The sequence below is a fragment of the Lipophrys pholis genome (assembly GCF_963383615.2).
Source record: "Lipophrys pholis genome assembly, chromosome: 5".
NCBI classification, from domain to species: domain Eukaryota; kingdom Metazoa; phylum Chordata; class Actinopteri; order Blenniiformes; family Blenniidae; genus Lipophrys; species Lipophrys pholis.
Genome location: NC_137628.1, coordinates 30,249,882 through 30,321,198, shown reverse-complemented (window position 1 = coordinate 30,321,198; position 71,317 = coordinate 30,249,882). Strand labels below are relative to the sequence as shown.

General features: G+C 42.3%; 5 protein-coding genes across 5 annotated transcripts; 1 reads left to right on the top strand and 4 right to left on the bottom strand.

Moving 5' to 3' along the window:
* Positions 1-4,250: 4,250 nt before the first annotated feature.
* adra2a (adrenoceptor alpha 2A) lies at positions 4,251-6,670 on the bottom strand. The gene is made up of 2 exons (XM_080463041.1): positions 6,401-6,670; positions 4,251-6,200 (listed from the first exon to the last, which is right to left on the bottom strand). The coding sequence occupies exon 2, from the start codon at positions 5,994-5,996 to the stop codon at positions 4,752-4,754; it is 1,245 nt and encodes a 414-aa protein (XP_080319167.1). The 5' UTR covers positions 5,997-6,200; positions 6,401-6,670; the 3' UTR covers positions 4,251-4,751.
* A 10,237-nt stretch (positions 6,671-16,907) lies between these two features.
* On the bottom strand, positions 16,908-33,438 carry shoc2 (SHOC2 leucine rich repeat scaffold protein). Its single transcript, XM_080463544.1, has 9 exons — positions 33,343-33,438; positions 24,844-25,921; positions 23,699-23,836; positions 23,430-23,560; positions 22,844-23,032; positions 21,733-21,855; positions 21,422-21,559; positions 20,585-20,702; positions 16,908-18,898 (listed from the first exon to the last, which is right to left on the bottom strand). Exons 2-9 carry the CDS (start codon positions 25,544-25,546, stop codon positions 18,690-18,692), a joined length of 1,749 nt encoding a protein of 582 aa, XP_080319670.1. The 5' UTR covers positions 25,547-25,921; positions 33,343-33,438; the 3' UTR covers positions 16,908-18,689.
* Positions 33,439-37,095: 3,657 nt separating this feature from the next.
* bbip1 (BBSome interacting protein 1) lies at positions 37,096-38,834 on the top strand. Its single transcript, XM_080463550.1, has 3 exons — positions 37,096-37,171; positions 37,469-37,536; positions 38,364-38,834. The coding sequence occupies exons 2-3, from the start codon at positions 37,491-37,493 to the stop codon at positions 38,519-38,521; spliced, it is 204 nt and encodes a 67-aa protein (XP_080319676.1). The 5' UTR covers positions 37,096-37,171; positions 37,469-37,490; the 3' UTR covers positions 38,522-38,834.
* An 83-nt stretch (positions 38,835-38,917) lies between these two features.
* On the bottom strand, positions 38,918-48,299 carry pdcd4b (programmed cell death 4b). Its single transcript, XM_080464205.1, has 12 exons — positions 48,213-48,299; positions 47,669-47,780; positions 46,236-46,553; positions 43,997-44,091; positions 43,718-43,831; positions 43,389-43,610; positions 41,898-41,995; positions 40,677-40,791; positions 40,196-40,303; positions 39,746-39,856; positions 39,510-39,649; positions 38,918-39,431 (listed from the first exon to the last, which is right to left on the bottom strand). Exons 2-12 carry the CDS (start codon positions 47,709-47,711, stop codon positions 39,371-39,373), a joined length of 1,425 nt encoding a protein of 474 aa, XP_080320331.1. The 5' UTR covers positions 47,712-47,780; positions 48,213-48,299; the 3' UTR covers positions 38,918-39,370.
* Positions 48,300-51,417: 3,118 nt separating this feature from the next.
* rbm20 (RNA binding motif protein 20) lies at positions 51,418-69,679 on the bottom strand (the record flags this gene model as incomplete). The annotated part of the gene is made up of 15 exons (XM_080464574.1): positions 68,885-69,679; positions 67,568-67,632; positions 66,993-67,105; positions 65,702-65,802; positions 58,905-59,051; positions 58,082-58,213; positions 57,915-57,994; positions 57,542-57,770; positions 56,987-57,481; positions 56,831-56,917; positions 56,143-56,689; positions 55,940-55,981; positions 55,331-55,396; positions 53,825-53,946; positions 51,418-51,489 (listed from the first exon to the last, which is right to left on the bottom strand). The coding sequence occupies exons 1-15, from the start codon at positions 69,662-69,664 to the stop codon at positions 51,418-51,420; spliced, it is 3,078 nt and encodes a 1,025-aa protein (XP_080320700.1). The 5' UTR covers positions 69,665-69,679.
* Positions 69,680-71,317: the final 1,638 nt, after the last annotated feature.

The following is a 71,317-nucleotide window of genomic DNA, read 5'->3' as shown; positions in this document are numbered from 1 at the left end:
TTGTTTTGTTGTTTACCAACCATTTCATTTTAAAGCTGTACTTTATTTCCATTTGAAAAGTTGAGTATTTGCCTTAATTTGTGCTTGTTGGTATTTTGTCAACATTAAAATAAATAATATTAAAGTTGTTTTGGTTGTTATATTTCTAAGTACCCTAATAGTAATTATTGAATCAAAACCAAATTCTGGACTTTAGCAGGAAATTAACTTGACTGCTTGCTGGTTCCCCTCGGCTGCGTCAGCTGGTGGAGCAGGAGACTCTCCGTCTCAAGGTGGAGGGTTCGTGTCCCACGCCGGGCGCCACCTTCCTGTGGGCTCTCCACCTGCAGGAAGGTTCTTAATGGGTCAATGTGATCTGGGTGACGGTGCTCAGACTGACACCCCCACCACCCGGGAACGGATAAGATGGAGAAGATGGATGGATGGATGCTTGTCGGTTCTTCCTCCGTCAGTCTCTGCTCTTATTTTGAGTCGTCCACAAAGTTTTGTCAAAAGTCACACGGTGGCCACAGCAGAGGAAACTACCTGGACACACAGCTGCAGTACTTTACTATGAAGTACTACATAGTTTGAGTAGCTGCGTCCAGAGGAGGAGGCGAGTGAGGGAGTGTCGGGGCCTGACGGAGGCCTTGTGGCTGCTTCTGTCTGACGGGTCAGTATTTGGTTGGTTTCTGAGGCTGCAGCGTCTCTCCCTCCTCAACCTGCTTCCAGATGCAGTTGGACATTTACAGGTGAGTTTTGCAGGAAGAACTGGACGAATGAGGTCTTTTTTTTATGGATATTGTCCAACTACAGTTCATTGTTGCAAACCTGTTGTCCAGACGAGTGTTGAGTAGAGTCTTATTATTAAAGAGCAGTGTCAGCGGCAGCATTCTGGATCCACAATCCCATTTACAAACTGGACCTTTTTTAATTCAGTCACGTTAAAAAGATGAATTCGGTTGCAGAGGCAGACTTCACTTTTTTTTTTTTTTAAGAACCTTTGGCTTTCCCTTCAACTTGGCACCGTCCCGTGTTCCTCCACTGAAACGTTCTGGATCTGCTGATGATCAGAAACTGGGTGTGTTTAGTAGTTTTACTTCGAACTAGAAACACATTTCACTGATTCCAACCCTCCATTTCTTCTACTGAAGAGGTCAAATCCTGTGACAAACCACTGACCTGCAACATGTTACTGCTGCATAATGAGCCTAATCTGCAACTTAACTAGTGACGAGGTTTGGAAAGAGTTCAGCTTCTTAGTTATGTTGGCTATGTGGCTGAAGTCCAGCTGGTCATTCGTTTCGACGTTGAGCATGAAGGCATGAACACGTCGAGGTTCGTGATGAAGACTAAGTGTGAACAGTTTGCATCAAAAGTCGTTATTGTGAAGAAAATATCTGCAGAAAATTATTAGAATTTATAAGTTACAACATGTGAACTTCATGTGAAAATCATCGTTTTTAATTTGCTTGATTAAATCCCTGAAGTTTGCTCAATGGTTCTTTTCTCTGTATGATTTAACAGCTGATCCTTTTATTAACCTTTCCTATACAGAAACACGTGCAGCTTCTCCTGAATCAACAAGGGATGCTGGGAGTACGTCCGGGGCTCTGGGGTCCCAGGGGTAAGATCATTTGAATTTATCTTCAAATGAAGGATCTGTGTGATAAAATCCCTCACATATATTCCAGCTGACGTTTCTCTTTAGAGCGACGGATCCTCGCTGTGGGAAACAAACACAAGTTGAATTCCTGTTTTGCATTTTTAATCTCAGCCTGTCACCTCTGTGCCTCTTATTTCTACAATAATTGAACAAACAAGATTTTCTTTTTCTTTTACAAGCAAATGGAAAACTTCCCCCGGTTCTTACTGGACTGTATAATTTGTCTCCTCTGGGGACGCAAACCTTTTCACTTGTAAATCAGCCATTTTAACCCTTTCCCCCACATTTCTGTCACTTTAACAAGGAAAAGAAAAAACTAATAATAATAATCAGAAAATACAGCAGTTTGGCTTTACATGAAACTAGATGACAAATATTAGATTTCTGTTATTTGTGTAAAGATGAATATGAATGTTGTGATTAATGGGTTTCACCGAAAGCCTTTATTCAGTACGTTTCGTGGAAATAATACTGATCATGAATTGTAAAACGGGAAACTTAATCCCAATTACAGAAATAAGTTTTAATATATGGTTTTAATGATATTTCAAGGTTTAGGTTGTGTGTGTGTGTGTGTGTGTGTGTGTGTGTGTGTGTGTGTGTGTGTGTGTGTGTGTGTGTGTGTGTGTGTGTGTGTGTGTGTGTGTGTGTGTGTGTGTGTGTGTGTGTGTGTGTGTGTGTGTGTGTGTGATTGTCTTTCGTTTTACTTTCCCAGGCAGATTTATTTACAAAATAAAAAGGATCTTAATATGACATGTTTATGATTTTATGTTTAACAGGTTTCAAAAGTTAAAGTTTAGAGGTAAAAACACTTTAGAGTTGATTTTTATTTTCTTTTTTGTTGCCATTTCTGATTTATTGGTTGAGGTGACGCAGGCGGCGATCCGATGAGGCCTGAGGGGTCAAACTGTGATCAATACGAAGTCGCTGCTATTCCTAATTTGTTCACTGGGGACAGGGTCGTAGCGAAAACGCGAAAGCGACAAATGTACAGCACATAATACTGCAACAATCAAAGCTAGCAGACTTATTGTTAGTGAAATAGAACGATTTTCAAACTGTCATTATTTATAGGGTTTTTATTCTTTCTCTTTACCCCTCCTGCCCCACTGAGATCACTGTGGCCCTTAAACTAAAACAAGCTTGACACCCCTGGTCGAGGTCCTGGGAACTTCCAGGGTTCTCAACACTCTCTCTCACACACACACACACACACACACACACACACACACACACACACACACACACACACACACACACACACACACACACACACACACACACACACACACACACACACACACACACGTTGAATTACATGTATTTTCCTCAGCATGTCTTGTAAAAGAAAAGAAAAAGTAGTTTTGTTTGTAATTTGTGGTCACAAACAGTCTGGATGCAGCTCAGCGGAGTCAGAACAGATGGGCCGACAATGAAGGTCGGGCTTTGTCTCCGATTTTTGTGCAGAGGCCCACAGAATTTGAGGATTCATGCTTCTGATTCATCGCTGCGCTGATCGTCCCATTACTCCGGTGCTGTGGTGGAAATACAAATGGCAACGTGCTGGAGGGGAGTCTTTATAGGATGCTCGTCTTCCTTCATATAATCCTTTGCATCTCTTATATAAGCTGCAATTAAAACGAGCGTGGAGAACCGGCACCGCGCCCCCCCCCACGAGTTTATACCTGCTGATGGACATGAACATTGTCACACACGTGTACAGCTGCTGTTCTCTGCTCTCACACATTTAGAAAGCACACAGAGCAGCAGTCCAGCAGCTCGCCGAGCTGAATGAGAGACTGGATCCGCTGTCGAGAAGAAAAAAAAGCTCCCTGAAGGATCGTTTAGCTTTCTACGGTTTGCACTGCTCAGCCGCTTTCCTGACTGTCAAAAGAAATCCTGTTCACTCGCTCCCCCTCCGCAGGGAAAGGCTCCATTCCCCGAGTTCAATCACAGATGATAGTCGCTCTTTTGTTTTATTCACTCGTTCTTCCTGGCTTGATCAGGGGAGCAGAGTGACGCTGAGCAGGAGAGCGAGGCAGACCAGTCAATCAGGTTCTGGTCTGACAGGCTCCGTGTCTTCACTTAATGATGCATACGGCGGTAACACAAGACGCCAAACGCCGTGGCCCCGCCGTGCCGCGCATTAGAACCGTATTCATCACCCAGACATACCCGGTCATAACTGACTCTGAAATACAAAGCCTCAGCAAATGCACACTTTGGAAAAGATTAGGAAATGTCTTTTGGATTTATCAGGTTTGACTGAGGAGACGAATTTGATCACAACATGAATAATCCGGGGAGCAGAAGAACATTTGTGCTCGTTCTGTTCAGGCTCATTAAGAGTTAAACTCTTTGTTAATCTCCTGTAAAGGTCAGATTCAACAGACCAGTGGATTTGCTGCTTCTTCAGGTTTTTTTTCTAATTTCCAGTTCCCTGTATGGCATTTTCCTGGGTGGTCTCTGAAGCAGCGTTTCACTTTGGGAACCCGATGATTCTCCAGTTTCTCCTTCCTCCCCTGTTCTCCTCCTACCAGCATGTCAATGTGCTCAAACAGTGGATTGTAAATAATAACATGATCTTACCAATCCTTTTAGTTTTAAATGGATCCTTGTTGAAACCATTTCATGAAATTGGTTTTATTTATTCTTTTATGACTCTGCATTTTTTCCCACATGTACTCATAACCATCATTGTCATCGGCCTGACCACCATCATAATAATCATAAGTAGTATTATCATACAAAAAGAAATGGCACAATACTGTATCCATAACAATAAAAGACGAGACAGATATTCAGAGAGGACATTTTGTACAATATACTGTTGTAAAATACAATACATGTCAAGGACTACACTATGTGTTTCTTTTATAAAAAATAAAATAAAATAAGAACAGCAGGTACAATAAAAACTTGTGGCTGCCTCCCACTGCTGATGTTGAAGCCTACGGCTCTTGGATGTGTTGAGAAGAAGATGCAGCAAAGAAAAGCCCTTGGAAGCAGTTCCACACCAGTGATCCATGCACGAGGCTCCAGTCTGGTACCGTTCTATGTACAGAACAATTTAGAAAAAGATGCACACGGCAGGAAGGGAGTCCCGTCATACGTATCTCCTGGTGTCTCTCCTGCACAGGATCTTTTTGAAAGACCTCCTGAAGTCGTTATTGAAGATGGTGTAGATGATGGGGTTCAGGGCGCTGTTGCAGTAGCCGAACCAGAAGAAGAACTTGAAGAGTGTTTCGGGGACATAGAAGGACTCGCACAGCGTCTTCAGCATGTACGTGAAGAAAAAGGGGAACCAGCAGACGACGAACACTCCGATGACCACGGCCAGGACGAAGGTGAAGCGCTTCTCGCGGTTCTGCCGGCCCTTCCAGCGGCTGCCCTTCGTGCTCGGCACGTCGCTGTCCCCCGGTTTGATTTGGCTCAGTTTGGTCTTCCTCTTGCTTGATTTCTTTTTAATGGAGCAGGGGTTGTTCACCTTGTGGTCAGAGGAGGACGACTCCTCCATGTCCACCCCGTTGACCTCCCCCTTGTCCTCGTGCTCGTCGCCGCCCACCCCCTCCCTCAGCTCCACGTCTCGCTCCCCGTTCTGCTTCTCGTGACACAGGCGGTCCTCGCCGTCGCCCAGGCCGTTCTCCTTCTGATTGGCGGCGGCCACCGCGGCCTTCTTCGGCCGCTCCCTCTGTTTCCGGTCCCCAGGTGGCGCTCGCGTCCTCTTTTTAGCAATCTGGTAGATCCGTACGTAGACCAGCACCATGATGACGCAGGGCAGGAAGAAGGAGCCGATGCAGGAGGAGATGACGTACCACTTATCGTCGTTGATCTTACACACCGGGTCCTCCTCGTTGTTTTCCTTCTCCATGGTGATGAGAGGAGGGAAGGAGATCACGGCAGCGATGACCCACACGATGAAGATGATGCATTTGATGCGGCGCGGCGTCCTCTTCAGGTTGTACTCGATGGCCTGTGTGATGGACCAGTAGCGATCTAAGCTGATGGCACAAAGGTGGGCGATGGAGGCGGTGCAGAAGAAAACGTCGAGCGCCAGATAGATCTGACACCACACCTCGCCGAAGTACCAGTATCCCATCAGCTCATTGGCCAAGGAGAAAGGCATCACCAGAGTGGCCACCAAGATGTCCGCCGACGCCAGGGACACCAGGAATAAGTTCTGCGGAGCCCTCAGGGCCCGGCTTGTAAACACGGCGATGACCACCAGCACATTACCAAACACGATGAGCAGGATCATCATCCCCACCAGCACGGTGAGCGGCAGGGACATCTGGAGGCTGTAAGCCGCCACATGTGGATGAGTCTGGTTTGTCTTGTTGTCAAACTCCATTGAAGCAGATTGGCCCACTTTTCAGTCGAGTTCACCCGAGGTTAAGAAATATCATCCAGCAGGAAGACGAGCTAGTGCCTGACCGCTGGGCTGGGAGAGGAACCACATGAATCACTCCTTCGAGGCTCTACTGGATTTTTCTCTTTCATTGTGCGCCGCCTCCTCAAGGATAAGCTATTATTATTTATAAAGCTGCCAGTTCATCTGAAAATATGAGACAGCAAGAAAGAAAGAAAAACACATCCTTCAGAGGAATAGTACTCTCAGTTCATTAAGGCACAGCTTTTACATTGTCACTCACAAAATTAACTCGGAAATTAAATCAACTCTTGAGCCCGGTTGAGACCGAGAGGAGTGTTAAAAAAATAATAATAATAATAAAAACACAAAGAGGTTAATCTTACCTGGGAGAAGCATCGAGCTGTGACACTGCCTCCAGCACCAAAGACGCACCAAAGACGGACGGTTAGTGCGTAACTTCTCCAGGCGGATCAAAAAGGCGCAAAGAGGATCCATGAGGCGGACGGAGCGTTCGGTCCGTGTCCCCTCTCCCCGGCCGCTCGAGGATCTCTGCGCTGCATCTAGCGGCGGACCTAATGGAGCGCTAATCACGTTATCCTGGGCGCTGCCGTGCCGCTCGCTGCGCGCGCGTGGAGTTTCTCTCCTCACTCAGTGCGCACCAGCGCGCCACTCCCTCCCTTTATAGCCCGCACGCTGCAAAAAGTGTCCCGCTCCTCTCGCGCGCTCTCTCGGGTCACCGTGGCGTCAACACTGGCCGCGTGCCACGCCGTGTTTGTCTGGCAACATGTGACTGTGCAGACCAGCGGCATCAACCTCCAGGAAACACACTGGAGAGAAAATGAGGTGGAACCGGACACCGGGGGTGTCACACCGTTTTTATAAAGCCGCTCTGATCCCAGGTAATTACACCGTTGAATTATAGCACATAACCATTCTGAATAATTCTGCTAATAATGACTGATGTGCCATATTCATTACCAATAACAAATGGCATAACCTTATGTAATAACAAAAAAAAAGAGTTAAAGTTGTTTGCTTTCACATCTCAGTTATTTAAAAAGACATAAAGAGTTATTTCTTCTTCTTCTTCAATCCAAACATTAATTGTTCTGCTCATCAAGTCTTATTACAATCACTAATCACACAAACCCCAGGAAACAGGATTGTATTAAAATTGTATTATAAAAATTGTATAATAACTTTAAACTTTGATGATAAGGGAAAACTAATCTGAGTAAAAGAAGCAGCTACTGGACATATTGATTACTTCACATCTGAATGATCCAAAAGCAGACATGATATCTGAAGTATTAATATGTGAGTTTGAATTGTAATGTAACTCACAAGTATAATAGTAAAATGTTTACATTTAATGGACCTTTTTTTAATAAAGCATATCATGAACTACTTGCCACAAGGTTGTGGGTTAGAATCCCCAGACTGTCTGTGTGGAGTTTGCATGTTCTCCCATTTCTCCCGTTTCCTTCCAGAGTCTAAAAACATGCGTGCGATGTTACCAGGCGATGGACTCGTGACCTTTTGACCTTTTCTTCACCCCTGAGATCCAGAAGCCCACAACCCTGAGCAGGAGAACCACGATGCTTCGTATTCTACCAACCTGCATGAAAAGGGCTTTGATAAACAATAAATAGAGTTTAACTGAGTGATTCAACTTTAAATCCACTGTGACAAACCAAAACAGCTGAATAGATCCTGTGGACTAAAGTTCACAGTGATTTTCACAGTTTGTAAGTTTACTGTACCGGCTGGTCAAATGTCTGCCCCCCCCCCCCCCCCCCCCGTTAGCACCAAATATGAAATATACAACAATAAGAAAAAGTAACGTGTATTTAGGAAGCTATCTATAACAAAGCTGTGACTCTGTTGACAAATGTTAGGAGATACTCAACACAATATAATCTCATCCAGTTAATATCTGAATGAAATTCATGGCGAATCTAAATAATTTCCTTTGAATTGTGAAATTTCCATATAGCCCATTTTATATTTATTACAGATAAACTGTAGAAGTATTCTCAGAATCTTTTTGTATATATATATATATCAAACACATCAGACATTTTACTTGTTTATTTACCTGTATGTGATAATTATAATAATTAAAATTATAAAACAGGTTGAAACTTTCTAGGATTTATCTGTTACGGTTAATAACTGACAAAACAATAAACTTGTCAATGATGTTTTAGATTCTCTCCTAAATAATAATAATAATAATAATAATAATAATAATAATAAAACATGTTATTTGTCAGCAGCTTTACAGGGTCACTGTACACAATTAACATATTTTAAAAGAAAATGTAAAAAAGCTTTAAGAATAAGAAAAGCATTGAGTGCTTTGCAGTAGACCAACATTATTTTTATTTATGAATGTGCTTAATCCAACATGAGCCTCTAGCGTCCATGTGACTGTTGACAGGGACAATAAACAAGAAATGAGTGAACACAGCAGTCTGGGTGTTAACCGGGTTTCTCTGCCTCCAGCTGGAATCACGTCCATCCAGTGTTTCAGACGACGGATGGATAGACGCACCCATTTGAGTAGATGTATGTATATCTTTATAATGTACTACACAGCCTTTGGGTTCCATCCAGAATCTGCAGCTTGTGTTTGCTGGTTTCCAGAGTTGCTGGTTGTCGTTGCAGTTTGACTGCTGGGAGATTTTCTGTCCCCGAAACTGCAACAGACTGATTAGTACAGTTTGCTCATTCCGCTCTGATCCCACAGTGTCGTGAACAAAGGTTCTCGCTTGGTGTCCCGAGATGTTTCAGAGGAAAGACACTGAGACAGGACAGTCTATATATTCATATATTGTACACTTGTAAAGAGTTAAGTTTAATATTCCTCCGAGGTTTCAGATGGTTTTCTCACTGAACTGCAGGACCTGAAGTGACGGACATTTTTTGCAGTGCAGCAGCTCCACTGTTGCCAGGCTGCAGAACTCAGTGGATCCCAGCAAAGCTTTTCCCTTTCTGATCCAAACTTCATTTCTTCTGCCAGCTTTTATTTATTTATTTTTACACTTCAGGTCAAACAGGAGGGGGTCCCCGAACTTCATCGAGGGCCGACCTCTGACTGATTGACCGGCCACACACACACACACACACACACACACACACACACACACACACACACACACACACACACACACACACACACACACACACACACACACACACACACACACACACACACACACACCTGACAAAGTGTTTGTACATATGACTTGTGTGCAGGGATACAGGCAGGTACAGGATGTTATTCACTGCAGTTTCATGATTTAACCTTTTGTTTGCCGACGTTCTCTCTGAGTAAAACTACTGAACACAAAGCTCCTCTGTACAACAACACAAGTACAATATTCACTTCAGTTTACATGTAGAAAATATTTATTTATTTTTCAAATGTAGGTATGATGAAGGAATTTCATCCCCAAGTTTTTGGGTTCGACAAGCTGAGGGCTATGTTTTAAAAAAAGTATGTAAAAAGTACTTCAGTGTGAGTGAAATAATAACCTACTTCAAAATGAAAAGTAGCCACAATCACATGTTATTTAATTTCAGTAACTTTTGCTTCACTGGAGGTAAAACTGGTCAAATCTTGACCTCCAGTTTGTCGAACTCCAGTTTGAATCCCAACAACCAGAGGCTGCAACCAGCACTACGAACACTACTCTGCTGCACCTCTGTGCTGAACCTGCTCACCAATCACCATCATTTTAGAATAGGTGGGTCATTTTCCAAGAGATCTGATTGGTCAGGAGGCGGAGCTCTGACCTCTTATCCAGAACATAACCTGCTGGTGCAGGTTAGACTTTCAGCGTCAGTTACCATGGTGATTTATCCTGGTGAGAAGTGAGCGAGAGTCGTAGTACAGAAAACCAGAGTTAATCCTGAAGTTATCTGGATAAGAGAAAACCAGAGTTAATCCTGAAGTTACCTGGATAAGAGAAAACCAGAGTTAATCCTGAAGTTACCTGGATAAGAGAAAACCAGAGTTAATCCTGAAGTTACCTGGATAAGAGAAAACCAGAGTTAATCCTGAAGTTATCTGGATAAGAGAAACTCCAGCTTCGTAGTACAGGCCTCTGGTGTAGAATCCAGTCAAGACTGCAGAGTGAGTAGCAGCACAGGCTCCAATCTATGGTGGCCCAGGAGGGCCAACTGCACAACACAACAACAAAAAACCACAAAACAAAAACAAAAAGCCACAACACAACACTCTTCCCTTGGGGATTTTAGTTGTTGTGGTGCTGTTGGCCCTTCTAAGCCACCGTACTGAAGCGGCCCACCAAACAAATTGTAAACACTTCAGAGAAAACATAGATTAAAAAAATAAAAGTACAAACTAATTTTGAAAGAGGATACAACCCAACACCGAGACTCAACGCCATGCGGTCAGGGTGAGTTTGTACAAACATGCATAATGCAACAGCTAAAAAATAAAGGAATTCCACTGTATTTTTCACAATAAAGTGTCATTAAAATGGCTTTATGTTCAGGTTGTAGTCATTTTCTGCAGTTATTGTGAAAATACAGACATTTTCATCACGGACACTTTGCAGCACAACAAGGGAAAAAGTTAAAGTTTCTATTTAAAGGTTATTATGCCGGTAATTCATCAGTCCAGCCCACTCAATTTGAAATTGTTTTGTACGTGGCCCCTGAACTAAAATGAGTAAGACTCTGTTGGGTTTGCGTTCTGTTCCTTAGGTAAAGTTTATTTTGTGATTCCATATATTCTAATATAACTTCTTCCTCTGTGATGATTTATAACCCGTCCAGGTTGAATCCTTCCATCAGGCTTCAGTTATAATGAAGATGAATGGATGGAAAAGTGAATCAATGTTGTTTTGGCAAACTGATTTTTACAGTAAAACAGTCAATCGTGCACATTATAAACCACTGCTGAGGTGCTTAAATGAAGAGTAATGCTTCTAATAGTAGCTGATGATGAGTAAATGATGTTAAACCAGCATCAATTCAAAGACTCGGCCTCTTTCTTTACTTCCTGGTTGATTCACATTAAAATGTCTCCATGTCAATCAGAAATCACATTTATAGAAGTAATTTCCGTGTTTGTCAGGTTGACTCTCAGTTTAAAGTGCGATCGAGATGAGAGCCTGTTTTGTTTGACCAGCACCATTAATACATCTACTAATAGTATTTTAGAACAGAGATCATTAATTATCATTCATTTTAGTGTACAAGTTGTATTATTCCAAGAAAATGAAGTCAGCAACAGCATTGGGAAACATGTTGAACCTTCACAGGTCAGTTTGAACTCAAACCTCGTAATTATTTAACAGTAACAGCAATTCATATAAGGACACAACAAAATCACATTTAAGCAAATAGTTTCTCTTATAAAATATTTATATCTAAATGATGTTTTGGTTGAAATCTTTTCCATCATTTTGTCCTGACGTGGGGGGTCCGGGGATAAAAAAGAAAACAAGTGTATATTTTCTTTGTTTCAATGAGAGCTTAACACTTTTTTTTTTTTAAATAAAAGTTTACTAAAATAGTAGAAGAAACAGGTCAGGCAATCGTCATCTTCTTTTATAGTCGGATTACCTAAAGACTCTGTCTCCATTAATCCTTTAAACCTGATCGATCAGCTGTTGTTCCAGGGGAGAGTGGAGGAGTGCGAAGCCCCCGGTGACCTCGGACACGTCGTCAACTAACCACTAATCTTTTTTTTAAAAATACCACAGAAAAGCAACTGGTTATCAAAATATCCCAATATGACTCATTGCTTGGCTCTCCACAGTCAACCGTCGAACGGCCGCAAGTCTCACAAACAAAAGTTTGATGTTAAACATAACAAACCAAGTACTTTTTTTTTTTATCACTACTGTTACAAAAAGAAAGTACATGAGTTCTCCCTGTACAGAATGTGCAGATGATGTGAGAATTAAACTTGAGTGGAGAAGCTGAGTTTCATCAGCACTTCTTACATTATACATCTTGTTATTATGGCAAATTGCCATGTTCATAAATGGTAAAAAAAAAAAAAAAAAACTTTCTTAATTGTTTTTGCAGGGAAGTGAAAGAATACATTCAATCAATTCAGTCTGAAAAAACAAACGCATTTAAAATAAAACTTAACAGCTTGTACACAATTGATCTGTTCTTTTTTGTTTGACTCTACTTTATTTACATATGAAAGTATAATGTTGATTTATAATTTCCCAATACAAAAAAAAAAAACAGAAAGAAAAGAGGATTTTACATTTTACCTGTGCGTGGCAGGGCGGGGGTGTGACGTCACGCACGCTTGTTTCCAGGGAAACGGAAGTGTGTGAACGATCCCCGGTCTCGCGACCAAGCAAGCGCGCGCGCACGCACGCACACACGCACACACACACACACACACACACACACACACACACACACAGCCTGATCACCCTGTCTGTCCGGGCTCCTGGATGTTTTGCAGTAAACAGATGCGTCGCGGCGCAGGTTGATGGATGAGGGCGCGCGCGGCGCGGAGCGCATGGATACAGTGACACCTGTCGTCTCCTGCAGCCTCCCGGACGAGCCGCTGCAGCACGAGCCCGCCCGGGAGGGACATTTATAGAGGGATGACAGAAACTATAAGTATGAGAAAGTGGAGGTCATCTTGAGCGCTCAGGTTGTTAATTTTTTCTTCTTCTTTTCTGGAGGATCCATGGCGGAGGGTTATCATCTCTGTCAGCGCACACACTTAGATGAAGGAAATTGCGCCAGTTTTCTCTTCCATGGTGGTGTTATAAAAGACTCAGTGTCGGCTTGAGAGGTGAATTTTATGTTCAAATGTATTCTTACAGACACCGAGCTTCAACATGAAGTTAACAATATACTGAATCGCCACCAGGGGGCGGTGTTGTACTGAACGCAAACACTGGAGGCTCCATTCTCAGACGAACAAGACGAACCACTTAGTTTCGACTCATTCATGTTTCCTCATGAACTTCAGTGTCACGTTCAGTGTTGTGTTGTTTACTGACTGTAAGACGCTGATCCTGTTCCAATGTAAAGCACAACAAGCTGCCTCGAGGCTGAAACGCACGACACGATTAAAAAGTTGCTTGAAAGTTGTGAAATTGTGACAATATAATTAATGACATTACACCTTCAAAAGAGCCTCATATTGTTTTATTATTGATTATTAATTTAACAAAAAATTCCAATCAAATGTGAAAACATGTTGCAAGTTACAAATGGATGGGCAGTTATGTTCCACTGGGAGACTCGTGAAAACGTCAGATTACAGTTTTTCTATGAGTTGCTTTTCCACCATCACTCGAGCTATTTTCTCTCTTTGACTGTTTAGTCTGATGATTGTGGTTTAATTTGTTAAATTCGCACAGTTAAGATGGTAAAAAGTGTTTACACTGGGAAAGTAAAGCTCCCATATTCAAATAAACAGCTTGGCTGTTCAGCATCAAATTATAATTTAATCCAACTCAACTTTATTTATATAGCAGCAAATACAACACAGTCATTTCTAGGTGCCTTTGAGAAACTCAACAGATGTTCGATGTTTCTTCATTTAGTCTCTCTAATTATCTTAGTATTATGGTTGACTAAAACAGTTTTAGAAGTTAGCAGTTTTACATTTTACAGAAAATAAATGTTGTTATAACAAGACTTTTATTTTCTATAACATTTTAAGAGTTGGTTTGGTTTTTTGTTAATCTAATAAACAACAAAACAACAACCCCCCAAACAATAATGTATATTAACTCTCAATAACATTCATAATACAATCATCCAAAGTTTAATTTGTTTAGTTTTTTTCAGCATTTGTGGGTCTGATTTTACAATTCATCACACAAAGTCACAATATTGTTGTTTTCATATTTACTGAAGGAAAAATCAACTTTCATCAACTTTTTCTTTTGCGTAGCACAAAACTGAATGGCGTGTATTTAAATGTGAAGGAGTGTTTTCTGCTAGATGTAACTTTTATTTTTTTTTAAAAATGAAAGAAAAAAATAAACGAAGGATGACTGATTAATGTTGGAGGCTTTATGGAAGGGAAAAGTGACTGAGTACTGTACATGATGTGTTATAATAAATAAATAAATCGGATTATTACGTTTTGTTGTTAATATGACTGACATGGCTGCACACGTCCTCGACTTTAAATGTTTGTAAAGTTTTTTTAAATTAATTTTCATTTTGCAGCGCAGCTCAAATTTCCTTACCTTGTTAGACTAAAAAAAGAAAAATTGAAACTAATAAAGCAGAAAAAAATCTTATCCTGCTCAACACACACACACACACACACACACACACACACACACACACACACACACACACACACACACACACACACACACACGAACCAAACCAGGGCTCTTATTGCAGTGAGGTGACCGTGCTCACCACTTCACCACATGCCGATTCAAGCTAATGTATTTCATTAAAATTCTACATTTCATAATTATATTGGGATTTTTCCCGGCACCTAGATTCTTTCTGTCCAGGGAAGCTGAACATAAATCTATGAAATAACAAAAATGTCTATTTTTCTTCCGTGAACTTCAGTAAAACATGAGAAGTGTAAAACCTCACCTTAAGTGATCACATTCAGCTGAGAACTGCAAACACACCTTGTAAATGTGTAAATATTTATCAGTTTATTACAGTTAAAAAGATGTATGTACATACAGAACTTCACCAAACATGGTCATTTTCACTCATTTTGCAAAGTTGCGCCTGGTTTCCTGGTTTCAGGAGGACTGTCTCACCGCGGCGCGGCGCGGCGTCGCTTCAGGTCTCGTTTTCAGCGCCGGAAATCTGTGGTTCTTTTTCTGGGTTTTTTCTCTCTCGCCAAATAATGCTGAGTGAAGACATACGTCCCAAAAGAGAAAAAAAGAAAAAGGAGAGTGCGGGGTAAAACACGCTTGTCCGAGTCCAAGTTCCTGCCCGAGTCCAAGTTCCTGCCCCACCCGCACACATACACCCACCCACCCCCCCCCACACACGCACACACATACACGATTCGACCCCATGACCCCGGTTCTAACTGTGTTGAGTCCGAGGAGGAGACCTGATTATCTGTCTGCTGATTGAACAGGGTGGTGGGTGGTGGGGTAGGTGGGGGGTGGGGGGGGTCAGTGAGCGGTGGGACCCAGTGGGCAGCTTCACATTAAAGAACCATTCCACCAAAAACTGACCAAAGTGTGGAACCGAGTGTGGCCTTCACAGGAGCTGGACTGTGTTTCCATGGAGAATTGTTCCTGCCCGATCTTCATGATGTGGTTTGTTAGAATTAAAAGACAAGCACATTAAAATTATAAATAAAATAAAATGTATAAATAGAAAAGTTTGCGCCCCGCCCAAAAAAAATACAAGCCAAATTTGGTGGAACACCCCTTTAATGCCGAAGACAAGCGAGACGTCAGGATAATGGCATTACCTTCCATTGCACTCGGCTTGTAAAACTCTCATCACATGACAGGTTTGTGTAATACTGAGTCCACCATCAGATTACTGTACAGAGTCAAAGGAAACAAAAATGAAAATAAGACAGAAGAAACTCGACCCAAAATTTACATCGGAACAACCAGTTGTTTGTCATTAAGTACAGTCAGTGGCCATTGACACAAGGAATAGCCAAACAAACACATAAAAAAAGACCATTAAGGCTGCTTGTCAATATAGATTAAGTAGGAGAAGCATTGCCACACAATGCTTCGACACCCTTTGCAATATACAAAAAGGGAGCATTTGCAGATACACCAAATAGCCACTAAATCAAAGTCGTCTATGCAAAAAGAAACAAACACCCGATTCTGACCCAGACAAATCATGTCAAATATGTGTTCAACATGCTTCGTTTCCTGTACAAAGTAACCAGGCAAGGAACTCAACAAGTCGTATGATGCAGGAACGGCAAAGAAAAGAAAAGAAAAGAAAAGAAAAGAAAGAAGAAGGGAGCGAGTCGACTTCTGATTCTGGAACACCCGAAACATCAGACCCTAGAAAGTAAAAGACAGAAACACTCCCAGTTGTTTTGGACGCGACAGGTCGCTGTGATCCAGCTGTTGGTGGTCAGAGGTCAGAGGTCTGCCCCCCCCCATCCCAACCACCACCAAACAATCACTAAGCCCCGCCCCCCACTCTGGCTCCTCCCCACTCTGCAAAAATGGCACATGAAAGGAGTTAAAACAGAGACGGACTGTAGAAACGGGTCACAGCACTCGCGCTGCATACCTAATGCACATCTCACTTTGAGTACTCGTTGAAGGCATTTTTCACACAATTGTTTACAGCTAAAAGTAAATACACACACACACACACACACACACACACACACACACAAAAAGAAACTTCCAAAGCTTTTATAGAAAACCCAGGAATGCAATGCCTCCGGTGTGTCGTTGAGCGTGAACACAGAAAGCCCTTTTTACATTTTTTTTTTTTTTTTGTTTGTTTCTTTTCCCGACAGTCTTGTACTGAAACTGCGTTAAGCTCAAATATGCACCTTGTTGTGTGTCGTCTCGTGGTTTTTTTTTTTGTCGTTTCTTTTTGTCCGATCGGTTTGATCTGCATGTGAAAACCACCGCCGAGCCGCCGAAAGAGAAGGTGGTCTGTGGGTTCGTCCCTCGCAGGTTCCCCGCTCTGCCCGGCTCCCCCTCGTCTCAAACATGTTACAGTCGGCGAAAAAGCAGCAACAGGTTCTGCTGGTAAATCAGAAGCAGCGTTTCATTGGGAACCACCTCCCCGAACCCTCAACACACCAAGCCGCTGCAAAGAAAGTAGACCCACACAACTCAATACAAAACAAACAAAAAATGAATGAATGAAAAAAGATGCTAGAACATTTAAAAAAAAAAAAAAAAAAAGTTGATTTCAGGACCTTTTGTGTGGATTTTTAATGTACAATCACTTGAAGTAATACTAACCCAATACAAATTTCATCTCTTAGAAAAAAAAACCCCAATGTAAAATAATTTTAAATTGACTGCAGTTTCACCCCGTGATGACAGTGGGTCGCCTCTAAACGTTTCATTCCCACAAAAATCTCCTCGAGCCCCAAAAACCAACTTCATCTATATTTAACCGAGATAAATTTACATGATAAACAGATAAAATACTTAAGAAACAAAATGCTCCCATTGGAATACAGCAAAGAGAGGCTGTTGTGTTTTTCTTTTGTAAAGGATGCCGATGTCTTCTTATTTCTGTTGTTTAGAAAAAGTGCAAAAGAGCAGCAGCATTGCTGGGACAGTGTGGGACAAAAAGAAAAAAAAGGATATCTAAGAAAAACAAATTTAAATTACAAATCAACAGAATATCTTCAGTGAAGTCATTAACAATTTTAGGAGACGCTGTAAAAAAAAAAAAAAAAAAAAATTCAATTACAGAAAAAGTGTCCAGAAGGAGAATTTACCTGTGAAGGTTTTATTATGAAATAGTTTGGAAACTGATACACTCACCACTTTGTTTTTTAAAAACTTGATATGTTGGTCAATGATCAACCGGACGACTCTGCAGCCCAACACTGAAGATAAGATCAAACCAGTAAACAACTAAAATTGCACTCAAGGCAACAACCAGGATTTGTATACATTTATCAAATAAAATAAAATAGAAAACATCATTTATCCCATCACCTGTCTATGTTGGACTTTTCCAATACCTTTGTGTTTCACAAAAATCAAGCGAGGCGGAGGAGAAGAAGTCCGTTCTGCTCATTTCAAGCTTGTATGATTGGCATTTCTCATATGTTGTGTTCATTACCAGCTTCTACTACTGCTGCCATTTCTTAAAGACCTCCAGTCGCCCTGTTTTAACACCGATATTGTTTCCTTTGACAGATTAATGCAACAAGAACACAAAAAAAAAGAAAAAAAAGAAAAGTAAAAACAGCAGTAATAATTAAAAAAAAAAAAAAAAAGTTATTGAAATAATTTATCTCTTTGTATTCTCATGGGCAATTGTGTTTAGAAATGACCCGTGGGGTCACTCCAAACATAGGCACAGTTTAAAAAAATGTGTAAAAAAAAAAAAAACTAAATATAAAACAGAACATAAAAGCACATCATCATTAGACCTTTGTTCTCTATCAAGAAGCAATTAACATAAGTTATGCCGAGGGAAGATGATATATAAAAAAAAAGAGGAATATCAAAAGAAAGTAAAACAAGAACATTACGGCAGCAGCAATAAATGAGAAGTTCCAAAGACTTTTTTTGTTGTTTTTGCATACAACTGTATCCTCGCTCACGTGAGACGCTCGCAGTTACTGTGGATACATTGGCAATGGGAGCGCGGTTCAGATGGTTCAGATGGTTCAGATGGTGGAAAGACTTGCCACTTAGCTCACAGTTACTCAATATATATATATAGAACTTTAGATATCTTCAGTTTTGGCAAATAGATGGAAAGATTTTCCTGGTGTGTGATTTGGAATGAAAGATGAGTCGGGCGGCGGCGGCGGTCCTAAAATGACGAAACGGGATAAAACTCTGGAGCAACATGGAAGTTTCCAGAGAGTCGCCTCGTTTCTGCCCGAGGAAGGTTGGAGAGCCTCCCCCTCCTCCCCTCCCCTCCCCTCCCCCGACACTGATTGTAGGGAGTCTGGATCCTTTACAGTGTATGATACAGGTAATGAGGGGATGCGGAGCAGAGCAGGACTGGCGTCGGGGCTCAGACCATGGCACGGTACGGTCCCTGCATCTTCAGGAACTGGATGATGAAGGAGGGGCCTCCGGCCACGATCTGGGGTGGCAGGTGAGTGAGGGGGCAGTTCTCAATGCTCATGATGGACAGCTTGCTGCAGAGGGCCAGCTCGAACGGGAGGCTGTGCAGGTTGGGGTTGTCGTTGAGGTACAGCTCCTCCAGGTTCTCCAGTGTGCCTGGCGACGGACAGAGGGGGGGGGGGGGGGGGGGGGGTTACACTTTGAAGGAACAGCCAAAGCGCTGACTGAAGACAAAGATGAGCATCGAACCTAAACATGCGGATCACTGTCACTCCATGCAAAGTAATCTGAAATGTTTGACAGAAAACCACAGACTAATGTTCTTTATTATAATATTTTAGAAAATATATAATAATTGTATTTTAAATAACTCAGTATTTGATAAAAGAAGCAACATTTAACCATTTAGGTGGATAAACAAACGATTTAATAGAATTTATGCAACTAAATTTAAGTCGTTTAAACATTTATAATGAAATGTTTGAATTTAAATGGACATCAGCGTCTGTGCTTGTGGCTTCATGTTGAGCATCAAGATGATCCCAAACACTCGAATTGCTGGAGTGAAATTCTGTCATTTCTTTGTTGCACATTCAGGACAGGGTTGTGGTTTTATCCCAGCTCCTTCTTTCTACTCAGAGGCTTGTTGTTTGATGCCCCCCTGTGTCTTTTTCTATTGGGTTTTGAAGGAGAAATCGTGGTTACAAGCAGTGCAGAGCACAAATAACCTGAGGATTATACGATAGTAAATAGTATATTGAAATGAAAACAATAAGCTTAAGTGACGGCTAGAAAAGTCTTGGGGGATATTTGGAGGATCCGACAGGAGCAGAGTTCAGGTCAGTAACTAGAGAAGCTTGCTCTGGTTCTCAGGGCTGTGAGAGACGGCCTCCCCCTGGTTTGGGATTCCTCGCCGCTCGTTCTCGCCCATCGTCTGGACCACACTTTTGTTTTGGTGTGATATTTGACAAGCGTTCGCCAGTCGAAGTCAATACAAACTGGAAGGTCTGACGTCAGTGGCGTTCATTCATTCATTTCTTCATTTGTGCAGCACAAGTTCGGTTGTGTAGTTATTTCCAGTTCAAACTCAGTTTCTTTCATGCCACAGATGTAAGTGAACTGGTTACCTGGATCAGAATACTCTCAGAATACATTTGTGTTCAGCTTTTTCCTTCATTCCTCATAATCTGTGGCATAACTCCTGACCTGAGCAGAAACTTTACAATGTGAAAGTTGAGGATTTATGGTGGTGTAGGAGCCATTTTATGGGTTTATTGTTTATTTCTGTTTGTGTGTGTCCTCCTGATGACTTGCCATTTGTTAAGATTTTATATTCGCCCACTAGGTGGCGCTAGGGCAAGGTGGAGGTCATAAAGCTTCCACCTAATCAATGCCAGGTGTACAGGACAGGGGAGCAGACACAGTTTTGAACCGTTCCAGGGAGAGTGGCAGCAGGGAGGAAAGATTAAATGTGGACCATAGGAACTCAGTATTGGGCTGAGTGACTGATGACAGGCAGCAACTTTTGGACTGTGGAAAACCTCATTTAAATAAATGGATTGAAATATCCCAAGGAAATCTAGGCATTGGACCTGATCGTTGTTGCCTCTGAATGCGTTCGAAACAGTTCCCCCGTTCTCACCAGAGCAGCACCTTAAATAGGTTAAGGTGCTGCTATAGGTGGATTATGAGATATTTTCTGACGGGATGAAATGGTAGATATTATAATAAAATTTTATCTTTTTTTTCCTAGAACAATATGTGACTCAGTCACAGTAGATCCATTTTAAATCAATAAATACATTGACAGTGTGTCAGCTGGCAGAGTGGTGAATCTCTTACCGATCTCCTCAGGAAGGTGTTGCAGCAGGTTTTCCCCCAGACCCAGGTGAGTCAGGTTGGTGAGGTGGCCGATACCTCGGGGTAACGTGGTCAGCTGATTATTCGTCAACACCAATTTCTTGGGGGGCAAACAAAGTCTTTACTCAACCAGCCATTCCAAAACAGCATCAGATTCATTCAAATGGTTTTTAACTAAATACATGAAAATCAAATCACTTCCTGTCAAACTTTGTCTCGTCGGAGCAGAAAAATCATTTGTGTCATTTAACTTTTACTGATGTGCGGCAGCGTAACTTTTCTCTTCAGTAGACCTGGAAATGATCTTCCAGTGTAAATGCAGGATTCCATTCCGCTCTCAAACCCCTCCAGCTTCTCATCAACCGGGGACACTGCGCCCAGGGGAACACTTCGATCTTTAAATAGTTCGACAGCTTCGCCCTGATGTAGGTCTGCTTGGAGTTTGTTGGACTTTATGCTTTGGCTTTCAGGGTATGTTCCTCTAGCATTTGTAAAAACATGAAAACTGGTTCCGTTTCAAAAGAAAAGTTGCTCCCAAAAAATATTTAACTTTGTGGTCGTTCATTGACTTTAACATGGGAAAAACAAAACAGCCGGCTCAAGTCCTCCATTTACAGATTTTACTAACCATCTTTTCTAATTAGTGTAGGAAGTTTGATCAACTTGATGCAAAAGTGCTTTTGTTGTTGTTGTTGTTATCAGATTCACTGTAAAATATAATCTGGATCTCAGTACTTCCTGGTTCTACTTCACAAGACGAAACAAACCAGAACACATTAAACTCTAAACTCAGGGAGACGAGCATGTGGCAGAACTCACCTGTAAATCTTTAAGATAGGCGATTTCGTTAGGTAGACATTCCAACTTGTTCTCCTCCAAGTCGAGCTCTCGTAACTTTCTCAGATTCCCAATACCGTGTGGTAACTTCTTCAGAAGATTATTGGACAATATTAACACCTGTGAAGACAAAGTAGTTTTTGTCGTCACTGCAGCTAACTTCTTATCCACCATGTGAGTGTTTGAAGACGTCGCAACGCTATCATTTTATAAGGGTTTGTAAAAAGTTTGTACAATATGACTTTCTGTCAAACTAATGTCCTTATATGTGCATAAAAAACAAAAACCCTGACCTCCAGTGAGACAAGACCACAGATGTCCTCCGGGATCTTGGTCAGCTGGTTGGTGGCCAGGCTGAGTTCAACCATGCTGGTCCATGTGCCAAAGTCCAGCGGCAGAGATGTTAACTGGTTGTCCTGTGGAAGACAATGGAGCATCTCTGTCAGCAACATTACTGACAATCCAGAGCCTCAAGGACTCGGCACAAGGACAGCACTGTTCCTGAGGCCGCCATGTCACCTGGCGCCACACTGAAATGTTCTCAGGAGAAACAGAGCACAAAACATTGAGGCTTCATTGAACACGACTTGATAACCTGAAAGTGGAACGGTGACATTTCACAGGATGAAAAACGAATAGATAAAAATGCAGTATTGTTCATATACACTCCTTAACAACAGGTGGCAACAATGATTTGTAATGTTAGTTGACAACTGCTATTTCAGATAATAGAAGAGCTGCAAAGTTTGATGAGATATGCTACCTGGCCAAGCGCAGGTACAACACAGGATATGTGTTTTATTAAAGTGAACACAATCCAGGATGAAAACTCTCTGGGTTTTGTTCAATGAGGTGTTTGCAGGTGAAAGCATGAGGATGGAAGGATCTCAGTGTTGATCTTTGATTTTTCATATTTGTGAGTGAAAATATAGTTGGTCTGTCAAAAAAGCAAAACAAAAAAAAACAAAGCCAGAAGCAACTGAACTGAAGAGATTTTGGTTTTATGACAATGAAGTTAATTATGATTAAAAAGGGAATATTTCTGAAGCATCCCCACTTGTTGGTCACTCTCCTTTATCAATAAACATTTTCTAAATTCTCTTTTTAGTTCAAAATGCATCATATATTCATTTTCCCTGATTCAGGTGATGTTGGTTCACTGGTCTGGACAATGTAACACGTCAGAATGAAAAACGGAGACAAGTGATGTTTCACTTCGTCGTACAAGATGATAAAAGTTATGGAAACATTTGGGATGGATAACTCACACCTGTACTCTCCTTTGTTGTCAAGTTGAAAATGTAGAATAAAATGTTAGTTAGAAAATGTAGTTATGTAGTGACTCTAATAACTGACTGGAAAGTATTTTCCCCACTAACCCTAAATCCAAACACACATATGCACCTTCATGTTAAGCTTGCTCAACACTTTGGCCTTGAAGAAGATACCAAAGGGAATCTTGTTGATGCGGTTGTGCTCCATGTTGAGGGAGTAAATGGTGGAGAACTGGGACGGCCCGCCCACCGGGTACGACTGGAAGCAGTTCCTCGCCAGCGTTAAACTCGTCAAGTTCACCAAACTGGACAGCAGGCCCTGATGAGACACAGACACAGGACAGATGTTGTATTATCCAGACACGACGGTGCTGCAGCAGCGGCAGCCATGTTTACAGGGGCTGCACCAGTGGTCTTCACCAGGATAAGAAACGAGCAACGGCACACAGGCGTTTAGAAAAGTGCACAGAATTCTGTACAATCTCTGTTGCACATATTTTAGCGGAAATCATGACTAACAATTTGCATCCAGGGAACTTCAACACGTCACTGAGAGAAGAAGAGAAACTTTAAACACATTTGAGGGACTTTCATTCAACAGCAGCACAAGAAACCCTTCAATGAAAACAAATTCGAAAGTCTAATTGATATTGACACACACGGTATGCAGATGAATATACGTGCAACAGAACACTGATGAGCCATGTTGTGCTTACCTCTGGTAACACCGAAATGTTGTTGTTTTCCAGGTTTAGCTCCTCCAGTTCTCGACATTTGGCTAACGATCTGGGGATGGCTGACAATCTATTATATCTCAGGCCTAAGCGATTTATGCTGGCCAGATTTCCTGGAACAAAGAGGACAAAAAAAATGCCTTCTAAGTCCTGACTGTTGTGAACGACAGGTTAAGTCAAACAAAAGAGGATAATTGATTAATGATATTTGCTTTTGGTCCCAAATCATTTGAAAATGTATTTTCATGTACCTATGGTCTCTGGGAGGTCCAGGAGCTCATTGTGCTGCAAGTCAAGGTTGGTTATCTGTGTGCAATTTCCAATCTCCTTGGGTAGGTGCTCCAACTGATTATGGGCAACATCCAGAGTGATGAGGATGCAAAGCTCCCCTGAAGAAAGAAGAGCAGCAAATTCAGATTAAACTTCTCGGCAGACCAAAGTGCTTTTGGATAAAATACATCCAAACATACATGCTTCATGATCGTCCTACAGAAGAAAAACTTTCATGTCTAACTTGAACATAGTAAAAACTCAGCACTAATATTACCTTCGTAACTCATACTGTGTTATTTTAACATACAAATGTTGCTTGTTGTTGACTATTAATTACTAGACATTTCAACTTTTAGGAAATACGAGTGTTTGTATTCTCTTGTTTGAGCTGCGACCTGAAGTTGATGTGCAGGACAAAGACAGCCTCACCTTTTTCTCCCTGTGAACCACAGCAAAGACCCTAACCAGCCTTCTCTATATACATTTAACACCTTTTTTCAATCCCAAGCTATTTCATCTTTGGTTTCTGTCATTGGTCCATTGTGGTGTAGAATAATCTGTGCAACATACATTTCTTAATCACAATGTAAAACATATAAATGAACAGACTTTCCTTTAGTTTTATGGGAATGTCTGAAAAGGAGGGGCTTTCCAGCGGTTTGTACGAGCCCAGTAACAAAATAGGTCAAATTAGGGTTAAATAGAGAAGAGGGAGAATAGAATGCTGGTAGGACCAGCTGATTTTAACTTTACTAAATGTTAAACTGTCATAGATGTTTCAATACCACCTCCACCAAAACAGAGCTGTATTGTATGTGGTGTGGAATAATATGCAACATAAATTTGTACACAGTGACCATGTGTTGAATACACTAGAGAAAGCAAGTTTCTCTAAAAAGCGCTCTTAAAACAACACAATTGAATAAAAAGGGGATCAGCCATGTCTGACTAGGAGGGCCTGTCAGCTTTTTATACGATCCCAGTATCAAAATATATCAAATATCGTTTAAAGAGAGATATCTAATGATGTTCAGTGCGCCCAGCTTGATATTTGATAAATGTTAAACCCAGTAGTCGTTCTCTGTGTCGTCCCGACACAGAGGGAAACCAGCCCAACACTCACCGATCTCTGCGGGCAGCTGTTTAATCTTGTTCTCGCGGATGCTGAGCATGGTGAGCTTTGACAGGTTCCGGATGTCCTTCTCCACCGTCGTGATGCGATTAAAGCGCAGGTACAGCGTGGCGAGCGACGTCAGGCGGTAGACCACGGCCGGGATCTCCCTCAGCTTGTTGTGCCGGAGGTCGAGCATTCGAAGCTTCTTCAGGGAGTCCAGGGAATCGGGCAAACTGGTCAGGGAGTTCTCGCTGAGGGCCAGCGTGGCCAGGCCCGAGAGGCAGCCCACCTCGGCCGGCAGGCTCTGCAGCTTGTTGCTGTACAAGTAGAGTTCAGCCAACTGCGTCAGCTCTTTAATGGAGGCGGGCAGCATGTGGATGGACCGTTTGGAAAGATCCAGCCTCATGGAGTTCTCCTCACGACACTTGTTGAGCTCTTTGATCACCTCTGCATTGCTGGACTTCTTGCGTGTACCTGGGGCCGGATTTGGCCGCTTTATCGTATTGTCAACAGAGAAGGCAACACCCGGTGTGGAGCTGCTGGTGTCCTTCTTTCCGTCTTTGGCATCTTTCCCTTTGGTCTTCGTTTCTTTGCCCCCATCCTTGACTAAGCCGGCCAAAGCCTTCGCCTCCTTTTCCCTTTCTTTACCCGCCGGACCACCTTTTGGGTCCTTTTCTTTTGAATCTTTTTCTTTGCCTAAAGTACTACTCATGTCGACGTTATCGGTGCTCCTGCAGAGTTGCTCATGGGAGTCTCTCTTGTCAGGTTACTTATTGAGCAAAAAAGAGACGCAGACAGCCAAAGAGGCTTTTGAAGAAAACATCACCGTGCAGGCCCACAGATTTATGATTACCCTGGAAATAAAGGTCTTGTGATCCAAAAAGTTTTTGGATACTTGTGATACTTTGTTCCCTTGTTAAAATGCCATGGGAGAAATAATCCTTTGAAGTAGCTGGATTGCGGCATCCACAAGCCACATGCTCCAGTGTCTGAACTGCATACAATCCCAGGATCTTCGGATGAAACTTCTTTTGGACTGCGAAGGTCATGAAGGTTGTTTTTTCTTCTTCAAACCTTTAGATATTTCCTGTTGAGAAGAAGAGAAAAACACAAGTTCTGTATATATATAAAAAACAAAAAAAAACGGTCACAATTTGACAATGCCCAGTATTCTCCAAGTAAAGCTTCATGTCCAGCTTCAATAGTTTCTTCAAATTGTCTTCAAACAGTTGTTCAAGTCAAACAGTTATTGGAGGAACAAAAAAATCCTGCGATGGCAACTAATGATTAGTGTAACTGATCGATGATCATTATCTTATTAAGAATGCTAAGTTCACGTGCGGCTGCAGCGGTTTTGTGAATTGCATGTTTGACTCTGCACAACTTTTATACCGGATACCCTTCTTGACATTTATCCTGAAGTGGGATTTGATGCAGTTATAATCTCACTGCTTAAACTTTGGGGCTACCGCTGATGATCTGTCAATCACTCCGCTCTTTAAAATGACAATAGTATAAAATAAATAAATAAATAAATGGACCCGTGTAAATAAATAATTCCACGAGTTAGAACTTAAGGAGCCAAACAATATCTGTGAAGTAATTTCAACGAAGCAGTACTTTCTTATCCCTGTGCATCTACAGCTTGTTAAAGACTAACAGAAGACACGGCTCTTTCATATCAACTCTTCAGATTCTTCTTGTAGGACCTACACACCACATTATACAATACTATTAGAATATAAAAACAAAATACATTTCCCAAAATTGTGATGTGATGTGTAAATATTAGACCCGGGATCAACCAGTGGCTTCAGAGCCACATATGGCTCTTGAGCTCTCTGAAGTCTTCACAAAACTAAATGTAAATAAACATTTCTATCTTATTTTTGACTGATTTCCAGTCCAAACCCCTTTTCAAACAGAAGCTGCATCTCCTGGCTAAAATAACTAAATAAATCATAACTATCAAAGCAAAAATTGTTAAAAGGGACTGAAAAAGGTATATATATAGATTTTTAAAAAAAGGCTAAAACAGTACCTACAATATAGAAAAAAGGCATAAATCCAGACAGAAAAAAACAAAACTGTCCAGAACAGCCAAATGCATTTGACCGTGTGAAATGAGTAATTAGCTAAAATTACTGGAAATCAGTCAAAACAGCTGAATAACCGCAAAACAGATAAAATGGTTTAAACAGCTACAGCAAATATAATTGATTGAAAAAGAAAAAGAAATAAAAAATCTCCATTTCATTTGGCTGTCATTAAAGCAGCACTTTTGAGACCGGATCAGACTGGAAAACGTCACGCAGTTACACCAGCTGCTGGTTTGGGGGCGCTGTCACCTGAAACAAACACTGACCAGAGAGGAAGTGAAGAAGAAACACGGCTCATTGATTGGTCCCGACCGAAACTGTAAGTCCTGCTGCTTTAGCTCGTGGTGGCTAGGCTAGTTCGCTAGTGGCTAATAGGTAGCCACAAACAACCGTGATATAAAGTCTTCAGACCAGATATCAATGAGAGTCTTCATCACTACTTCTTCCCCTCTACCCCACGTCTGCACGCAAGATATTTTACAACCTTTTCTTTCTGGGTCTGCTTCTGATTCGTACGGTTAGCCCTTTGTTTACTACCCAGAATGCACTACATCTACGTCACGTCCTCTCACCCCGCCCGCTAGCGAGACTGTTTGCATGAGAACAGAGATCGAGGTTCAAGGGAACCAGAGATCTTGTTAACTGTGGTTCTGAGTTCGGGGTTAGTCGTTCGAGATGCCCAAACAAAACACTTTCCCAGAAACTCCATGAAGAGACTCTGGTCTGGATCCAACAGGGAAATGTAAACGCAACCTAAAACTATAAGAACGACTATATGAGCGCTGTTATACATATTTGCTGCTTCAGAACATTATTATTTGCTGTAAAGTGGCAAAGAGTTATTTTGGTCCTAAAGGTTTGCAGACACATGTACTACACATTACCAGCCCATCAGGCTCGACCTTTGTTTCACTTGTTTTTAAGGTAACACCAATACTGCACCAATTCATCACGGACAAATTTGGAATTTGGGTTATTGTAATGTAGTTTGAACCGCAGTATGTCACTTAACCAGGATCACTTAATGTATTGCTTAGAAATCTCAATTTGAAAATGGAAATAATCGAAAATAAATTAACGGAAGTTGTTTGTGATAGAGGAACAAGTTATCCAGAGACTAGAATCATGATCATAATACAGCATTGGTCCAACTTTAAAGCTTTTTTTTCCTGGAAGTAGGTCCAAAAAGTGGTGTGGTCTTCAATGTTGAAGTTTAACATTCAGCTCCCGGTGTTATGAAGAAATGTGTCGGGTCAGTACAATGATCTGTGACTTTAGGACAAGCCAGCTCCAGATGCTGGACACCGTTTCAAACTCGCTGTTAGACCAGGAAACACCTGAGAAATTGCTCACAAAAGAACGTTCCACTGCGTCGTTTTGTGTTTTCCTAACAATCGCTCTGACCACAGGAAGGCAAGAAAAGATGAAAAAAAACTGTAGTTTGCATGCCAGACCATCAGTTGGTGGTTTATGTCCTTGTAATGTAACCACATGCGTGCGGAGAACATTAAAACAAACATTTAAGTATGTTGAGCCTGTTAGCGAGCCGCTGATCAAGATGATGGTGTGAGAAATCCCATTAACTTCATTCTGGAATTCTCCATTGTTGTTAATGTATCGTGCAGAAACTCTCTTCACTGCAATAGCATGAAGAAAGTCTGAAAACACCTTTTTCTGAATAGGAATCCTGTAAACATCTTATAATCAGTACGATACACAGAAGTTTTAATTTCTTTCCAGAAGCGATTCAGCCGATTCCTACAGCGGTATGAGGTCGGCCCCAAATCATCTCATTGGCTGAGAAGTGGCATGAAGCCAATCTGAAGCCAGTGCTGCTCGACATCTCTCACCCCTCCTGTCTGTATGAGGGCAACAAACAAGAAAAAACTGCATAACATTTTAATGCTATAGTCACAATGTGGTATCTTTCTCAGTTTTCTATAAATAACTGAAGCAAAATCTTTTACAAATCATCATTTCCATTCCTCTCTTGACAGCTACCATGTCGGTACTCTTTATTACAAATGTGTTCCAGTATTGTTTTGTTCTATGTGTTGCAGAAATGAATTATCAATTAGCAAAAACATTAAAAGCATTAGTGCTCAAACAATATTCTCCTTCATGCAAACACAGTCGGACTGGTTGGGCGAGTTCTCAGCACCACAAGGTACGTGGTCCAGACTGAGCTTTGCCAGAGCAAGAAAATCTGTTTAATGTCCCGAGCGTAGCATTACATCAACGTAGTCCTTCTAAACAAACACGGACGAGCGGCTGTTGACATTACAGTAAGCCTTAACTCTCCACTCGAGCATGATGTCAGCAAGCCATCTCCACATAATCTGAAGAATAATCAGCCTGGATACTTATAAAAAGGATTGTGTGTTTCATCAAGTTGTTTCAAAGACGTGACGGGCTGATCCGGTGGCTCTGCTGCTGCTGCTGCACAGTGGTGACTGTGCAAAGTTTTCAGCACTACTACCGGCTAAGCTGTGGTGAAAAGAGAGGCAGGTTTGGCTCCGGATCAGAGCCAAGTGAAAAGGTTAGAACTGCTGAGAGTAATCTTTAGAAGTGGCCTTCAAAGCATGAAGTCCCCCACAACAACAGGTCACGTGACCTTTCGGGTAAAAGAAATGTTCGGTCAATAGCGGCGGCCCTTACATGACAGAGTGACTAACAGTGTGTTGTGTTAATAATGAAAAGGTATCCGCTGCTCTTTCTGCCCGTCATAAACAAAGAGATGGACATTTAACACTGACTGGAAGGGGGATACCTGTGTAGTAAATAACTGCTAACATGAGATGAGAATAGCCAGACCAGCTTAACTGCTGAGACCATGTAAACTAAACTGTGCAAGCAACTTCCTTTTATGGTTGTGCTCTCTGTCTCTGCAGGAGTACATCTTTCTGCTCCGAACAAACTGCCAGTAAACATTATCTTTACTGATCTAGCGCCGCATTTAAAGGCATACCTACTAATCTGTCACTGTCCGACAGAACCGAGAAAAAAAGTTTAGCAATTAATTGAGCAACTGTATTGATGGCCGTATAGATAGTATGAATTTTAGATAAATAAGCTCAGTTCAGCAGGAACTTATTGACATCTTCTAATTAAGCATTAACTAAAACAAAACAGGCGCGTCGGCCATGAAGTGCTTTCTTCAAAATAATCCTGAAACGTTCTGAGTTTGTAATGAAAAGTTGGGAAACCCTTGTAAAAACGGGTTAAATGTATTAATGTTGACAAATATTGTACTAATAATATGATATGCAATAAACACAAACAGGATTTTTCTCCCATCTCGTGCATGAACAGCAGTGATTCTGCTCTGAAGCCAACAAATATGGAACAATTGGGGCTGTCAATCAAGAGCAATTGTTTTGAAGTTAATTGCAAAATCTGGGGAAATTAAACTCCACACAAATGCATTTTCTTGCATATTTCAAAAATTCTGTTCCATCATAGGAAATCCTCAATGGTTCTGCACAAATGCAAGTTTTTTTAATTTGATTTGATATCTTTGGAGATCTTGAATGCTGCCTAATAGTGCACACTATCAAACTTTTCTGTTAAAAGTGATGAATACAAACAATAGCTTTTTCAAATACTAAAGCTTTGCAGTCTGTGCACATATATGCACCGATTTTCTTGCAACGATATAAAAAGTGACGCTTTAAGCCATCTTTAAACTTATGCTTAATTTACAGACATTACACCAAACATTAAAAACATTTCAATATTTGATCTGAGGTGGGTCTTATGTGTGAAGTCTATTCTGTTTGAGAAAGGGGTGAAAAAAAAAAAAAAAAAGAAGCAAACCGCTTACAATAAGACAAAATGAGGCACTTCTAAATGTTTCGAGAGCTGCTGGTATCAAGTATGCTTCTCCAAACCAGGAAAATGTCTTTAATGTACTAAACATAACCTCACATCAACTTACTGCTGCTAAACAAACATGACCCAGCAGGTGTTGACATATCTGTAGGCCAGCCGCCCCACCTAAGCACGCATTCAGCTCGTGAGAAGACGTTCACCTCGTAACTGTGGCACAGGAATCACATTCAATGTGTCAGTGATGGTCAAAGAAAAACAGAGGGTGGTCAGATTATACATTTCTCATTAACAGTGTAAAATGAGGATGAAACCACCTCAAACTCAATTGGCATTTTGCTGTTACCAGGTACACCAAGTGAGAGTGAAGCAACAGGTAGGAGATCCAATTCACGAGTCAGAACTTTCATCCAATGTAAACATGAGGCTGGACTAATGCAGAAAAAGCTAATGCGTGTCCATCATCGCGGCCACAACACCACCATAAATTGGCCCTTGGACTTCCCATATTGTGACTAATGAACTTTCCATTAAGGATACCTTGGTCCCGTCTGCTAATGTCACTGCATTTAGGTCTGAGTAGAAGCAGCTACTGTTCTCCGTTTGTCCATTAGAGTATCTCCAGGCTCACAGAACCAGGGAATACAATGAAATGGGTGAAAAGCAGGGATCAGTTATCGTTACCAAAGTTGGAAATGAATCCCTGAAAGAAAGTAGAGTATTTAAAATTGACATGGTTCATCTCAGTGAACACATGAAGACTAAACTGAAATCCTGTCACTTTTTATTGCTTTATTCCAAGTACAAGAGACACCTGCCCGGGGTTTGTCGATAGAGAAAAAAGAAATCGTCTTTAACAGTCAAGACCTTTTAAAGAGTGGTGACATTGTGCTACAACTTCTAATATTGTTCTAAATGAAAGTGCTTGCTTGACATTAAAAGCTTGTCTTTTCAACACTATCCTGGCATATGGTTCATCTGGAATTCCTCACTTATATTTGATTCTGTCATATTTCTTTACCGATTCCATTATTCTCTAAAGCATGAACTTGGGTCAGTGCTTCCTATAGACAAACAACACAGCAGATAGTGTTGTGGTGAAACATTTGCTGACAGCAGAGGTGACCAAAATAGCAAACATGATGAATAGTATTTGTTTTGTTTGCAATTTTCAAGATAAAGACTGGAGAAAGTCCAGTCTGTGTTTTCAAAAGCCCTTAAAACAAAACTGCAGCGATGCAGATAACGAAGATAATCAGACGAAGATTCAAGAAAAATATAAAGTGAAATGATGATGAGAATGAGGAGGAGGAGGAGGAGGAGGAACGTCTTAAAAACCCAGCCACATTTTTCTCATAGCTTGACAGTCGTTCATTTCTCACATACAAGACGTAACAAATCGGGGAACAGTCGGGCATGTCGGCTCAGATAATTATCCGGGTGATACAGGAGGCGAGAATTGCGAAAGCAGCCGCCGCACAGCCTCCACATGACCCCGCGAGCTGATGACAAATCCTGGGGAGCAGATTACCAACAGAACCGAAAGTCCAGTCTCCTGTTGGGATTCAACCAATCACTTCATTATGAACATTAAATCTGAATCACTCGATGCCGGGGCGCCCGTACGGTCCCCGGACTGACGGTAATAATCTAGAAATAACGTTTACGTTCACCGACAACACTCGGCTAGCATAGCTCGTTTTCCTTAGCCTGCCCGCCGCGGCTAAAACGTCCAGATTTTAATGGAAACAGTTGTTTAGCCAGTCGGGGAGACATCTACAGTAGACGCGTGTTTAAAGAATGAACTTAGGCTTTTGAAAAAGCCGATTTGTGAAGGTGCTAAACCGACTGACAGCAGGAAATACAAACAGCGACGCGAAACGTCAACAGAGGGCTAGGTGGCTAACGGCGGCTCCCAGCGCGTTAGCTCCGCGGCTACCAGCGCGTTAGCTCCGCGGCTACCAGCGCGTTAGCTCCGCGGCTCACTGGACGTTAAGCGAGAGATTTTCTCGAACCGAGCGGAGAAACGTCGGCGTGGAACGATGCAACCAACCGCCGCGATGTGTGCTGGAGGCTGTCCAGGTTCCCCCGGACGTACTCGATATTCATGTCCAGCGGTTCGCTTCATGCCAGTGGCCCGAATGCGGCGCAGGCCCGAGCCGAGCGGCTGCCCGGACCGACCCGTCTGCCGCCAGTTCGACCGAGAGGAGGAAATCTGTGCAGCCGCCAGCTGAGCGCTAACGGCCGGCAGACAGCAGGAGAGAGGGGCCGCTGGAGGCGGCTCACACCCGGCGCTCCGGGCGCGGACCGAGCAGCGGACACGGTGTGGGAGCGGGAACCATCCCCGCACGGAATACGAGCCGCGGAAAGAAAAAAAAAAAAAGAAAACACAGTGAAAAACAGCGGCCATTCCGAAGCTGAACAAAAGAGTGCGTTCGTACTCTCCACCGCAGAATGACACAGGGGCGGCACGCGAACCGCAGCCCCGCCGAGCGGGGCGTCGAGCGGCCGCCGCGGTACCGTGCGGAGGGAGGTGGGGTCGCAAAGGTCCGCTAGTAATGCGATAAAATAAGTGTTTTACCTTCAGAGGTGTGACTCCACCATCCTTTCTGCTTCCTCCTCTTTTCCTACACTGCTGCTCCGCTCCGCTCCCTCCCCTTCCTCCTCCCCCTCCCTCCCTCCTTCCTCCTCCTCCTCCTCCTCCTCCTCCCCGGCCACCAAACTGCGTCATTCACACGCCTAACCAATGTTATCACGAGACTTTGAAATGCAATCAAATATTCATCATTTTACAACCTCACAGTCACAACACAGTCCTGATCCACACAGACGCTCCAACTGGGACTTTTCTCATTGTCATGCGTGTGTCTTTCTAGAAAATGTGCATTAAACTGCTCAGTGGATCTGTGCAGAGGAACTTTCCTTCACTGAGAGGGCCACAAGAAAATCAATCCCCACTTCTAGAGGCCCAAAATATTACTTCTACAGCCAGCATGTGTCATGATAAGGCTACTGATGTCATGAAAATTCTATTTTTTATTATCAATATTGTACTTACACAGTTAAAATTAGATTAAAAGGGACTCAAAATCAATGAAATAACATTTGAAAAGTGGCATGCCAGCCGACCATGCCTTCTCACCTGAAAGCAGAAAGCTTCCAGTTGCATGTTCTCCCTGAGCATGAGTGTGTTGCCTCTCACAGTCCAATAAAGCATGCATTTCATGTTAATTAGTGAATCTAACTTATGTGAAAGTGTCCATGACTCTCACAAGATCACTTCCCGGACTTTCAAAGATTTAAAGATTATACTCACATTTAACATTTCAAATTGTTGTTATTTGTTTGTTTGTTTTTTCCTCCTGCATCAGTTGCACATTAAATCTATGCATTCTCTCTGTGACGTTAGTTTTGGACACCAAACGCGCTACCTGCAGACACTGTGATGAAGACTGGTCTGCCCTGGGGGTAGATGTACTGCCGCTGTCGCAATCAGTCCTGGATGTGTTCAGCACATGTTTTAACGTGTCTGTCTGACTAGGTTTAAAAGAGAAATCCTCTAATTATGATATGTTATCAACACAGACGTCCATAGCAAAGACCACACCTTCCACATATCCATTCATTTATAATTCATTATAATCATTTACAAGCAGCATCAGCTTGTGCTGATCTGGAAAGATCAGAACAAAATGTACAGGAGAGTCTGAATATCAAAGTCTGGAATGGAAAAGGTCAATTACTAACCACGTACAATTATAATATTTTAAAGTGCATGTATATTCAGATACAATATTTGATTTTAGTAGTGAAGTGTACATGCCAGCCCAAAGTCCTTATTTCAGTGCTGTATTTGTAGTTACAATCACCCGTGTGGATTTCAGAAGAGATATTTTCCATTTTATCCGTGCGACTGTTGTTTTTTAACCTTAATCATGAGAAAATGTAGAGGGGAGTCTAAAATATTGTGAAAAATCTTCCGTGTGTCGATATTGTGTTAAACTAAAGACAATTGAAATGAATCTAAGATAAGCTTTCACATGTTTTTGGTTGAAATTGTTATAGGTAAATAGAAATGATAAAACCTTCAGTAAAAGTTCCATATTGTATTTGTATCAAAAGTAAAATAACATTAAAGTGTATGAAAGATGGTTTTGAAAATAACATATTGAAATTAAGAGCATTAATCGGTGCAGTGTGATCTGGGTGACGGTGCTCAGACTTTCACCCCCGCCACCCGGAAACGGATGAGCGGGAGAAGATGGATGGATGGATGGATGGATGGATGGATGGATGGATGGATGGATGGATGGATGGAAATAAGAACACTTTCTCATTTTCTTTTTAAGCCTTTATCACACAATTATTGAAATGTTTGGAAATTGAGAAATATACCAGCCAGCTGTGGTTAGAAAAGAAACTCAAGACCAATTTTTTTTACATTTGGGACTTTTTAAAGTCAATCTTAAAAATACAACGAGATGTTATTTATATGGTATAAAAATCTGTCGGGAGAAAAACTGATCAAAATGCCCAAAGTATTTCACAACATTTTTAGTTTTAGAAAATGTCTAAATAGGCTAAATTTCTCAGTGGATGTCTTATAACAGCTTTCACATGTTTTATCATAATCATCATCACATGTCATTAAAAATTGATTTGTTCTGTGTTTGGTTTGAACTTGTAATGTTTTTGTTTTTTTTAATAAAACAAGGAAACATTTGAAGTGAATATATGGTTGAACCATGAATAGAATTCATCATCCTGACATTCGTAATAGTTTTGATCACCTCCTAACAACTATATGAGATCAAACTACAGCTCAAATATCATGAGGCGTTGAGCAAACAGTAACCGATGACTTCTGACCTCATGAGATTCAGGAATCACGTCAACATGTGCAGGTCTTCAACTCATGACAGGAGCGAGGGAATACAGCGATTCTCATGTTGTAATCTGCTCTCATGCACACAAATCTACACGTGGACGTCCACGATCCAGGCTGAAGAGGAGGCTGACTCAGACTCAATCATTTCCTGTGGTTTCGTGTCTCTTTCTGTCCCATTTGGATCATTTTGTGCCTCTCTGTGGTTGTTTTACACCTCTCCATGGTCATGTTTGTGGCCTTGTGTTGGTGCTTTTGTCCCAGATTCCTTGTCTCCTAGTCTGTTTTTCTTCAATTTGAATCTATTGTTAGATTTTCTGTCTCTGTCTGTCGTTATTTTGCATTTTAGAATGGCTGCTTTATGTCACTGCTCACTTGGGGCCCCAGACAGATTTGGCAGTTTGCGGCATTCAACGGTTGTTTAAATTTTCCTTTTTTGGTCGTTATATCACCACGTTACAAAGTGAATTTCTTTTTACAGTATATAATGTGTCGCGAATAAAAACCAGGGAGCCTTTCATGCAGTGGTTGGCACTGTTGATTTGCTCTCCTTGCAGAGTTTGCATGTATTTCCTGCATGGGCAAATGTATTTACTCATGCCATTCATTGTCACACCAAAGAGGAGCTGGTGACCTGGTCTGAATTGGGAGTCAATTTCAATGTTTTACAGTTGCTGGTGAGAAAGTCCAGTTTACCAAAGTGAAAGTTTGGATGTGCGTATAATAAAATGTTGATACCATAATTTAACCGAGCAGCATTGATGAGGAAAATAAATACTGACTGATCAATTCACACCTACATATGAAGTTAGTTTAAAAGGAGGCAAGTATTTAAGAAATGTGACCACAATCAGTGAATATATAACCTTTGTAAAAAAAAAAAAGGAACCTTTCAAAAATAACAGATCGCAGCAAAGAAAATAAGATGAGCACGCCTTGATTTACATCCTACACGAGCATTACAGAAATATTTAAAAAAAATTTCACTGTGCCTAAATGAAATGTACAATATATAAAGTTGAATAGAAAAACAGCAAACACACTACAACTGTTGAAAAAGTAATACACATAGAAAAAATTCAGTACCAGTGAGTGAGATACTCTCTGACGATGTTTTTTTTTTTCTTGATTTATTTTATTTTTGTTATTCATTTATTTATTATTTGAGAGGAAAACTTTGTTGTTAATTTTCTTTTCTTTTATTGTTTTCGTATTCGTATTCGAAATAAACATTTCAATCAATCAATGTTATAGATATAAAAGTGTTTCCACACAAGAGTATATCACAAACAAAATTCATGTCAATGAGTACTATGAGATCTATGCACAGATTAAAGTAAAAAGCACATTTCTGGAACATAAAACTTGAGTTTTGCGGTTGAAATTTTAAGCCCTGCAGTTCCCACCGTTCCCTGCAGGTGTCAGTGAAGCGCTGTGCACAGAGGAAACACAGAGGCAGAAGAAGATCACGTGATCCTGGCGAACTCGTTGGCTTGACAACAATAAGCTTAACCCGGAGCTGCAGGTGGGATTTACTCTAAATAACATTCTGTAGAATAATTTTGATATGTTTGATTTGAGGACGTGTTTGTAGTATTACCGTTACGATATTTGACCGGCAGTTTGTTAAAAGACGGTTTTATCTCGGCCTGTTTTGCCCGTCGAGCCTGTGTGCTAGGCTAATTCCCAAATCAACGTTTTAGAATGTGACGTGGCTGTAATTAACATTTGATGTTTGTTTGTTTTGCTGCAGCTGATGATGACAGAATACTACTGATTTGACTCCCTTGAATCCGTGTTAAAAGGCATGCTTAACTTGCAGAACTGCCCCCAGAAGAAACACTATGCCAGAACTCAAGACGATATTCAGAGAAGTTCTGCCCAAACAAGGTTTGTACCACTGGACTTATTGTTTATAATAATAGTGCCAGTAAAGTCAAACCGCATGAACGGGTTGCATAAATTGAAAGAATACTTCACAGATGCTCCGTGTTGATTTCTCTCAGCTTCCCTTATAGAATCAAACCATTGGTATTGAGTTAGTGAGGACGCCTGGTGTCATTTGTGAATCCATCACTGGGACATTAAAAAAGTCTTTATATGAGTCAAAGCGTATTATATAGAAATGGGCTTTTATAGATTTATTTTTGAATACTTTTTTTCCCTTTCCTTTTCCATTTGTTTCATCTAATTTTAAATTGTTCATTCGTTCGAAATAAATAAATAAATCAAATCAAATAATTTATAGGACTTTGAAAAAACATAAATTGAGATATCCATGTTGCAGTAGTTGTAGTTAAAACGTTCAATTGTATAGTTTTTATTTTATTTTACCATAAAATCCTTGTTGAGATTGAAAATCTCTTCTTCAAGAGGGATCCTGGCCAAGACAGGCAGCAGTACATTCAAGTTTCAGAGAAAACAGGAACATAAAACATTTAAGAAAAATGTTCATACATTAAAAAAAATGCAAATTTGCTAAACAATTACCCATAAATTTAAATTTAAGCCTATTATTAAAAACATCTGCAGACAGTAGTGTCTGTCTCCAAGTCACTAAGCAACTTTTTGAAAGAATCCAGTGAAACCAGGTTTTTCTCATGAAAAGTTACACTTCAACTCGTCTCTTGGCTTCTCCTTTTTTTTTTTTTAGGCCGAGTTTGGTTGCAGGAATGTGAGAATTCACGTTGTGTTTTTTGCTTTGCCTCCACCCACAGGGCAGCTTTCCATGGAAGATGTCCCCACCATGGTCCTGTGTAAGCCAAAGCTGCTCCCACTCAAATCGGTCACCCTTGAGAAACTGGAGAAGATGCAGATGGAGGCTCAAGAGGCCGTCAAACAGCAAGAACTGGCAATGAAGGACGGAACGCAGTAGACGCCCCTTGACAGGATTCGGAACAACAGAGACAGAAGATTCCTTCCGATGGCTAGAATGAGCTCCACACGTTCAAACGCATGAGGAGAAATGATTTGATAGGTCATGAATTGGTTTGGATTGTGCTGGAGAGCTTCAGCACTCCTCAGCATGTCACGGTTTACCTGTGTGCTCCCAAACTCCTTGTGGCTGGGTGTGATGTGGCATTAGCCTCACCTTGTCTGGCAGCAGCTTCTCAGACGCAGAGAAATTAACGCGGGCTCAGAGAGCTCAGCTACAGGCTAAGATAATAAATATTGATTCAATGACAATATCAGCATCTCTTTGGTCTATTTCTGCAAACGAGTTCTGTGAAAGTGTCCAAGTGTGTTCTGACAGCAGAGACACAAGCACGGTAAGGAAAGTGGTCTTGCAATGAACAACATGCTCTCTTTTTATTTATTTTTTTCATACTCTTTTATAAAGCTCTTGACACAAACCAGTCATCTCCTTACAAACACTGCTTTCTAGAAAACACAAAAGGAGTGGCAGTGAACTCAAGAAAATACTGTACAGAACAACATGGAATGACTGACACTGAGAGGTGTGGCACTTGAAGGGCTATAGCTTATGTAAATGTTTATATTGAAACAACTTTGAGAAAAGTGATTTACTTCAGTTTCAATCAAAAGTGCTGTATTTGTATTATTTTTTTTTTCTTAATACCTCACCTCTGTTTCAGAAATGTACATTCGTCTAACTGTTACAAAGGAGGAAACTTGTACCCGGCTATTTTTTGAAAAATATGCAGGTAGAAAAAGTAGCTCTGTCCTCTTGTTTTCTGGAAATCTGGCACGTAAAAAGATCACCTCAGAAGCTTTCAAGTTTGACGACTCCACCGTCTCCCTCGCTGACAAACCTTTTCCGGCCCCTGAGGAGAAAATTCAACAACCTGATGAACAAACACAAAACACACACACGTATCCTGAATTGTGTAAAAAACACCCACCGACAGGGGCAGAGATCTCGTAACTTTACATCTATGACTCCCGTATTGAAGCTTTGGTCAACAAATTGCTCCAGGATGAAGTAAGCACGTGGGACATCGATATTAATTTCAGCGATGTCCATATAAACTCTTTCATAGCCCTGGAGGAAAAGAAAGAAGCAGAGTCATTTTCACCTTAAACTTTGCAAAGCAGAATTCAATGCAATGCAAAGCTCAGACACCAGGTGGCAGCATACCCTCCTCATTTGGTCCACAGTGATGACGGAGGAGGCTGACAGAGACTTGAGAAGCTGCAGAATCATTTTGAACGTTTTGTCGCCTTTGGACTCCAACACCATCACGATCGCCTGGGAAGACGAGCAGAAACCTCGTTTCAGAACTCTAAAAGCTCGCCAGCGTCACAAAGAGCAGTTACACAAAGGAGTAGTTGTGGAAGTAGACTTGAGGACCACAGGGGGTTTACGCCTCACAGGAAGCAGTATTACAACACATCTACCACTGAGTGCAAATCACCCAGACACATCGGGGTAAACGTGTGTCTGTTGTTTCTCTGTCGCACCCACAGGCTGAAACATAAAACTGTGAGGATCAGGTCTGAGCAGCAGTCGCACAGGTCTGCCCTGGGGGGGGGGGTTCTTCTCTTCATTGCTCCCCTCGACATGCAATTTCCTCCCTGAAGCATTTACCTCGTAGACAAACTCGTGGTGGAAATGGGGAACTTCCAGATCTCGCAGACATCTCTCAGCCTCTTTGATGTCTCCAGACAGGATGTACTCCTTCAACAACAGGTTCATCTGATGGTGGAGAGAAAACATGCTCACCATTACTCCATCGTCAGCCGTCCTGCTCTAAAGAACATGCAGACTCTCATACTTTGTTTTCTTCCTCAGTTCAAACTTTAGGACTCAAACTAACTTCAGCGCCTAAAAATAGATGTAAGGATCTAGAGAAAAACAGACACAATACACTGATAACTACGGATGCACGGATACTTTTTTAAAGGACAAGTACAAGTACTAACCTCTAGTTACTTGCCAATACCAAGTACTGATATGAGTACTTCTTAAATGCCATTAAGTAATTGATTCTTCACACACGAAGGCTGTGAACCACTTGCAGGCCGTGTGTTGTTGGTTCATCCCTACCGATAACCGTTGGATAATTTACCTCTTTAACAAGTTGCATGACGGGTCTCCGCCCCCCGCCGGCTCCCCACTGGTTGTCGATGCGAAGCCCCCCCATGTTCATCTTCAGCAGCACGGCCGCCCGGTCCAGCGCTGCCCTGACGACAGAACACACACCGTGTTATTAATGAGCACACGAGTTACTCAGCAGTTCTGTTGGTGATGTTGGAGAAACATGTGCTCTTTTCATTGTTCATGACAGTGGATGTTATTACCTAAGATGGAGTTGTTGACAGAGACAAAGCTCATTTCTCCCCTGGTCATGTGACCTGCTGCTTCAGCTGACGGGGTTCAAACTTTCTTTTCACTTCAAAAGATGTGTGAAACCTTAAGTGCAGCTCAGCCGGAGCTTTGATCGTCCAACTCAGTGGAATCAAGTCAATATCTTAAGAACTTAGGAGAACCTTTTTTTTTTTAACACAGAACTACTGTGTATTTAGTTACCTGGATTAAAATCACATTACAGAAGGAATCATTTGTTGTTGGAAACATTAAAGCCCCCCCCAACAAATTCTGTACATGTTTTATTTACGTAAAATTTAGAACATTGGTGCTAAAGGCGTTGATCACGGCCGACTGTTAGGTAGAGCTGATTTATTATTTTGCAAATGAAAAGTGATAAATAAAAAAGATGGTGTGTTGGCGACAACCTCCCTCATCAGTTTGTTCTGCTGAATGAGCTGTGTGGCGGCTCAAAGACAGTCAAATTAAAAATGGCGGCGGCAGAGTTTCTGAACCGCTGGTTTCCACGCTAACTGTTGACGGTTTCCTCACGGCGTCGGTTGTTTGTACAGCGGATGTTAAAAACAAGGAACAGAAAAATGTGTCGTTTGCCTTCCACATGCCGTCCGATTTGAAACTGATGAATTTTCCAGGAAGTTAAAGGTTGAGTGAATCCATGTATTCATTTATCTATCATGTAAATGTATTTCCAATAGGTTATCAGACGTGACTGATTAATGCTTGGTTTTGTCATTTAACTTTGCATGAATCAAAAGTATACGACCATATTTGAATATATACTACATTTGTTATTAAAGGACAAAAAGAGGGGGCACTGCTGATTAAGAATAATTGTATCTATACAGTTGGTAATTAACTTTTGTAGTCAGACTAATCTAATCAGCACAAATTTAAAACATTTCCATAATAGCATCAGACTTCCATGCAGCTATTATCCACTAAAGTCACAGTTCTGACATACCTTGTGTGTTCACAGTCAACTCGGCCTTTGTAGCTCTCGATGTAGCTCTTGCATAATATTTGGTCGGTTACGGCTCGCGCGACGAATTGGCCGACCAACTGGAAGACAAAAGAGAAACATGTAAACAAGCCCAAACACATTACAATGCAGCATGAGAGAGAGAGAGAGAGAGAGAGAGAGAGAGAGAGAGAGAGAGAGAGAGATCACTGGTTGATATGAGTAAACATAGAGAGCAGAGTGTTTATTATCTGATGTAAAATTCTGGTGATTCCTCAACAACAGGTTGAGGTTGGAGGCCCCACAACAACACTGACAGAACAGATGACTGACAGTGGCCTCGGCGGCACGTGTGTCGTTGTTTACAGTCGTGCGACTGTGTGATTTAGGGAAACGAAAGAGCTGGCTCTGCTCTTCTGGCCTCCACAAAGCCTGTGCTCATTGTTACTGTACAGACCAGAGGCAGCTACATCTCAACTGACCCGTCACTGTGGCTAGACTGGCAGGCACACACGGAGAAAAGGAGTGTGTGTGTGTATGTATGTGTGTGTGTGTGTAACCGAGAACGAGAGAGTGAAAGAGCAGAGGGAAGGACATGGGGGCAGGGCACCATCACAATGTCCCATTAAACCCTCTGAAAACTGAGAGAGAGGCACCGAAATGACCAGCGAGACCAAAAGAGACGGAGGAAGGAGGGGGTGAGGGGGAAGGACAACCAATAACCCTTTTAGCGTCCTTTGCTGAGCTTGCATTTTGCGAGCGCAGGCAGACAATAGCCAGAGATCTCATGTCTGTGCGGGCTGAAAAGGAGGGACAGCTCAAATATACACACTGGCTCTGTGTCACACACCAGCTCAGCAAAGCTCGGCGCCGTTCCCCCGAGCTTTTAACTCTTCACACAGAAAGCCAGCTCTCAGCGGACAACCCTTTGTGTACCATCTGTTACGTGACTGATTAGATGGTAACAAAAAGTAAAGATTCTACAGTAGACATAAGAAACACATTTAATGTCATATTTTATCAGTTTTAATTTTAAAAACTCTATTCAGTACTTCAGTTCATCACAGTTCGATGTAATTTCAACTCAATGTGCTGCACAGTGATTCCCAATCTGTGGTGTGGGACTCCCTTTGAGGAAGTGGAAGCTCCTGGTTCTGTACATTTGTTGATCTAATAGGAAATCTTCATCATTTTAGTTTAGCAGTAACGTGGGGCTCCAGAATGTCGGATTCGGATGCCCCCCGGACCCCTCCCTCGGGAGGAGTTCCGGGCATGTCCCTCCGGTAGGAGGCCTCGGGGCAGACCTAGGACACGCTGGAGCGACTATGTCTTTCGGCTGGCCTGGGAACGCCTTGGGGTCCCACTGGAACAGCTGGAGGACGTGTCTGGGGCGAGGGAAGTCTGGGTATCCTTGCTTAGACTGCTGCCCCCGGATAAGCGGAAGAAAATGGATGGATGGATGGGGTTCCAGAACACGTACTGAACCAGGCTCACCTGCGGGGCTCCGGGGGTGTCCAGGACCAGATCCGGCAGCTCTCTCAGCAGCTTGTCAAAGGAGCTCTCCATGTCGCTCCGGGACAGGACGGGCCCACACAGGTCGGCCAGCAGCCTGGAGGTCAGCTCCCGGTGGCTGGCTTTAGCCTCCAGGGCCAGCGACACAGCCAGCGAGGGCACCTCGCTTCGCATGGGCCCCAGGTTCAACTCCGCCAGCAGCTCCTGCGGATGCAACGGGGCATTTAGCTCGACGGAGGTCCTTCTAAAAAACTCTCTTCAGTTTCTCATGTGCTTGATTCATGGTATTAGTTATACGGTGCGGCACGTACAGCTACTTCATTTGTGTCTCCATGTTCAAAGTACTCTTGCACTATCGGGGTGACCGTCTTCTCAAAGTCCTTCTCTTCCAGTGGGGGAGCCACGGTCTCATACACACAGTTTTCCTGTCGACACAATCACATCGCACACATTTCTGAAAACTACATCCCAACAAAGCATTTACAATCTGTTTTACTGTAAGGAGGTACAAACTCCACACAGAGTGAATACTGTCGACCTGGTCTTGTGTAGAAATTTGCATGCTGCGCTGCGAACACTGCAGTGATTACCTGAGCTTCATCATAGTTTGGGTCCTTCTCATCGACTTCCTCTGGTCCGTAAACCTCACCAGATCTGCCCCAGACACCCTTTCCTCCGGCCCCGCCTGCAGACGAAGGTCAGAGGGCATGTCAGACATGGTATCCCACAACATGACAGTTGCTCATCCCACTGAGCAAGCACAGCAACACAATAACAGCTCTCGTCTCAAGTCTTTCTGGACAAATTAAAGACAAAGTTGCACCAATGAAGCCGTTGCCCCACAAAGACATTAATCTAACAATCCTGTGACTTTATGGAAACATTGAGAATGTCCTGTACAGGAGGTGAAAAGGTCTTAAAAGAAGATGTGTGTTCACCCTGATTTAAAAAGTAGGGCTCATTCCACTACAAACTGAAATGTGGCGCGGGCCCATTATTATCTGAATCCAGGAGCAAAAGGTTGTGAGCAGAACAAACTCAGGAAGTGACCGTGTCCATTAGCTCCACCTCATCGCAGATGATCCCAAATCCCATGCAAAACGGAGGAATTTGTGCCGCCGGTTTGTTTCCTCTGCATTTCAGAGGCTGCAGGTGAATTTTCAGCTCGGAAAAATTCATCCAAAACAATCTCCCCTGCATCAGGTTGCATTTCCTGCGGCACACAGCGTCTTCATGGGACTTTTTGATGGTTTAAAATCTGTCTAGCAAAAGGTTTGTTTACATGTTTGATCTGGGCCCGGCGAGTGTGAAAATTACCTTTGATGGAACATTTTCATTTTCGTTCATGAGCCATTCATCTTTACCCTTCCTCCAAAAGAACATGAACTACAACTTCCATGCATATGGCTTACTCAGTTCAGTCAGCTGAATTCAGAAAAGGTTTGTGCCGTTATACACCACTTATCTTAAATGAATCATTATCCGGTGTAATCTGTATCAATGCCCATAGTCTTTTTTAAAAGTGACAAACATGATGTCTCATAATCTGTCTATAGTGGGACATTTTGCACATGTAAACAAGAGAATAGTCCACATACACAAACCAAGGTTTTCTATCCCTCACATGGATACCACTTGTGCACACGCAGCTCTGAGGCTGCTGCCGTTATGCTGACGGCTGCTGCATCACGAAAGCAGACAACAAACATCTGCTGGGTGTGAGGTCAGCACCAGCAGATTGCAGACCCTTTAAGAAGCCCAGTACCAAAGCAGCTTTTGAGACGCACTTTAAAATCTCCACTAGTCCCACCCAGTATGTGGCATATGACATGTCCCTATATTTAGCTCGACCCACATTGGCAGCAAGAACCCATCCCACTCCGGCAGTGAAACATCGTGTTCTCGAAGCTGCCTCCAGCAGAGATTCTGCACACCCTCTGCGCTCGTCTCCTAAAACTGCTGTGCATGAAGTTTTAATGTGCAAAAAAAAAGCAGAGAGCTCAAATTACAGGGCTTCGTCGGAGTGGCAGTTCGGTTATGCAACAAGAAGAACTGCGTGCCAAAACAAACAAGACGTGTTCCAGTTCTGCTGGCCATGGCTGCAAGTGGGCACAGCATGATTATGTCATCAGTTCTGCAACAAGGAAATCTGCACCTTCAATTCTCATTTACTTATACACATGTAATGTGGCACTGCTGACTGTAAGAGAACAAGTCAGCAGGTCAGAGGAGCCAGGTCTGGCTTGATAAATAAATAGGAGCACAAATCACAGGAAGGCATTATGCAACACTTTCAGTTGGATCGCACACACTCGAGAACATATTTCTCAGTAGCCATCACTGCGTTCTGGAATACACTGAAGTCTTCTTTCAGTAACAAACACAGATGAAACAAAACAAATAGAAAGTCCCATGAACCTCCGGAAAGCACCTTGAAATTTCTCATTAAAAAGACAACCGTCCTTTGCTTTACATTGAATAATCTGTTGACTGGCAACGGAAATCTCCACAGAAGCTTGGCTGTCCAGATGGTAGGAAAAGAAAGGATATTTAAATGGGCGTGAGCAGGTCCAGGTCACCAAGCCATTTGTTTGTAGGCTAATTGGTTTATGACTCCTGGAGGGAGCGTCAACAGGTGATGACACAGTGGGAAACAAAGTTACGGTGCACCTCCGCTTTGAAGCAGTGGGATGAGAAACACCTTCAGGTCTGTGATGATCTTTACACTCGTCTGTGGATCAGCAAAAGACTGACCTTTGAAAATGACGTAGACTATTTGATCTCTTACCAACGTTGTACATCCTTCTTCAAGGCGACATGTTTCTGTACCTTTCTTGGGCAGGCCTCTTCCCTTCCCCAGGCGAGACTTTCTGTCCAGCAGCTTGCTCTTAGGGCTTGTGGGAACCACCGCGGTTCCCCGAACCGCATCCCCATTGTCGCTGAGCGAGTCCCCCCTGCCCGAGTCCCTGGAGGAGTTCTTCCTCAGCCTGCGCTTGGCCTTCGCCTTGAGCCGCGCCTCATGGATGCTGTTGCTCGATGTGGACAACCAGTTTCCGTTGATCTCATTGTTGATATTTTTATTGGCGAGACGTGATCCTGCGTTGTCCTCCTCGCCCGACAAGAAGGAGTCGCTCAGGTCCTGAGCTTCTGTCAGACATATGGAGAGATACATTTTCACATTACACAGTTAAAAACCATTGGTTAAGTTTCTTTCAAAGTGATCTCGGGCCTGAGAAAGTAAAAGTGTTCATATATCTTTTAAAAACAAGTCTGTATTTCAGTGGTGTGGGTTTGTGAAATGCAAAATTTTAATTCACAAAAAACAAAGCCGTAACAATGTTACTATGAATAGATTACAAATCAATAAATATCATCGGATTTTGAATAATTAAAAATGTATTTTAATCATACACTTTGTGATGCAAATCGGGAATAATTGTTTCATGTCAAGTGCTGATATTACAGAAAAATCGGTGTAAATTATTTCAGTTAAAGTACGAAAAGTTTTAAACATTTACTTAATTATGTAGAAGTCATTCACTTGTCAATTTAGTTCAATGAACATTTACTTTCTCAGCGCGATTCAGTAAGTTTGCACACACGAACTGAAATGTTCCAAATGTTTATGAAATTATCATCTATATTTCAAGATAACATTTTCCTTTATTTATCACACAATGGAGAATTTCCATGGTTACAGCAGCAAGTGGACAGTAAATAGAAGATAGGTAAAAGTAATGAATAGGAATAAATAATAAGTATGTAAAGCAATAACAACAATTAAACTAATAATGAAGAATCATTGAAGTCATCATTCAAACTGTGTACCATTTACATTCTTACAAGGTAAAGTTGGCATTGATCAGTAATATACAAGATGACGTTCTCTTATTTTAGCAGAATCACATCAAAAATCCAGTATCTGAACATTCTTTTTGTTAGTTTTATTCTTAACCCAGCGGTCATACTTTTAAAGGGTAAGTGTAAAAAACACAGCACTTTTCACTGGTATTTGATTTGTTCAGATGCACCTGGATGTTATTTCGACGTGCAGCAGTGAGAAGCAATGATGTGCAGAAGAAAACAAAATGTGCTTAGTTGAGCTGCAGACTGTTGCAGGAAAACCGCTTCCGCATGAAAAAGCCCCAGTGCCCCACATCGAGCCCAGCTGAGGGGCATTTAAAGCGCACGCACGCACACACAGACACGCACGCACTCACACAGACACACACTCACACACGGACGCGCACACACACACTTACCGACGGGGTTTGCGTTCAGCCAGGCCTCGCAGTCAGCTGCCATTCTTTGTTTTGGTTTTTTACAGTATAGAAAATAGGGGTTTTTTTTGCAACAAAGCAGAAGTGAAGAGACCTGCAGAGACGAAAAGACTTGAGCGTTATTGTGCGCGAGACGGCGGAGACGTGCCCGGACGAATCACCCCCCCCCCCCCCCCCCCCCCCCCCGTCCCTTCCATTCAAAGTCTGCCCGTTCTGTTGGTAAACAATGGATAACGTTACGTTCGTGCTGCAGTATCGCTGTCAAAGACAACAAGCAGCAGCCCCGAAACAACACGTCGTATTTATATACAGATTATTACACATAAACAGTCTGTGCGCAGTGCTAACTTACAGTGTCGAAGCTAAACATTAAAAATAAATAAATAAATAAATAAATAAATAAACGAGCTGTACGAGCAGCCAGCTCGATAAGTATCTTCCAAATCAAGTCGTGAATTTGTCAAATCTGCTAGTGTCCTCCGTGCCTCGTTGTTAAGTCTAAATAGTCAACAATAAAATCACTGACCGTCTGTTGTGTCCAACCAAGCTGCAAACTCTGACACGAACGCTGATGTTTTTTGTTTTGCCTACCCAGCAACGCAGGCACGTAGGCCATTGTTTCTTCACTCTGATTGGCTGAGGGACGTGGGGTTTTTAAAACAGCTAACCAATCACAATCCAGCACGGATTTTTCTTCTCGTATCTTCTGTGATGTCGATGTGTTTTATGATGTGCTGCCCCCTATCTACACTCCTCTGTAACTACATTAGGTTCCCTGTAAGTTTATCACGTCATAAGTTCTTGGTTCAGATATCAATGATCGATCAATCATACCACCCAGGAAAGAGTGTGAGTACATTTGTTTTTATTTTCATGAATTAATAGTTCTCTTCTCTAGTTTCTCTTCATCCCCACTAGCTCCCACGGTGCTGCACTGTAAGAATATGTATGCAAACAGAATGGGCTAAATGCAGAGGAATTATTCTCTTAAGAGGGCTCGATAAAGTATTCAAAAACATAGATGCATTATTATTTAGGAAATGGGTATTATCCAACAAGGTAATTGTTTTAAAACAGGAGTAATCTTTTCCTGATTTTTTCTGTGCGCGTTATGGGAATTTACCCAATTGTCTAATTTACAAATGCTTTGTTTTACTAAATTTATTAGGTAATTAAAAATATATATAGAAAAAAAACAGTGACTGTATCTTACATGAATTAATATCAGGCATTATGTGCTGTAGGGGGGAAAAAAATCATAAAGTTTAATACTGATATAATGGTATCAGAAATACATTATTATTTAGATAATGATCTCATTTTAAATGTATTTATTGTTTTTTTTATTTTACACAAGTTCAATTTATAATTTTACCATTTTGTCAATGTCAAACATACTCAGTTTATTTCATAGATTAGGACTGAACAACTATGATCATTGACAGACAAACGACTTCCAACTCCATTACTGAATGGAGACCAAACACTTCTACACAGAAGAACGTATGAGGATCTTGATAATTATGTCAATAAATAACTGTATGTCTATAAACGAAGTTTGTTAAATCCACCTGTATGTATTGACTGCTTATCAGTTTGAATTAAAATGAGAAATACATAAATTACAATTGATAAGGTTAAAATATGAGCAAATTGATCTTCTTCTTTTATCAGTTGTAAAACCAATAATTTAATGATTCTTAGAAATTCAGTTGAGGATTCAAACAGTTTGGCCTCATATAACGTCTGATTCAGAACTAAAACTGATTGTCCATCCATCCATCCATCTTCTCCAGCTTATCTGTTCCCAGGTGGTGGGGGTGTCAGTCTGAGCACCGTCACCCAGATCACATAGCACCATTAAGAACCTTCCTGCAGGTGGAGAGCCCACAGGAAGGTGGCGCCCAGCGTGGGACATGAACCCTCTACCTTGAGACGGAGAGTCTCATGCTCTACCTACTGAGCTGGCCGGATGAAAACTGACCATAATCATCAATTTATATTTGTGTTCTCGCTATTTGACAGAGTTTATTAATTAAAGAAAAAAATCCTGAATGCTACGATGATTGTCTGGGATCTACACGAATTAAAGTGTGTTTTTGCCTCACCACTTGGGGGAGCTCTTTTACAGTAATACTTTACAGAGTCCCCCCCCACCCCCCAAATATGTGCCATTAGGATTCGCTCATTCATAAATACAAACGCAACAAAAAATCCTTCATTTCCTCTTGAAGAAACACAAAGATGTAGAATGATGAAGTGAATTTTTAAAGGCCAGGCAGCAAAATTTTAAAATTTTCTTAATTTATTCAAGTTTTTGCATCAATAATCATATGAAAAGTACATCAAAGAAAACAACACTATTACTGATGTCACAGGATCAGTATTCACAGTATACAAAAACAGAGCCTGACTCCATAAATCCCTCTGTAACAAATCACCGCAGTATGAAACCTTTCATGTTTCACTCATAAATTAAACACACATGGTCCAGGTTTAAGGTCTTTCATATTTAAGGCATTAAATAAGTTGGCAAATATGACAGATTATTTCTTATGAATTAAATTAGACACGGCACTTGAAGATAATAAATAATGTTAGCATAGTTGTCTTATTATTAATTGTTAGATGAAGTTTTTTGCCTGGCAGGCAGCAGTGCACGAACACAGTGAAAGCTCTAAAGCAGGGGCGTCCAAACTGGGTCCTGGAGGGCCGGAGTCCTGGAGGGCCGGGGTCCTGGAGGGCCGGGGTCCTGCATGTTCTGGCTCCTCCCAGTTGCAACACACCTGATTACAAGGAGGGGCTCGTTATTGAGCTTGATGACATCATCATTAGATTCAAGTAAGCTGAAACAGGGAGAGAGCTAAAACATGCAGGACTCCGGCCCTCCAGGACACCGGCCCTCCAGGACTCCGGCCCTCCAGGACACCGGCCCTCCAGGACACCGGCCCTCCAGGACCGAACTTGGGCACCCCTGCTCTACAGCTTCAGATATATTAAAAAAAACAACTAAAATGTAGTGACCTTCATATTGAATTCTGCTTCAAAAATATAACAAACCTGAGAATTTGCCTTAGTCTTTTTTAACTGAGGACAAACACAGTGGCCCTGAGAGCTCAAAGTGCTGCAAGCAAATTAAAGAAAGATCCATATCAACTTACCAAACTACGTTGACAAATTAGTTTTTGTTATTTTGTCCATTTGGCTGTAGTTTGTTATGATGGAGCTTACTGAGCTTTCAGGCTGACTGTAAAAAAACCAACCCATTCCTGATACACATATTTCAAGTCTTTGGCAGCTGTAATTATCACTTCGATAGAGTACAGACAAAATCTCTAATTTAATCTAGGCCTAAAATCTATGGGCTCAAAACAAGCTCATATTATATTTAAACCGAATACTAAATACATTTCCAATGAAATTACACTTTAAAGTTTATCTCACACAACCCGACATAATTGAAAGTTATGAAACATTTTTTTAAAATTATAATGTCAGAGAAATAAAGTTGCCTCGCTATACATTTCACTTCAGGTATGTACAGAGTTGAGAGTTCTTATAACTGAGATGAAACCTGCGAATCATTGCAGTAGCCTCCATATGTCACATTATCCACAAAGCTTTGCACAAACTGCACACACACACACACACACACACACACACACACACACACACACACACACACACGGATCCGTCCTCTCCTGTGCAGGAGGTCAGAGGTCAAGCCGCCGTCACTGTGCAACGGAGGGTTCGGCGAGTGCACCCGATAGGCTCTCCGCCGCCGCCAGCTGAGACAGGTACTTCTGTGGAGAGAAGAACAGATTTAATGAGAACATGCGTGCAGCATTCACAGACGAGTGGCAGATCAGTGTCCCAAGAACTGAACCAGGCAGAACATTTCAGGTAAAAGACTGTAAACGGCCCCGGTAGTCGTCCCTGAGGAATCCCTCACCATGACATCATCAGCAGATCCTTCAGGACCCCGATGGACCGGACGTCTTTTATATCCGCTGGGAGGTAATACTACTGTAACACTGTCAGACACTAATCATTTATAAAATATCTTGATTGATTTATTGCATGACTATAAAATAAATCGATCCAAAACGTAAACACAAACAAGTTTATATATTTATTTTTTTTAACAATAACTATTCAGGTAGAAGTACCAGGACAGGAATCAGCAGCTTGATCAGAAACTTGAGATCAATGGAAGTTAAATACACATTTTTAACTAAACACTTTACAATGACTTTAACATGTTGAGATTGTTTGTGTTTGAAACCTGTCATTGCTGTATGAAGTCATTATAGATACACATGACATTCTGTTTATCCGTTTAAAACATCACATATATCAGGACTCGTTCTTAAAGCCCCGATGAAGTGACAAGAAAAATGGCCCCACTTTATATCTTGTGGATGTTTTCCAGCTTCTGTTTTCCTTTTATCGTTGCTGATTCTGTAAATTGACATTTTTCATAATTAACATTTTGAAGTGGATGGATCTCCTCCTATGACCTTGTGAGAAACGCTGAGAAGTAACTGATGTTTCCTCTTTCGTTTTTATAATTATCTGTTGATTTTTGTTTTTGGTTTGTTGTTCCAACAACATCAGCAGATCAAATTAAACAATGCAGGAGTCCAACGTCCAGTAAAGAGAGGATTTCCTAAAGTTGTAACTGGTCATCCAGAGAAATGAGCTCAGTAATAAGTTGTGTGTTGGCGTGTTTAAATGATGAATGAATAGAAGAGTGATTATCAGTCCTATTAAAATACTTCTTCACATATCAGATATTTCTTCACTCTCAAAGGCAGAGTCGGTTTTTATGAAGTGATTTAATGATTTAAAGTTGTTTAGTTTTATTTGCTATTGTTTATAGGTTTGAGGAGGCACTTTCCATGTCCTCTCAATTGTTTTGCTCTCAGCAAAAGACCAAAATACAATGATTAAAGTTTATTTTTGTGTGTGTGTGTGTGTGTGGGGGGGGGGTGGCAGCTCTGTTTCAATACTGGTCGTTTTATTTTATAACTCCTATTAAAGTCACATATAAGCTTGTGTTGTTGTCCAACATCTGGTCACAACGTAAAGTAGACAAGCAAATTAAGACGTAAAGCTGTGGTAGATTTTAAAAAAAGACAGAAACTAATATAAAACAAACTATTAAACATCACAACGCACACAAACATGCAGCGCTTTGATGGACAGCGCAACTGTTTTAAATGTTTTTTTGCCCCCTGGAATGTAATCCATCAAATGAGAGGGAATCACGCTCCTCTGGCTGGTTTCAGCTGCTGCAGGACGACTCGCTGCTGACTGGCCAAGAACCAGAAACTTAATACGGGTACAAGTTTACATGCAATGCCTGTGCCCTGGTGAGTGTGTGTGTGTGTGTGTGTGTGTGTGTGTGTGTGTGTGTGTGTGTGTGTGTGTGTGTGTGTGTGTGTGTGTGTGTGTGTGTGTGTGTGTGTGTGTGTGTGTGTGTGTGTGTGTGTGTGAGGACCAGACTGATGTCAGTGTTTGTTTTGTTTGTGTTTCTGTCAGCATCTGTGAAATTCAATTTTCCATGACTCTGATTTTCAATCTTTTCAGATGTTTCTGACTTAAAGGTTTAAAATGTCGTCACAACTTCCACCGTAGACTTGGAGAGTTTATTTTCTGGAATTCAAAGTTTTGTTTTTTTTCCATTTTCAAGTATTTTTTTTGAATGAAAGTCCTACTATCTGTACAGAACACTATGTTGGAAAGATTATAAATAGACATAATTGCTGGGTCAAAATCTTTGTTGCCACAGTCCTTTTTAAAGAATATTACATTTATTAATTTCATGATAAGACATAATAAATACCAATAATAAAACAAACATGTGGAGAATGATGGGAATGTATTGAATATTCCAGTAAAGCAGTAAAGAGATTACCCAGCAGTCCTGCAACAGGTGGTTTGATACCCAGAATTTAGCTCCCAGACTACACTGACCGAGGAAAACTCCACCGAAAGGAGCATGAAATCATGCAGATGTAAAGGCCGGATGGTGGAGGGACGTCGGCGCGACGACACGCAGGCTCTGTGGAAGTTGGTGTGGCGGCGGCCGAATCCAGACGGGCGTTTCCTGTGGCGCTCACATGCAGCGTGTACCTGCAGGTTCCGGTAGTGGACCGTGCTCCTGCAGTGGGACGTCTTCGCCGTTTCCTCGCTGGTGTAGAAAAGTCCGCAGAGTTTACAGAAGAAACTGGTCCTCGCCACGATGAACTCCACCCCTGGCAAGTTGAAATAAATCCCAGAAATCAGCAGGCATTCACCGTGGCTTTAAAAACAGTGACGCTGAATCAGGCCTGAATAGTTAGACCACCAAAAGTATTTGAAATAATTTAAACAAACTTAAAAGGGATCTTTAGCTTGTAAAAAGTTCCTGTGATAATATGCCGATGGGCTCAGAATACACCACACCGGGATGTTTTTCCTTTTCTAAATCTTGCGCGCGGCTGTTTGAGTGTAATGGGAGACGGTCACCTTTTCCTTTCCAGCTGAAATCGCTCACATCCTGACAAACACCAAACATCTTTAACTCATTCGGCCAAAGAAATGTTGACTTATTGACCAGATTGCATCCAATTACTGGGTTTTCTTTACTTGATGGAAACAATCATCTTATTTTGTTATATTTCTTAACATTTTGTCCATACCTATTATAGTATTCGTTTGCATTGTTTCACTACTTTAATGAGGCTGAATTTCTCGTCAATATAAATTCTTTGCTATACTAAAACACACTCCCAAAAGTGGAAAATTCAACTGAATCATGTCTACACACTTTCTGCAGTTTCATTTGCTGATATTTTGAATGACTTAACAACAATATGAATTTATTCTTCCATCAATGGGACAATAAAAACAATAAAAAATAAAAACAGCACCAAGCATGAATCATCAGTGCTAGATTTGTCTCGTCTGGTGTGAGGAGAGCGCCGCGGTCATGCTCTCAGGGCGTCATCCCACAGAAATAACCCCACAGCTCATCACACACACACACACACACACACACACACACACACACACACACACACACACACACACACACACACACACACACACACACACACACACACACACACACACACACACACACACAGTTGATGGGCAGCTTCAGTGACTCTCCATGCAGCGTGCCCCACGCTGACCACGTCATTCCAGCTCTGATGATAATATAAATACTCGTCTCTCAGGGGTGCGTTTCACAACCTGCTCATGGAAGTAGGCCAGCAAGCGGCCGAGCAATTCCACTCAATTAGAGCGCTAATGCAACAGGTTGTCAGTGCACTTAATATGGGTGTAGAAGATAATACTTTATCTTCAGGGACCCAGACCGCTGGCGCGACACTCCTGCGACTCGTGTGGCAACGATCACATGCAGTAGTGAGCCGTGATCAGACTGGTCACAGCACAATAGTGATAAACACGGATTAAAGCTCTTCCTCGATGGACAACTGAAAGACACACGTGGATGGACGTGTCGATCCTGAGCTGGATTTAGCCTGAAGAAATTAGATTTTTTATTTCAAGCTCAAACTAAATATATTCCATACAAGCTGTTGTGTGACGACAAAATAAGACCAGCAGGAAGTAGGTGACGGCGCCGCTCACCCAGAGGGATGCTGTGTTCGCCGGCGGCGTTGTCTTGTTCGTGAAATGTTGAAGGAGCATCGATCCCTGGGAATGGAACACAAAAACATCAAAAAGGCACAAAACAGTTTTTAATGTCTGTTTCAGTGTATGTGTTAAAAGAGTTCAAACATGAAGCTTGAGAACCTGCAAGATGGGTGAATTTAGACAATTACTGAGTCTTGTTTTTCTCACCGTGAAGATTTCAGTTCATTCTACATATCTACCTGGAGACGAAACAGACACGACAGTCTCCTCGATGTTTTTGCTGAATAAATACGTTTATGCATGTTTAACTATTTCTGTTCTGATCTGTTCTGGAAGAAAAGGAAAACACAATCTTCCATCTTTGGATGCTTTGCAGTAAATTGTTCCTGAAGTTAAAAAAAGAACTAGGGGGAATTAAAGGTCATAAAATTCCTAGAATTATTTACATATTCCTCTTCAAATGAAAAAATAAAATCGCATGTCTTTGAATGAGTTTGACTGACCTGAAAATGTCAGTGTTTCACATGAGCATGTTTGATTTGGTCTCCATGAAAGTGTTTCATATGATGAGGTTTTAATGTTTTGTTTTAATTAGTTAGTCACCTTTATAATCCGTGGCTGGTGATGCTGTCTTCTCTAGGCCTCCTTTGAAAGAGAAAGAGAAATAAAGTAAGATGGTGTGTCACTGTGTTCGCTGCTGAAGTTCATATAGGCACAGAAAATATCTTTTTTTTTTCCTCTAAATAAATTTGTGTAAGAACAAAAAGCAAACTTGCTTGATTTAGGAGCTATTTTCTTCATGTTACCTCTGCTGGGAAAGCCGTTATTGGGTGTTCCTCCACTGACGGTCTCCATGACCCGTCCAGCTTCCAGGGTTTTTCTCTCCTCTGACACACAGAAGTGATTTTCCTTTGGCTCCTCTGACGCTCTGTTGTCAGTTATTTGACTGTTTTCCTCACAGGTCTCCTCCAGTGCCGTCTTGAACTCTTCACTTGGGAAGTTGCTGAGGTTGGTTCCTGGCGGCTCGGAAGCCGCCGGACTTCCCTTCTGACTTTCTGTACCTGCGCTTAAAACCTCCTCCGCCGTCTCACCACTCAGACTCTCTGCTTTAGATTTCTCGACAGATTCCTCCTTGGCATCTGTTGAAGGGTCGGGCGGTGAAACATGCGTCTCTTCTGGCTCCTCCATTGCCGGCTCTTTGGGGCCGGACGCAAACTCCTCCAGTTCAGAGAGGTCTGGCTCAGTAATGGAATCATCTTCTCCTCCCACTTCATCCACAGTGACCAGCTCCTCCATGTTCTTCGGATACCAAACCTCTTCCTCCGTCTCTTCTCCACTTTCCCACTCCCTCTCCTGCGGAATCAAGGCAGGGAAAGTCTTATTAACCTTTGGGCCTCAAGAAGTTTAAATCTGTGACGATGAATGAATGAATGAATGAATGAATGAATGAATGAATGAATGAATGAATGAATGAATGAATGAATGAAAACTTACAGTTTCTTTATCTTTGCTACTTCCTGCAGATCCCTTTATATTACTGACAGACTGAGGTGATGCAGACTTTTCCTTCGACTGGCGGTCCTGAAATATTAGAATTCACCATGAGGCTGTTTACAGGAGGTTTATAGGAGTGACCAGCAAGTTACTCACTGAATGTTCCGTGTTATTTCTGTGTCTCTCCGGGGAAGTGCGCCTCCTGCTGGTCTTTTGGCTCCTGCCCCGGCCCGGGGAACTCTGCCTCTTGTCTTCTGAGGTTTTACAAAGCGACTCGTCGCTCATCTCAACCTCAGAGTGCCTCGACCGGACGTGGTAGTCGCCGCCATCCCTCCTCTTTGTCTTGGCGTCGTGTCGCTGGTACGAAGGTCTGGGGGGCTTGTCCGACTTGTACACGTGTTCCATGAAGAAGTCGTCGTCCACGCTCCTGTAGGAGTTGAAGGACGAGCCTGGAGGGCTGCTTCGCGGGTGCCGGTCCCTGCTGCCTCTCGTCCCCTCGCCTCCGCCTCCTCGCTCGTCCACCGATCTCAAGCTGAGATGATCGGAGGGTTTGTGGTAGGCCTTCCTACGATCGGCCGCACGTCCGTTCGTCCGTTCGTCATCCACGCCGCTGCCGTTCCTCCAGGGGTCATCCCTCTCCCTCTCCCTCTCCCTCTCCCTCTCTCTCTCCCTCTCTCTCTCTCTCTCCCTCTCCCTCTCTCTCTCCCTCTCCCTCTCTCTCTCTCTCTCCCTCTCTCTCTCCTCCTCACCCCTCCGGTGTGAGGACCAATCCCAGGAGGCTCGGTGGGGACCCATCCCATTGATGCCTCTCTCCGGGCCCCTGCACGGCGCCCCCGGTGGACTGTGTGCGGAGCTGCAGGAGGTAAAACTGGGGCTGTGGGAGTGAGGACTCAGAGAGCGGCTGATTGGGCTGCGGGAGCGCGGCCTCTCCGGCGCATAGCTGGAGCAAAACCAAGCAAGTTGTTATGCTGACAAGCTCATAAAACTGGACTTTGTATTGTCATTTTACAAGTTTTTTAAAACTTTTTTATTTTAGAATTGGCTTTTGATCTATGAAAAAGAGAAAGAATGAAGAGCTCCTTACGGTTCAAGTTCCTGCAGCTCGTCTCTTTCCCGCTGTGAGGTGATATTCTGAATGATTGACTGAACATCTTTACCTGGTTTCTGTGCAGAAAAGATATTCATAAATTGTTTTAGAAAAGTGCCCCACAACCCCTTTAAGCTGCAGCTTGATGAACGGTGCCGTTTTACCTTGAGTTGCAGTTCCTTGTACCTCTTTGACATCCGTATGAGAAGCTTCTGACTGCTGATCATCGCTGGAGTGAGCTGGTAGTATTGAACCATGGCCTGAGCCGCTTCAACGTACGCCATCTCCAGGAAGGCCTGATGGGAGAGCAGAATGCCCAAGTCAAGAGTGTTCTCCTCGGACAGGCCAGCCAGCAAAGCAAAGAGCCGCCCAACATATTTCCCATGTCAGATGTCAGAGTGGATGCAAACCAACCTTTAAAAATCGCCATCACAAGGCTTCAGATTTCATGACCACAATTAATCGGCGGAACATTTGCTTTAGTCCTTCGAACCGGTACCCCCATTTCAGTACGGATGCTTTAAATCTGATAGGGTGACGTGTTGCTGCTCTGTTAGATGAAACCTCGTAACCGGCGAGGCCTGTCGAGCGCCGGTAGTTAAACGGCCAGTAAGTTATGAAAAAAAGGACGCGGCGTACAACAGCTCACAACAGCTGCAGCAGAAAAATGATAACCATGAATAACTCGCAAAGAGGTTTGTGACAAATCGGAATTATCTTAAAATCAACATCACTGAATGAACCAGAAAGAAACACTGAGACAATATGTCGTTGAAACATGTGGAGCTTCACTCATGTTGAGGTTTCTACACTCACACACACACACACACACACGCTGCGCCACAATAAGTGGTTCTGGATGTTTTGGGGAAAAGACCCATGAATGCCCTTAATTTACTGTAAATGATCATTTAACGGGCCATATCTACTCTTTACAGATACATATTCTTTGTGCAGACCCTGAAATGAACGATGAGCCCGGTGTACCTGGTGGGTGGACCTCATGAGGATGTAGTTGGTGACCTTTCCAAAGGGCAGTCCCAGGTTGATCACGTCGTTCTCAGTGCAGCTGCCTTCAGGGAGGTTGCAGATGTGAACAACTCGACCCACCGTCGCCTTTCTTGGCGGAAACGTCTGCAAACAATAAAGAGGATATTTGAGCAGCAGTAGTTTTGTGTGAAAAGATCCCGGGTTCTAAACCCGCTGAGCATGTAAAACAAACCATCGGTGGCACTTTGGTGTTGGTTCTGACAAACGGAGCAGAATTGAAGGCCTGTGAACAATTCCGTTAAGTCCGTGAACATTGGACCCTGAGCTGCATTCGGTTGTTAACTTTATCCTGCAAATCTATGGGGCCCATGCTGAGCGCTGGACTTCTGAGGCGACCAGCAGCTGCTGGTCGGGTAATCCAGTGAGCAGGGGAGGTACTGCAATCATACCAGCTCTTGAATTTCCCTCGGGATTAATAAAGTATCTCTGTATCCATCTATCTTTTTATATTTTGTAAATACTTCCATGTATTTTTCTTCAGTTCAGATCTCATACTTACAGGCTGTCCGCCTGCTGAACCGAGGAAAACAGACCCACAATTTACCTTATATATATTGTGGACTTGCACTATTGGCATTGGTCTACCTACGTTTATCTATATATCTTTCTTGTGTGTTAATTCTCTTTATCATTATTAATACTGTAATACTGTAATACTGTGTGCCATTCTGTTTTTTGTGTTCTGAATTTTTTATTCATTCGATCCTATGAAATCTGTTATTTCGGTGCAGAACATGTACTCAAAGCATTTCACTGCACTTTGTACCATTATATGAACAATTGTTGTGTGTGATAAATTAAGGGCTTGAATTGACTAGTTTACTGTAATTAATCTGTCAGATTGGAGACAAACCTTCTAGTAAAGTGACCAAGTTGTAAAACCACACAGGACAAGCTGTGGTTGGAGGGTGAGCCTGTTACGTTCAGTAAATATAGTCGACAGAAGTCCCTGGAATTACAGTACTTTCATTTATTCTTGGACGTTTAAGGAGAAAAAAAAAAGGTCAAAAATACAACACAAGAGGAGAGAGTTTTATTTATTTGCTGTGTCAGCTGTTTCCTTGGATTCATTTCACCGTTGGGCGGTGACATTTGGGTTTTCCGCCTCTTTTGACAGTTTCTGCCACAGATGTGAGTCACTGCCTTGCTGACCTTCAGCTATTTTGAAATCATTTAAGTTTGGACATAAAACTGTAGCTGTACTGCACAAGGAAGTTGTGTTTTAAACCTGCACTTGTCTTTCCAGGATGGCGTGCTTATAAAAAGAAATAAAACCTTGTTATTTGTGTAGCATTAACTTTCAACACGAATGCAACGCTGCCACGCGTGATGCCACGTCGTTCGCCCTCCTTGATACCGCCGTCTGTCTGCGTCTAATAATAGTGACTTGGCAGTCGTGCAGAAGTGATAATGAAAGTTTTCTTGTTTGGATTTAGGGACTCGTCACTTGACACGAATCCCTCCAGCCTGGCGAGTGCAGCGACCCGCATGTCTCCACATCCTTTACACTCTTTTCTCTAAACTCAACGGAAAGTTGGAATTTAAATTAGGTATCAGCTATGTTTCAGTTTTTTTTTTTAATCTGTTTTAGCTCTGTGGAGCTCAGTGCCGGCATTTAGTGGATGTTCCACTTTCCCTGTGAGCAATCCTTACTAAAAGATGTGACCTTAAAAATGAAAAGGTTATATTTGCCATCAGGCCAGTGGCAGAAGACGACGTTTCACACCTCGTGTGGGTTTGACACAGCTGCAGAAAGCAATTGTAAATTCATCTTCTTATATCAAGGAGTTCTATTTCTGCAATCATTGTGCTGCAGCTGCAGTTTTCCCAGTGCAGCTCCTCGTCTTCCTCCTCCTCTTCCTCCTCGTCTTCCTCCTCCTAGGCCTGACTAACCTGACAGACAGTTCCATGTGTGGGACCCGCAGGGGTCCGTACTCCACTTTGGGACCAGCATCCAGCCTCGCCCTTTAAATCAGTCCAGAGAAAACACTACAGCACACGCTTTGCTTTGCTGAGGAGTGGAATGTAGAAAGCGGAGGAGGGACGATTTGCGTGATCGGAGGGACTTCACTCTGCAGGTCGGGGATAGTCTGATCATGTTGTGGCTAAAAGTCACACAAAAAACACTAACTGACACCTCGAGAAAGGAAAATCTCTTACTGGTAATAGATTACTCACTGCAATATAATAGGTATTTGCAGGTTTTATGCTTTCACAATTAATACTCTACTTGGATTTATTTAGAATTAAAGAGAAATAATATGGTTTATTTTTCTTGGCTCACACATGATGTGAGTGAGCCGCCTCGCTGGAGCTCTGCCACACCTGAATGGTTTCTGGCTTCTAACTCAGGAGTGATAATACTATCAGGAGCCCCACTCCGCGGCCACAAACTCAACCAGGACATGGAAAGGTCGGTGCAGTTTATGCTCAATAAACAGACTCAAGATTAATCAATGAATGCCTTTGAAATATCAGGGAGAACAACCGTCTGCGTGTTGAGTGGGTCTGTGAGCTCAGACGGTTTAACCTCCGCAGTAATAATGCTGTCGGGGTCGACTCCGACTTTACGGTAGCCGTTTCTGTCGACCACAAACACGATGGCACGCTCACAAGGAGGCACTTCAGCGTGTCCTTAAAATAGTCAGAGCACACAAAGAGCCGGTTTAGAACTAGTTTGATTCAAACAAAGTCAGATATGAGTGGACATATTTGGCCGTCTGGCTGAGGCAGATTTTCAAGCTTAAAAAACAAATGTGAAAATGATGATTGATTGAGATATTCAGTGTGTAGATAAATCTCAATTCATGCATCACATTTCTTACATTAAGATGGCTTGATAATAATTTTAATTCAAAAAAATCCCTCTGTTGGTAAAATTCCAGGAAACTAGGATGATACCAGCGGGTACACCGATCTTGGATTGGATCACACAGGCCAGACTTTGGTCTCCATACGCCCTAATGTCTGTAATTCATTGAGTTAGTATGAATGGCAGGTCTCCCTTGGATTACTAGCTTGGATAGATAATGGTTAAAATAAAAGAAAGCTAAACAGAAATAAAGGTCTCGTCTGTCAATGATCCAATCGCTGGACCGCTGGAAACTGGAAACACTTTTTCTTATAATAATGCATCAACTTCGAGGTCCAAACGTTCCATTAGTTCATAATAGATGTCATGTCTAAACATGTGCCATTTTCTACTGATAATCAGTGTTACTCACTTCACCTTTCACCGGTCATAATGTTGCGGCTGATTGGTACGGTCTGGAAAATTCTGTCCTCTTTACACAAACTTGACACCTCAACCCGGTAAACCAAGTCCCAGATATCCAGGCGGTAGTAATTACTGAGGAGATCACGGCGCTGGAGGACACGAGCAGGAATCTGTCCTCGCTGTTTGTTTCTGCAGGATCCGTGTCGGAGGATCTGCTCAGTTTGGTTTCACAGTTTCTCCCCACGTTCCTGCATGGAGGCTCGAAGGCCGATTCCACAGATCACTGCTCCAGGTCTCTCACCAGGCTGAAACTGGACACCGTGGCCCGGGGAGCGGGGTGGGGGGTGGAGGGGGCTAGAGGGGGTAGAGGGGGGGGTCTCTGTTCAAGGCCACAGTGTTTAGGTGAAACTGCTGAAGTCCAAACTATCCATGTCTGTCCATGTGGCAGCCATAAATGCTTTTCTTGAAAAAGTCTGGTCCATCTTTGTTTAATCATTGAGCCAAATTCTTCACATTGATTTAGGACACTGCAGTTGATTGGTTTGACTCTTATCTTTCAGATAGAACTTTCTCTGTCACCATAGGTGATCATTCTTCTTCAGCCTCCGTTACCGGCGGTGTACCGCAAGGCTCCATTTTAGGTCCAATTTTATTTTCCATTTATTTACTCCCACTCGGTCCTTTAATTCAACAACATAAAGTGTCTTATCATTTTCATGCAGATGACACACCGATATACCTTCCTCTGAGATCTGCTGACGCGGGAGGCCTCGCTGCTGTTTTTAACTTCTTAATGACGTTAACCGTTCGATGGCTCCAAACCTTCTCCAACTCAATCAGTTAAAATCTCTCTTTCTCTTCAACTACCCAAACCCACACTATAGTCTGTTGGCCAACAACCTTGGTCCATTAACCGCCAAGGCGAAGCCAGTTGCCAGAAATCTTGGAGTTTAATTCGATCTCCAGTCCTGTTTCCTCCAAATTGAAGCCAATGCTCTCATCAAAAACTCCTTCATTCTCTCACCTTCACCCTCGACTATTAAAACTCCCTTCTATCTGGCGTCCCTTCAAAGCTCCTCCAGCGCCTCCAACTTGTCCAAAACGCAGCAGTGAGGCTTCTTTCTGGTTTTAACAGGCGACAACACATCACTGCTCTCCTGGATTCCCTCCACTGGCTCCCTGTTCGATTTCTGTTACTGAGCTGCTGACCCAATACGAGCTGCTCGCAGCCTGAGATCCTCAGGTGGATCCCTTCTGGTCGTCCCAAAGTCAAAACTTAAATAAAAACCCACTTTTAAAGACTTGCTTTTAATTGAAACTTAAATTTTTAATCAAGTTCTGCCCCTTTTATCTTTTTATAAGCTCTCTCTTTAAGCCACTTCGGCCAGTGGTGTTTTGTCGCCAATAATAATAATTTAGTCTATAATTTTCCATCTGTTTAATGACTGCTTGTCCGTCTGTTCGATTGCTGGTCTCCCCTGTCTCGCCTGAAAGTGCTATATAAATAAAGTTATTATTATTGTTATTATTATTATTATTATTATTATTATTGTTTGAAGTGTGAGTGCATTTTTTTTAATTTCACAGATTATCATCATAAATAAAAACGTGTTTGTTCCTGTAAAACGTCACGTTAAACAGGTGCATGTTTATGGAAACCAATATCAACTGATGTTAGCAGAACTTGAAATATTTCTGTTCTGACACAGAAAGTAAAATTCAGGCTCTTGTTGAATAGATTTTACAGGCAATTGAAAATAAATTAAAAAAAACAAAAAAGTGAACTTGTGGCTGATTAGTGTGAAGAAGTGACCCGACTGGATGAAACTCTTCAGTGAAACTGCACTTTGAAACACGTTTTATTGCTCTCCTGAATATTTTAATTTACAGTTCCCCAAGTTAATTTTCAATGACTCAATTCTTACATTTATACGAGAACTATTTAAAAATATTGACATATTATCTATATTGTCCAGAATCTTAAAGTTTCACTGTTTACATATAAAAAAGTGAAGATTTACTAGATGTTCAGCAACATCTGGATGAATTAGATTACATTACTACTCGTTCATTACTTCATTAGCTGTGGTCTCAGCCCAAATATTACTACATGGAATTAATCAATTATTTATAATTGAATTATTATTAAAAAAGATGAAAAGAAGGGGAGAACTTGCATAGTGGTGCAGCATAGTGGTGCAGTTAGATTTGTGGTTTATAATTGCATAAATACTAAAAACCTAAAAATGCCCAATGCATTGCAAACAATATATAATTCAATATACAATATATATAATTATGTTGTCGCACTGAAACTTTTCCCATTGTGGGACAATTAAAGGAAAATATCATCTGATCACATCTAATAAGAATAATGTAGGTTTTTTTAACCAGCCACCCGGCAGATACAGATTCCAGAACACAATCTACTGATTTGTGGAATTTTAAACAAAAATTAAGTGATGTAATAGCATTTCAAACCGCAGCTGAGATGAACTCTGCAGACGGATTGTGTGTCTGTTAATGGCTGCCGGCTGCTGGAAGCTGCCTGCTGACTCATCCTCCGCTCTGCTCTTCAGGAGACCTGCTGTCATGACGGACGCCCATCAGCAGCTGCTGTTGTTGCAATGTGACTGCAGGGCGGCGGTATTGTCAGCTTTACCCTCCTGACAGTCACAGACGCTGTTATGAGTCTGTTTTTTTTTTTTAATAGTGTGAGATTTTGGTTGCCTGCTAAAATTCTGAAGGAAAAAAAACAAACTGAAATTAATTAGATTTGCACCCTGCACTACAATCGAATGTTAATTTGGAGTTGAACGATACAATACAAATGAATTAAACCTGTAGATTTGAAGTTAGAAATATTCAGTGCGTATATATAATTTATGTGTGAAACTTTGAACAACTGTTTATGGTAAATGTCCTATAAATGTTTTTTACTTTTAACATATCAGCCAATAAAATGTGTATAATGTAATATTTCACAGATGTACCAAAATTCTGTCTGAGGGATGGATAATGATTAAATAGTAAAAAAAAAAAAAACGTTCCAAACATCCAGCTTCGTTTACCAAGTTAAGCCCTTTGCTAGAAAAGAGTTGTCAACCTTGAACAACGACCACTGGGAAGCTGTCAACAAGGACATCTGGCTTCATTTATCACATGAAAACCATCGAAACACAACAAGCCTCATGCACTACTTCCTGTTGTTCAGCAGGTAAACACAAATGCTGGGGAAATGTACTGAGAGACAGGATCTAACATAATATCATCTTACATGATTATGTGGTTGGCGAGCTCCCAGTAGGTATGCCATGGTCTCATTAGAGTCATTAGACATCAGTAAAACAACCCTATTCAACAGAACTCACAGATTCGTACTGTATATAAAAACACCATCATGTATTTGTACGTTGGGATTGTAGCTGTTCCCCTACAACCCCACAGGAAGTTTGATTTATCGGTCTCGAGCAAACTGGAATAATCCTCAGAAAAAAACTCCAAACATTTGTCTGACCTGTGACTCTGGTTGGTGGGGGGCAAATCCTGCATCCGACATGGGATAAGTCTTCATGGCTGGAGCTGGTAAGTATGACGCATTGGCTCCTGACGGTACGTCTGTGGGAATGGATTGAAAAGAACAATATTAACTAGTCAGAAATTATCCCACCAAGTCCTAATACCATGGCTCCTGGTCAGTAAATATCAGCTCCAACTGTTTCAAAAGGCTTTTCCACATTTAGTTGTTAGTCCTTCAAAAACAAAAGAGATAAAAATATGAATTGAATTGTAGAAAAAAAAACACCATACTCACCGACCACACAGGGAATACTAATAAAGGTCGTAACGCAACTAAATGTTTATTATTGAGGTAATAAATAGTCACTGACCTGGATCGCTCTACACACAGAGGTGTTACTAATATTTGACATAATGAGTATCAGGAACAACTAATGTGATTCAATCTTGTGCATCACGACAGTATAATAGAATGAACATACAATTATAAGCTAAAGAAGAATTTATGGTATCACATCCGACTGGACAAGTTTCCCCCATGGAGTGATGAGAGTACTCACATGTTTCAGTAATGATTTAAAGAACAATCTGGATCAATTAGACACATATTTGTGTTGAACCGGCTGGTTGAGCCTTTTGGATAACATATCAGTAACAACCACTTTGTAACTGCAGTATTTCTAGATTCATTTAAAACATAAAAACAACCATTTAATACACCTTTTAGAGACATGCAGCTGGTAGTATTCTTACACGTGGAGGAAATATTTTTGGTATTTACACACTTTTGGCACTTTTTTATAAACTACGATCAAAGTGTTCAATCCCTGGTTTGATAAATACCCAAATATTACATTTTAAAGGTATTTAGTAGGTACTCCTGTCAGTCCTCAGTATTGGCGAGTGGCTAAAGGTTGCCAATAAAATATTACATTTGAAACATTCTCAACATAAAACCAAGAGAAGACTGAAGAGACTGGTTTGAGGCTCCTGGTTCACATGCACCAGCTGTTCCTTGAATAACTCAATATAAAACACCGGCACCTTTAACCGGCCGCACAATACTGTGGTTCATCTGCTATAAATAAACCAAAAGTTATAAATCTCCCAGCAAACTTAAACTCAGACACACGTTTGGTTTGTCGATGACGATATTTTGGACTTGGAAAAAAAAAAATAAATCCAAGACTTTGTCTCATATTCCAGCCATCAGAAAATAACAAGCTCTTACGTCTGCAGTTAAAGAAAGCGTTGTCAGTTTGGTGCTGGTGATGAAGGGGTTAACCCACCTTGACTTGGAGCAGAACAGACCACCATGGCGTTTCCCGCCGCGGCGTTCAGGCCGCCGTCAGAAGTCCTGCCGGCGGCGTAGTGCACGGCTCCGGCCGATACGAGCGCCGAGCTGCGACAAACACAGAAGTCTGATTTTAGCTGCAGTCGATCGTCTCCTGTGACAAGAGCTCATATTCATATTCACATTCACAGAACGATGAAGACTGAGTGGAGCGAGGGAGAGGGAAGCAACAGAGAGGGAATCAAATGACAAAAACAAATAAACAGGAACTTTTATTGTTGAGAAAATATATTTAAAAAAAGAGAAATGATTGATGCTCGACACTCTATTAACCCCTTCCTGACTGGACTGCAGAAAGTCTCAGGGTTCACCATGATGACCAACATGTGGAGGTGAAGCTCTATTTCTCTACTTTGTGGTGTATTTTCTAAATTTCGAGATACAAGCAGGCGAGGAGTTCTTATTGTGAGACGTGTGCGCACTAGAACCCGTCAGCGGCGGCAGAAAAACCAGTGAGAGGGTGAACATCAGAACTCTCCACAGGGAATTCCAGCGCTGCGGTTCACTCACCTCTCATTACTGTATAGAGTCCGGTTCTGCAGGTGTAGTTTTCCCTTCACATGCTGGTCCCAGTCCTGAAAACACACACACACACACACACACACACACACACACACACACACACACACACACACACACACACACACACACACACACACACACACACACACACACACACACACACACACACACACACACACACGCGCACACACACACACAATCCAAACTTAGACTCAGACGCAGTGGGAGCTCCACGCCTGCCCTCCCTCGGTAGCTCTCACATGCCCCCAGCATAAGCTCACGGCTGGAGGCGATTATAGAGACAACATTTGGGATTAGTGTGTGAGTGAGTGGACGTCACTCCACTCAGAACGCGGAGCGACAAGGCAACAGGTCCATCCATCGTGGGAAAACTTTAGTGAAACCAGACTAAATCCCATTATATTCAAAATAAAACCATGTTGTGTTCAAAGTACTGATGTGAGCTAAAGTTTGTGATGCTTCCTGGTTGATTGATACGATCTTATAGGAGTCATATCCTCCTCCTGTTCACCTCCTCCTCCTGTTCCTCCTGTTCACCTCCTCCTCCTGTTCACCTCCTCCTCCTGTTCCTCCTGTTCTCCTCCTCCTCCTGTTCACCTCTTCCTCCTGTTCTCCTCCTCCTGTTCACCTCCTGCTCCTGTTCTCCTCCTCCTCCTCCTGTTCACCTCCTCCTCCTGTTCTCCTCCTCCTCCTCCTGTTCACCTCCTCCCCCTGTTCTCCTCCTCCTCCTGTCCTCCTCCTCCTCCTCCTCCTCCTGTTCTTCTCCTCCTCCTGTTCTCCTCCTCCTCCTGGTCTGGTCGGTCCAGAAACCTTCAGTATTCTAAGTTTCTAGCTCCTCCTTGATTTTCCTCATTTGAATATTGGATCATAGGAGCTGCATTCAGAATCTGCTGTGTCTGTGTGAGCTGGACTGGCTCCGCCCACACATGCCCATCTTGGGAAGAGGAGGAAGTACTTCCTCTTGTGGTGCCATGTGCCAGAGCAGAGCTGCCTAATTGTGGGAGGAGTCAAAGGGAGGGCCTACCTTGATTGTGATTGGCTAAACCCCCGATGACACTATATAGGGTTTAATTTCTGATTGGCTGGTTGGAGCAACACACTTTTTAAAACCTGAAACAAGCCAGGGACAGAGAGGACAGACTGTCTTCATTTCTGGGACGTCAGTCCAGGTATGGGGACGATTAGTACTGATGGAGAACCTTTAGGAAGTAGATTTTACATAATATGAGCCTTTAACATGGGAACCTGCCGCTCACGCTCTTACAGATGTTTACAGTCTCTCACCTTGAGGTTGTAGACCTTCTTGTCGCAGATGCTGCACTGGTGCGGCAGCTGAGTGGGAGTGACGGCGTGGAAGTCGTCAACCTGGTAAGGCTGAAGCGTCCTGGTACCTGAAGATAAGCTTTCCTCGCCGCCGTGCGGTGGCAGGTAACCTCCGTATCCCTGTGAGCTGCCGGAGACAAAGGAGGAGACGCCGCCGCTGCAGCTGAGCTTGGGCTCGGAGGTGGGCTCCTCCGGGTTGTACAGTTCTGTCCTGGACCGGAGCGGCTGCCCAGCTGCTGTCCACACCGTCGCAGGATTAGAAACTAAATCCACCTTTCCAGCGTGAGTCAAATTAGCGTGACCTTTCCACTGCTCCTTATGCCCTGTGGAGTTATAGACATTCACTTTCTGCTCATTGATGCCAAACCCCCCCGGCTGCCCCTGCACGTCCTGCCCGTAGAAATCTCTCTGAAAAGCCACATTGTTCATGTTCTTTGCCTGCGTGTTGGCGGCTGTGTACTGTCCGTCGCCGCCGGTGGCCGCCGCCGTTCCTCCGGCTAAGTTGTACTGCGGACGGCGGTCAGTATCCGAAGGGTAAGTGGAGCCCGACTTCTTCACATACTCGCCTCCCTGTTGGCCCATTGAGCCGCCGCAAGCCTGGTTCATCCTCACGTTCCCCGGGTTCTGGTTAAATCCTCCAGCCATCAGAGAGGGGAAACCCAGCGCCCCGGAGGGAAAGGCCCCCTGCGGATTTCCAACCACAGTGGGAGTCCGTAGCTGATTGAACAGCGGCTGGGACATGTTGACATTGGAAAGGACCTGATTCAGAACGGAGGCGGCGGCGGCGGCGGCGGCGGTGTTGCCTCCCTGGGCTAACTTCAGGCGGTGGAGCGTGAGCTGGGCCTGGAGCTGCGCGAGCTGCAGGCTCGCCGGGGTTAAGAGGAGCTGCTGGTTCTGCTGCTGGTGCCCCGTCGGCAAGCCGCCCGGGAGCTGGACGCCGCCCGGGAGCTGGACGCCCACCTGGAGGCCGTTTGACTCGCCGTTGTCCAAAGGACCCGCTGAGAGACTGCGGGAAGAAAACCAAACAAAAACTGATGAGACATGAGAAACAGGCGCTGCTGCACCATCAGGCCAAACTTTGAGCAGTTGATGGGGTCTTCATGACTGAAAGAGACATTTTTAACACTTTCCTCTAAATGAAATCTGTCTGGAGCAGCAAAACATCATTACTTGATTACATGATTTTGTATATTTAGCTGAATCCGTCATGGGGAAATTATTTCTCTGCATTTAATCCAGCATCTTTCTAGGAGTGACGTACTAACACAGGGAACTGCTGGAGTTTTTTTTTTTTATTATATATTTATTTATTTATTTATTTTAGCCCCCCCCCAAAAAAAAACATGATTTTTTAAAAAGAACAATTCGAGTTTTGATTGGATTTCTTTTCTAAATGCAGTTAAAACTGCCTGCAGACATCAGATATATTGTCAAAAGTTCAACTTTATTGCTGTGATTGTCCTCAGGGTTAGAATACAAATAAACAATGTCAAAATAAAAAGTAAATGGGGCTCTGTCATTAAAGATTCAAGCTTTAACTCAAGTTTAAGCAAAAGTGCAACAGCAACTACAGAAACCCACAAGGAATGGTGGAACGCAACGCGAACAAAAACTGTGGAGGAAAAAAAGAAATCTGATTTGCGAAATAAAAATTATTTTTAGATACAAATTCAATAAATCAATTAAAAAAATTTTGCCCAGCCCTAATTTATTTATTTATCTATTTTTTTAGCATTTTGTAACTATTTTTCTTTTTTTAAAACGTGTTTTTAGTTGTTTTAACTCTTTAACGTTTAGAAAGTCGCAGCCCGCCTGATTGCAATGAGAGGCGTGTTATTGGGCTTTTTCACCACCTTGGTGATGACATCATCATTAGATTCAGGTGTGCTGAAGCAGGGGGAACTAAAACATGCAGGACAGGGGTCCTCCAGGAGCAGGGTTGGACACCCCTGATCTACAGGTACGACAATAACGATAAATTGGTCATTCAGCAATGACACAACTGATGGTTCGTCTCACTTTGCCTGCAGAGTTTGAATAAAGTCTCAACACAAAATCCTGAATAACTCCTCCTCCCATGTCGGGACGACTGGATTGACACTTGTTTTTTTTTCCGGTATACTGCTGAGCATGCATTTCAAATGTCACAATAACATAAATAAACCTTGAATCCAGTAATCCAGTGTTTTCTGCAGAGAGCGCCACAGTGAAAACCCTCTGCTGCCTTCTGATGGCTTCACACACAGATAAGTGGAGGCGGCATACAGTCAGTCCAGTGTGGAAGTTAATCCAGCAGGTCGGCTACCGTCCCACCTCCGAGGGGAGAGGAGCTCACCTGACTGCAATGAGGGACTCCTTATTGGGCTTTTTCACAACCTCGCTGAAAACAACAGC

Excerpts from the sequence above, each read along its gene's own strand:
- adra2a (XM_080463041.1), bottom strand. The coding sequence starts at position 5,996 with ATGGAGTTTGACAACAAGACAAACCAGACTCATCCACATGTGGCGGCT.
- shoc2 (XM_080463544.1), bottom strand. The coding sequence starts at position 25,546 with ATGAGTAGTACTTTAGGCAAAGAAAAAGATTCAAAAGAAAAGGACCCA. Across the intron at positions 23,033-23,429 it reads ACATTTCGGTGTTACCAGAG|GGCCTGCTGTCCAGTTTGGT; the intron begins GTAAGCACAACA and ends GTGTCTCATCAG. Across the intron at positions 21,560-21,732 it reads GTGGTCTTGTCTCACTGGAG|GTGTTAATATTGTCCAATAA; the intron begins GTCAGGGTTTTT and ends TTGTCTTCACAG.
- bbip1 (XM_080463550.1), top strand. The coding sequence starts at position 37,491 with ATGCCAGAACTCAAGACGATATTCAGAGAAGTTCTGCCCAAACAAG. Across the intron at positions 37,537-38,363 it reads AGAAGTTCTGCCCAAACAAG|GGCAGCTTTCCATGGAAGAT; the intron begins GTTTGTACCACT and ends CTCCACCCACAG.
- pdcd4b (XM_080464205.1), bottom strand. The coding sequence starts at position 47,711 with ATGGCAGCTGACTGCGAGGCCTGGCTGAACGCAAACCCCGTCG. Across the intron at positions 41,996-43,388 it reads ACACCCCCGGAGCCCCGCAG|TTGGTCGGCCAATTCGTCGC; the intron begins GTGAGCCTGGTT and ends TTTGTCTTCCAG. Across the intron at positions 39,857-40,195 it reads ACCACGAGTTTGTCTACGAG|GCGATCGTGATGGTGTTGGA; the intron begins GTAAATGCTTCA and ends TCGTCTTCCCAG.